We start from the raw sequence: 72,089 nt of genomic DNA, 5'->3' as shown, positions 1-72,089 counted from the left end.
CCAAGTCATAATGGGCTACTGGCGTCGTGATAATCTTGAAGGAATCCTTTCATGAGACTAGTGAAAATGTTTATTTATAATCAACACCATCTCTTTGAGTAAAACCCTTAACAAGTCTGGGCTTGTCATGTTCAAGGTTTCCATGAGAGTCATGGTTAGTTTTAAAGACCTACTTACAACCAACATTGTGACACCCTCTACCCCATACATATATGTACTAATAAAAGAAGTAAGAAATCATAATTAATTAAAAGTTTTTAAAACATTTAAAAAAATCCTTTCAAAAGGGTAAAAGGTTCACATTCACTTTCTTTTACATCATATTCAAACTTGTCCAAATAAATAATAAAGTCATCTCGGCTCAAACAAGGCCGTCTAAGGCTTCATACAATTATTATAGAAACCTATACCCCAATGTCACATCCTATCAGAGCATTGTGTCCCGACGTCCTTCAGCACAAGGTTTCTTAAAGCAATTTACCTAGTCATCTGCTCCCCCGAACACAAAGTTCAAGATCATCACAGGATCCAAACAGAAATAACACAGGGAGTGAGTTATCATATTCCTAAATAATGGAGAGAAACAAGATAACATGTAGGTATAAATATCATATAAACAAAATAAAACTTACTTAAACATAGCTCACGTCATTTCACCATTTTGTCGCCCAACATCACATCACAACACAACACATCTCATTCATTTTCACAACATTCACGTACTCAAGGATCAAAACACAATATCACCAAGTCAATCAATATCGATCAATACACAAACGTTATGCAATATATACACTTAGACTCAATACTATATGCAATGTGGTATCATGTTAGTGAAAAACCTCGTCGGACACCTAGGAGTACATGATAAGACAAACCACATACTAGTAAGTCAATTCACTCTCACTAGGTAAAATCATAGGGAGACCAGTCAGGGTCACGCTGTTTTGCGAGAATGCTCCAACCATATGGGATCAACATAGGCTTAAAGGAACACTCAAACCGAGTGTATTTACCCCCAAGGCCTACACTCCGAAGAGTCCGTCAGGGCCTCTCCCTCCTGATTCAGGTCCAACCCAAAAAACATTTTAGCACACAGACTCTATTTATGAATTGTACAAAACACACGACTCCTCAATTATTCTCAAAATAGTTTTATCTCGTTGCGCTTGTGATTAAACTCGTCGGGTCCCCACAGTGATTCCCATCACAATACTCGTCGCACATTAACTCGTCGCCTTTGAAGGGTTTTATAGTCGTGTGATTGTACAATTCATAGCTCATAACTCAATGCACATAACATCTCAATGCACACATATATATTACAAGTCAATATATACTCAATTTATCATATATATTCGGTCTCAATCACAATGGAATAGTATAATCTCAAAGTAGCATGTTATCACACTTCATGAATCATACACACTTTACCTATGAACTATGCAATACACACAACTACTCAATTATTTTCAAAGTCATTTTAACTCGTCACGCTTGTGATTAAACTCGTCGGGTTCCCACAGTGGATCTCATCATAATACTCGTCGCCCTTAAGGGGTCTTATAATTGTGTGATTGCACAGTTCATAGCTCACAACTCGATACACACATCTCATCTCAATACACATGTATTTCACCATTCATCACAGATTCAATTTATCACATACTCACAATTTGAATCACCATTTCATAATCTCAACATAATAATTTATACAAAAGGTTTATCACAACATGGGGAGCAAAACCCTTCAAATAATTTCACACAATTATATCAAAATCAATTAATCAAAATCATGGGTCAAAACACAAAAACATCAAGAGCACTCAAATTTATCAATCAATTCTTATCAGAACATCAATTGGTACGTAAAGCAAAACAATATTGTATTTATAATCGTAAAAGAAAAATTATAATTCAATAAACATCCTAAAATAAACCCCAATTTAATCCTCTAAGTATCCCTACACATGTTCATTCTAATCCTAATTGCGATAAACTCATCTCTTACATCTAAGTGGGCTCGCATGCATATTGTGACAACAATAGCGGCATCTCTAGCGATTTTCTGAGATTCCTCAAGTTTTTCCTCTAACTGCTCTAATAGGGTTCCCAACATTAGAGAGAATGAGAAGGGATTGAAGCCTCTATTCCACTGTCTACGTGTGATGAGTATCTTTCCCTCCACGGATATTATTTTGCAAATCCGAACGGTGAAGATGTGCGGAGGTGAAACTCAAACCATACAACAAACTTTCACGACAATCCAACGGTTAACGAGTCCAGAATCATGGTTTTACTAAGACAGTTTTGGGTTTCTACGGGAAAAGAAAAAGCTACAATGCAAAGGGTATTTCTCTCAAATGATACATTTTTTATTAATTCCCAAAGGTGAGAATGTTTAGAAATGAGTTATAAACCTGATTCTCAAATTTCACGATGATCCAACGGTGAATGAGTCCAAGATCGTCATTTTTCTGGGACAGGTTTGGTGATATGTGGGAAAAAGAGAGGGTTTTGAAAGGAGGAGAAGGGAAAACGAAATTGAGAGGAAGAGGTGGCGTAGAGAGTATCGTCAGTCTGAAAACTAACCTAAGATGTCTTTATTTATATATAGGGTACTCATAGCCTATTATTTACTTTATCTATTTATTTTTTATTGTTTTATAAAAATGAACTCTATTTGATTTCCTATCAAATGAATAAATCAAATATTTTTTTTTTCTTCAAATCATTATTTTGATATAATTATTTCTTTTTATTTATTTAATTATAAAAATCTCACCATTTTCTAAAACTTTATTTTTTTTATACTAAAAAGCCTTTTTAATTTATTTACGAAAAATAAGATGTTACAAACATTCTTGCAATCTTCTAGCAATTCTACAAGGCCCCAAACACAATTTTGTTCCATGGATTTTAACTCTTCTTTCATGGCTTCCAACCACTTATCTGAATCATCACAACTTACGACTTGCAAAAATGAAATTGGATCATCATCAATAATGGTTAAGTTAATTTCTAATTCATGTAGATATACTACATGGTCATTTGAAATAGTTGGCCTTCTTTTTCTTTGAGACCTCCTTAATGTTACTACTTGTGGTTCTTCTACATTAAGTTAGTTCTACATCATGAGTTCATTATTGTGTTGCTCTTCTTCATTGTTATTTAGAACAACATTTAGAGGAACACTCGCTATACTACTAGAGGCACACGTCAAAGCACTATAATTTCTTTAATTTTTCCATTTCGTGGAATTGTACTCCCATTGATTTCACCGTTTTCAATGAACCTTTCATTTCCAGTTTCAACAATTGTCATACTATGATTAGGATAGTAAAACCAATACCTCTTTATTTTTCTGAATAACCAATGAAATATTCACTAATTGTTCTTACATCCAATTTCTTTTTTTGGAGATTATAAATCCTTATTTTTACTTGGCAACCCAAAACATGCAAGTATGTTATGCTAGGTGTCCTATTAATTCATAGTTTAAAAGGTGTCTTTGGAACTACCTTACTAGGAACCTTATTCAACAAATACATGACAGTTTTCAATGCATACATTCACAAAGATATGAGTAAATTAGAGTTACTTAATATACTTCTAACCATACCCATTAATGTTTTGTTATGCCTTTCTAATACACCATTTTGTGTGGTGTAGTTGACATTGTGTATTGTGTGCAAATACCATGTTTCTGAAGGAGTTTAGCAAATGGACTTGGGTGTTGCCCAATTTCATCATACCTTCCATAGTACCCTCAACCTCTATTAGACCTTACAACTTTCACCTTTTTGTATAAGACATTTAAATAAATTTCTAAGGCATCTATTGCTTGAGATTTCTCATGCAGTAAGTAGACATAATTGTAACATGAAAAGTCATTAATGAAGGTGATAAAGTACTTTTCCTTTCTAAAAGAATTAACATCAAAAGGCCTATAAATGTTAGTGTGCATAATTTCAAGAATCTGAGTGCTTCTTGTAGCACCTTTCTTTGTGTGTTTCGTTTGTTTTTCCTTTAATACAAGCCACACAAATATTCAAATAAGTAAAATCTAGATTTGGAAGAATTTCATTCTTTATTAATCTTTCCATTCTTTCTCTAAAAATGTGACCCAAATGTTTATGCCATAAGAAAGCGGAGCGTTCATTCACTAAACTATGTTTAGTAGTTTAATGCCAACATTATGATGCAGAGTCAAAATTGTTTCAACATATAAACCATTTAAATTCAATTTATATAAACCATCACAAAGAGTACTAGTACCAATGAGATGATTATGCTTAAATAAACTAAAACATTCATTACCAAAATTAAAAAAGTATCCAATAACATCGAATTTAGATGATGAAACCAAATTCCTAGATAAACTAGGTACACAACAAGTTTCCAATAAATCTATATGATGTACAATGTCAAGGATTAACCGATAAGTCTTAACTGCTTCAACTAGAGCTTTCACTCTAATTCCTATGAAGACGAATTTCTCATTTGGGCTTATGGTTTGGATTGTAAGAAACCCCTACATCGTAATAGAAACATGAGTCGTATATCCAGAATCAATCCACCGAGTATTATGGGGAACTTCAATAAAATTTGATTCAAACATTCATAAGCATTAAACTCACCTTTCTTTTGGAATCAATCCTTACGTTTTGGGATATCCTTCTAGAAATGTCTAGCTTTCCCACAGAAGTGGCAATTATTGCTTTTTGATGCTTTCTTCTGAATTGGCATAGATGTCTCATTGATCTTTAATGGCCTTTTTTCCTTATCATTCTTCTTCATAATTTTCTTTCCAACTCTTGATTCCCTTGGTGGCTTATATAATGGACTAAGTGACTTTGATTCTTAAGTCTTGTTTCCTCATGAACCAGCATACTATGCAACTCATGCACATTGTATTTGTCTTTCATGATATTATAGCTCATTTGAAGCAGACCATAATCAGACGGTAATGAGTTAAAAATAAATTGTACAAGGAAGTTCTTATTCCAAAGGTCTTAAGCCTTGCTGTAATGTTTGTCATCTCGATTACATGCTCATGCACAAGATGTAAACCATCAAGCCTCATGGTGGCCATCATACTCATTAATGTCCTAGCAAGAGACTTATCAGCTGTTTGGGTGCACTCTTCCACTAACCCCATAAATTCTTTAGCATTTTTGGTATCGGGGATAACTGTCTTAATGCTATCTACGACAGTCATTCTCATGAGCATTAGGCTGAGTCTGTTATATTTTTCTCAAGTCTTATAATGGCTTCCTTTTCAATGCTACTAGCATTAGTAATAGCAATAGGTTTCTCTTCCAATACAACAAGATCAAGATCCAAAACACCGAGGTAAAATTGGACTTGTTCATTCCAATCAAAGAAGTTAAGCCCTTTAAAAATTGGCATACACGAAACATTAGAATTCAATGAGTTGAATAATAAAATTTCACATAAGTGTTTTGAGACATAGAATACATGCTATGCATATAATATATTCAAACAACAATAAATATATATTAATGCTCTCTTTTGGGTGATACACCAACACACAACATACAACATAATGATGCTGATAAAAGTATAATATATTATTGGCAGTTAAATAGCACCAATTTTGGGTATATAAAAAAAATTAATGATACACACAAATTGCCTACAATTATATTCATTAATTATGAGAACAAATAATCAAGCTTTGGACAATCCATAAATGTCTTACAAGAATGAATTCCAATATACCCATAAAGCAATATTATACATTTTCAACATCCATTATTGTTCTATGGGCAATTGAATAAAATATCATTAATTTGAAATTAAATAAATGTAAAGATTTGATCACTACGACGACTAAGAAATCCATCATAGACTTAATTTCAAGCAAACACGGCCTGCATATACTCACTACTACCAACAATTTATAGAATTCTCGTTAATTTCATTCCAGGCCTCATGCCATTCACTCACATTATAAAACAAAATCATTGAACATCAATTCTTGGTCAATCATTATAAACATGCATCATTATCTTTATTATTTTTTATTCACATATCAATCATTGCAAGATACACATGAACGTAGATTTCCCACATAAAACATTATAATAGTAATATATATAATTTTGTGCTTTTCGACAACCATAAATCTTTAGGTAAAAACAAGGCTAAGTCTTTATGTTGAGAAACTACAACATCAATGATATGAAAAGGTTTCGTGACTTCTCATGTGTCATACCCTAATTTCATCCAGGGATCATTGTTTATCGGCATGCGACCTTTGTTTGACCATCTCAAAATGTTTAACACCCATCGCGGTGGAATCTGTAAAGTTCCGAGATGTTTCGGGGAGAAATCGGCCAAAAGCACGAAAATGAGAGTGTATTTAGCAAAGTGGGGGGGGGGGGGTGTGTAAATAAACTATTACACTCTAATTTCATCCGGGGACCATTGTTGATCACTTCGGAAGGCTTAACACTCATCGCGGTGGAATTCGTAAAGTTCTAGGAAGTTTCGGAAAGAAAACAGCCAAAAACACAAAAGTGAGGGTGAACTTATCAAACACGGGGGATGCACTCAGGAAACTTCATCCAGAACATTCTAGAAGGGGGGGTGAACTTATCAATTACGGGGTGTGTTCAGGAATCTTCCTTAAGAAGCCTCTGGGCAGCAACCACCTCCATTTTGTTAAAAAATGGCATTCGGGGCATCCGAGGCTTCCGTAAAATTTCTAAAAACCTTGGGTTAGCATATTTCACTTAATATTGGTGAAAGGGTAGAGAAAAAAGAGGAAAATCAAGTTTGAAATACTCCCGTAAGGCTTTCGTAACTTTTCCGTAAAATACGAAAAGGGAGGTGAACTTAGTAATTAGGGTGCGCTAAAAAATCTTCCTCAAGAAGCCTCTGGGCGGAAAGCACCTCCCTTTTTCCCTATAAATAGGGGAGGGGGGCTGTTTCAAAAATGTTCATGACCCCTAGGCTATGCATTTCAGCTATTTTGGGTGAAAAAACATGTTTCTGTGAAGAAAATCCAAGCTGAGGTGTTGTCGTAACGCTTTCGAGATGTTTCGTGAGCAAATCTGTGAAGATTTTCCGTCATTCTTCACCGTTCTTCATCCTTTCTTTGTTCTTTCTTCGGTCTTCAACCGGTAAGTGTTCGAATCTGAGACTTTTAATTCATTTCTTGTTTTGTTTGCTTTCATCTTCATCTCGTTCACTTTCGATTTTCTTTTCTTCTGCTTTTAACGAGCTTTTTACCATTTATTTAATTCGTTATCTCGCCTAATAAATGATAAAATGAATTTCAACCGATCATTTTGTGTTGTAATCTCGTTTAATCACTGTTAAAATAAAATCCAACCGATCATTCACGCTGTAACCTCGGTTAAATAAAAAAAAGGCAAAATAATAATAAAAAATCAAAATATCTTGAAAAATAATAATAATAAAATAATCAAAATATCTTGAAAAAATAATAATAAAATAATCAAAATATCTTTGAATAAAATAATCAAAAAAATCAATCAGACGTTTTTCTTTGAGAGTTTCCTTGAATGAATTGACTAATAACCAAAGTGAAACTAAGGCTAAAATCAACTCACAAATCAAGCTTTGTCCGCAAAAGTCACTCAAAACCATTTTAAGGTCCAACACCTTAAACGGTCCTCTTTGCTTTTATCGGTTAATATGGACCGTTCAAAAGCATAAAATCAACCCATAACTTTACCCCTTTTGCAAGAACTACGTAGGTCTGATTTCCTCATCACAATTGAGGATACATAGGAGCAAAAACCCCATTTTTTTCGACCACCCCAAGAGATCATTAATGGTCCAATGCCTTAACGTTTCTCCCCTTTCAAAAACCAAGAGATCGTTAATGGTCCAACGCCTTAACGTTTCTCTCCTTTCAAAACCTAGAGATCGTTAATGGTTTAACGCCTTAACGTTTCTCTCCTTTCCAAAAATCAAAAGATCGTTTAATGGTCCAACGCCTTGAACGACTTTTGTTCGGTTAAAATATATCTTGCGAAAAAAGATAAAAACAACTTAACCAACATTTAGTTCTGAAAGAACTACGTGAGTCTGATTTCTTCATCGCAATTGAGGATATGTAGGAGCAAGGGAAATACCCTTGTCGACCACAAAAAGATAAAAAAAATACAAAAAGGCCAATAAAAAGCTAAAAAACATAAAAAGGGAAAAATACATAATTTTGAAGTCATATTTGCACACTTGATTGAAGGTTGCCGTCCCTTGTGACGGACGCGTGAGGTGTTAATACCTTCCAGTGCATAAAAACAACTCCTGAACCTTTCACGATTAGAGTTCATAGACCACACATTCCAGTTTTTCCGACGTTTTCCTCGAATAAACGTTGGTGGCGACTCCGCGCACCTTCCTCCCTTGGAAGACGCACCCGTGAGCCCCGCGTCGCCCTCCCGCCGAAGGGTAGGTTGCGATATCATGATACAATAAATCCAAATTGAGACATAATTTTGATGCACAAAAGGGAGAGGCACATACATATATGCAATGGAAAATCGAAACCAACATCAAAAGCCATACCATCGAAACATCTAATAAACATACATGCAAAAAAAAAAATCCCTAAAATTTCATAATTAGGGTTCATAAAATTTGGGAAAAACATCAGTATTGGAGAATCGTAAATGTCACAGCTAAACTCTTATACAACATGTAGATTATGGCCTTCTAGGATTCTCAATAATATAAAACTAATAACATCTTGAAACATATGATTCTCACAAATAATAGATAAAAGTGTGTATCTTTCTCCATTAATGAGACTTCTTTCTAGTGTGTTTTAATTCCTTGAAAGAGAAGGGAAACAAGATTTTGCTTCTTTTTGACTCTTCTTTCTATTCTCTCTATCTTTTGTAATGACAGTTGGGGTTGAGAGAATATTCTAATGCTAGGAAGGAGATCTTATTTCACATTAATGAATATTAACCTCTTTGTAACCATTACTCCCATCAAATAACAGTTGTCTTTATAAACTACTTCGCTTAAGCCCACGACTCATTTACAACTTAGTTTATAACAATTAGCTATTTATTTATTAGTCCTTAATAAGCCACATGCTTCTCATAAGAGACATTAAATCTTACATTGTAACACTTCAATTTTTAGTCCAAAGATATTACTTGAAAAACTCTTTATTTAATTTATTTTCGAAATGTGTCACAATTTTAATTTCTACTTCTAGTTTGGTAATATATATATATATATTGTTTTAAAAATGCATAATTCGAAAAGCTATAAATCTTAGCATCAAATTAAATAGGTGCAGATATAAAACCCACATAGTTTCCATACATAAATAATGTAACATAAATAGTGTCATAGAAGAATAAATACATATACAACGCATAAATGTCTAAAAGTAAGAAAAATAAGTTATATATAACTAGTACAACAAAATATTTCCACTTGGAGAAGCCATCCCTCAAAATAGATCAAAATAAGCAAAAGAAACCTAAGATCAAAGCATACCACTACCAAACTAGAAGTACTGAACTATATATAAGACATGTCCTTGGGAAGATCATCATACTCCTCCTCGGGCGAAGGCTTTTACTGTCACAATAGTTCTTTGTACTTTTCAATTTCCTTGGACGTCATATCATAATGGTCTCCTTTATTCTCGATAACTTCAACTGAACGTTGCCTCATTTGTCATACCCCATCGGAGTCAACTTGAACTCCAAGTCATGATGAGGCTCCACAAGTCCTAAGTACAGACGAAAATCCTCATAGTAATAAAGCTCTAAAGAAGATGTGAATCCCTATAGAATGTAGCAGGTGATAGTACAGTCTACAGTAGTGGGCATTGCATCTGGATATTCTACTGGCACCACATGTACCTGGGTGCGGCATGTATAACGAGTAGTACATGTTACCTTACATGGCCATACTCATTCCTTCTATGAACTACTCCAAACTTGCAAGGGCATCGACGTCATCTATACCTGAAAGTTGTGGGTTGTAGGGATGAATCCTCTACTCCTTAAAATGTAATGAACAAGCAAACAACAAAATACAACCTACTTAACCACTACGTGTGGTTTATCTAGGAAAACAACACTCTCGAGATACTAAGCACATAACTAGCACATTTGTCACATAGTAGGGCCCAACCTTTTCTGCCAAGCCTCCTAGGTCTTATGGTCTTATACAATTACGTGGATGACAATGGGGGTGATCGCCACATAATACAATGTACACTAATCTCCAAGCTCCCAACTCAAAAATCATAGTCTTAAAGTCCATTAGGAGTAGCAAAGTGAGGCCTGTGAGCTCCTCATGAGTGTACCAAATGTCGAGTAGTCACCACTAGCTAATTCCCTTAGGTTCCTCAAACCTCTCTGCCCACTATACCATAGTGTATCTCTATCCATCATCTACTTTCTCAACGCAATCTCACTTTCTCGCAGATGAAATAGAACCATCGATTCCTTATTCTCTATTTAGCCTTCATGTCATTTACATCAACAATCTCGTACATCCAAACAAACAAGAGAGAGAGAGAGAGAAAGACAAAAGAGATAAGACTCAGGCCTACATACTACTCTCAAGGAACCAATCTTGAGCCCTCAAGCGGTAGAAACTACTTGTCACACAAATTCATCGAAGAACATAATGACTATAATTACAACCATCTAACAATCATAACAAACAATTTGATGAGGGTCGGACACCCCCGGACCTAGACCACAATGCGTACATATAGAATAGCAATATACATATATAGCAGAATGTAAATTTGCACACCACATATATAATTTGTCGGAGTTCACACTCTACCGTCTTTATCATTCAAAAATAACAACAATTATTTATATGCATCTCAGTATCTCTATTAGCAGAGAACTACCAAAATTCAAGACATACAATAGTTCTGGAATAAATAATCATGAGGTCACTTCATCTAGGGGTACAAATTACAAAGCTTTCATGCTACTAGTTATTCTTTCAATTTCAACAATTGTCTGTCTAAGGTTATTAGTCTACAGATATGTTTGAAACTATTTTTAGCGCTCCCTAATATTTCCTTAAGATTTTTTTACTTTATAAAACAATTTTATTGAGCTTAAAATTACTAAGATAAGTCGCTACTATTTGAAATCAAATTGGTATCCAATTTTGCAAAGTTTCGCTCCTAAACTTTTTTCAATTTTCTAAGTGTTCTAGGAATCGATTTTTCATAAATTTTACATGCTACCTTATGTTTTCACACCCAACAAACTCATTTTTGAAAGTCAAATCTTTAGGAAAAATAGTCCATACAACCATAACAACCAGTTCAGTTTTGTGGCAGTTTAGTCCTAAAATAAAATTCCTTAAATTTGTTTTTTTCATAACTTTTATTAGAAAACTTCGATTTAGGTGAAATATAAGGCTAACCCTAAGTTTTGACAACCAAAGAACCCATTTTTAACCTTAAAATTTCAAGAGAAGCAACACATCATACATTTCTAGCCAAGGAAGTAGCTACGAATTTTTGAACATCAAAACAACTTTCAGTGAAACTTAGCTTCCAAAGACAATAAGATTAGGGTTCAAGAATTAGAGAGACCCCCCTTACCTTGATGAAGCTACAAGAAAATGGCTTAGATGAACAAGGAGCTTTGATCCTTGATGTCTCAAGCTTCAAAGAATGAAAAAAAAATGAAATTTTGGAACCATGAATGAGAAGCTTGCATGAATTTGATAATGAAACAAGAAGAGAAATAAGATTAAGAGCCAACTTGTATGAAGCTTGGAATAAGAAAGAAATGGACTCCTCTCCCTCTTGGTGAACTCGTGCAAAATGGTGAAAGAAGGGTTCCAAATTGATTTTTAAAGAAACAAGATAATGTTGAAAGCTTAAGGAGACAAGCCTAGATGACAATATGAATGACCTATGGCCAACCCTGTTTAACATGCCAAGCCATGCCTTTTAGGATTAGAGTTGCTTTTGAAATTTTAACCAAAAATGGTTAAAGTAAGTTTAAACCAAAAATGGAAACTCATCCTATCCTAATCCCTTAGATAGAGGTGTGTAACCTTCCTTGGATTTTGTGTAATTTGAGTGAACCTTGCACAAAGTCCACTCTCATAGAGCAAAATTACACTGTCACTCAAGACATAGTGTAATTCTTTCACAGATGAAACTTTAGCTCATAAATTTTTTATATCTCTCTCAAGCTATGTATTTTAAGACAATTCCTAGTTATAATTTGCTAACACATTCATACTAAAAAACAATGGTGCATACGTTAACTGATATCTAAAAAAATATATAAAAATACTTAAGTATTTTAATATTAATGGATAAAATATTTGCAATTAGGGTACCATAATACCTTTCCTGACTGTTAACAAGTGGATAGTAAAAATACCCATACATATTATCATGAGTACCTCTAAGAGATATCCATTTCCTATTGATTGCAGATTTTATGATTCTGCAAGTGAGGATTTTTTTGCCAAACCTTAAAATCACCGTTTTTATAAATTTCAAGAACTAATTTGATAAAAAAGATAAAGTTGAGATATTATAGCCAAGTTAAGTACAACATTGAAAAATACTTTAACAACACTAGATGGATATAGAAGGAGGCATTGCCAAATCAAAACAAACTACCAACGTGGAGAGTGGACCCTACACAGAGCACAGTTGTTAAACCCTGTTCGGCTCCACCAGTCAGATCGGTCCAACTGGGACCTGGTGGCCTAACCAGACCGATTCCACTATTGGATCGGTCATGCAATTGACATGGGATGACCTGGACGGTTAGGGCACCAGATCCCGGTTGGATCGGTTCGCCCTGGTCGATTTTACAAAAAAAAAATGGACTACCTCTACGATGTTGTTTTAATGTCTCATTATTATCAATTTTTATTTTGGATTTTGGAGTATGGATGAACTTTTCTTACTCAAAGAATATTAGTTATATACTTATAATATATATATATATATATATATATATATATATATATATATATATATATATAAATTTTGAATTTTTAATATATATTAAGTCAAACCAGCCAATTAGTAACCCACCAATTAGATCATTAATCCACTAAGGGTGTTGCTAGGTGCACCCATCATCCTTTAAAAATTCCACAAATGCCCCTGCTTTTTTTTCCTTGTGCGGATTAAGTTGATCTGTGGAAGACTCGCGAACCAAGTGCGGATCAAGTTGATCCGCGAGTCTTTTACGGATCAAGTTGATCCGCGAGTTTTTCCACGGATCAAGTTGATTCGCCAGTCTTCCACGGATCAACTTGATCCGTATGTTGATTTTACTTCTACGGATCAAGTTTGGCTTACGGATCAAGTTGATCCGTAAGCCTTCTATGGATCAACAACGGATCAACTTGATAGGGTGTTGGGCCAAATTGTGGATTGGCAAGAGTGGGAAGAATTTGAATGTTGGAAAGGATGAATTGCAAGAGATTTCAAAGGATGAGATGGAGCTCAAGAGATAGGAAGAATATGAATACAGATTTCAGGAAAATCTAGGAGATAGGGTGTTGGGTCATGCTCGGAAGGTAGAGGGATCAGTGAGGAAGAAGACAAATGCAAGGAAAGAGCAGAGAAAGAGAAAAGAGGAGAGAATGGCTATAGAACAAAAGGAGAAGGAGGAGGAGTTGAAACACTTAAAGAATTTGAAGAAGCAGGAAATACAAGAGAAGGTTAAAAAGATAATGAAGACTACAGGGATCCATGGTGATGATATTATCCCATTGTCTATGGCAGAAATTGAAGAGGAATTTGACCCAGAGGAGTATGATAGAATGATGAAAAAGGCATTTGATGAGAAATATTATAATGCAGAGGATGCTGACCCTGACTTTTGTAGTGACATGATGACAATGAGAAGCCAGATTTTTAAAAAGGAGGATGAATTACTTGGGCTTCCTAAAGGCTGGGATGCATGTAGATCAAATATTAATAGGGATAATCTATCACGGAAAGCCAAGAGAAGGCAACAAGTGGCTAATTTGAAGTTATCACAATCAACAAGTGTCTAAGCATGGAGGAAAACACTGAAAGCTATCACTGATATATGCAGGTAACTACTTTAATGCGAGGTTAATTTGAAGTAGCTATATAAAAATATCCATTGCTATTGTTAAATAATGACTAGTTTAATAAAGCATTTCCTTTCTGCTTAAGGCGATTTATTTTAAATTAATGTGATTATATTCAGTCACAATTAAAGTGATATTGGATTAAGTTCATATATTTATTTATTTTTGAAAAGGATTTGCTTTCTCCCCCTCCCCAACCTTGTCGGCTTGTAACTTTTTTGGTTGTTTTGTAGAAGGAACCAACTAACCGAGGAACTTACGATCTTAGAACAGATTTGGAGCTTACTATTGCAAATTACTATGCCGTGGATCATGGATGTGTTTGCCTAAGTGTTTTTGTGGAGAGAAGTTTTAGTTGTCTTTATGTTTTCTCAAAATGGAGTTTCTTAGAGTCTATGTAATTTCTTAGCATACAATTACAAAATAAATTTCGGATCAAGTAATTTAAACATAATTGACAAAATAAAACTAATATTATAAACTAATATTATTAATCAAAATAACTTAAAATATAAAAATGTTAAGTCAAATACATCGTCAAAAACTAATGATATCTAAAGTGTGAATAAACTATTGCTGATCCGTGCGCCGCCTATGTCGAGACCTCACATACACATTGCGGTCTTATGTGACACCCCTAGCAATCCTGGCGCATTTAGATCCTGCTCCAACACCTCCATGATCGCATGACAAGCCTCCTATTAAATAGAAAACAAACGAATTATACAAATTAGTATTAAAATAATTGAAGCAAATGACATACATCTAACCAAATAGTAACACTTACCACTGCATGTCTGGGCTCGTCCGCATCAGGATCCGCATGTGTCGATGCCGATGTTGCCTCAGGAGGGATATGACTGGGCTGCGTCGCATATGCATCTCGAGGAGGATCCGTCTGTGGCATAGTCATGAATGGATGCGATATGACAAAGAACCAATCTATGTAGTCAGGCGCACACTGACCTGGCACAACACATAGATCACCTGCTGTCGCTAGATGGTCTGAGTAGTGCGTCCATGTATCGTCCACGTCATCATATGACACCCATGAATGGACAGGGTGTGCAGGAATGCACTGGACATAGCCGAACTGGCGTATAACCCTCTCCGGCCTGTATCTGACAACAATAGGCCCCCAACGGAGCTGTCCCGAGAAGCACAAAATCAAATGAAAGTTCTGCACAGGTCGGTGCTCCGCATATGGCATCCAGCAGACATCTGGGATTCTCAGACGATCCAGGCACTGCCTGTACGTCGCTGTAGATACCTTCTTCACAGTCTTCTTTGTTGCAATCCACCGACATGCGCGTGGTGACACCTCGTCGTAGTCTAAATCAGCATTGCACTTTACAACTGATGAAAAGTGCTCGTAAATCCAACACTACAGGGTTTACATGAAAATCATACAAGTTAATTAAATATACACTCATTAAAACATTGTTGTAGTTAAATTATGAAATACATGTTAATTACCTGTAACAATGTGATGTAACCAGCAAGCTATCGGCTGGTGCTGAGACTGGCATCATTAAGCTGATCGTACATATGGACGAGGCCAACAGCTCCTCATGCATACCGCCCAGCAAGAGTGAGGTCACGTAGGGCCTGTATGTGTGCGACATGAACATGGGTTGTACTCTTATTAGCAAAAAGAGTGCAACCCAAAAGATGTAGAAGATAAGCACGAGCGGCAACTGTCTAGTGTTGCGTCTGACATCTGCGCTGGTATACATCTCGCAGCCACTGCAGGCGTACGTATGGTCCACCACATTGACCTGTCTCGGCCATGACCACCTCTGCTGAGACCATTAGTAACTCAACCAATAGTAGCACCGCCTCGTCGGTGCGCAGAGGCTGGAAGTCATGGAATGCGCTGATGATAGGCAGATGGAGAAGAGACACGACGTCGTCCAGCGTGATCGAAACCTCCCCCACAGGAAGATGGAAACTAGAAATCACCCGGTGCCACCTCTCGACAAAGGAGGATATAAGTCCCCAATCACCGGTGTCTATTGAACACGCAATCAAAGGACATAATCTTATCCCAGCAACCATGTCCTCAATTGCAGGAACAGGCCTGCCCAAGTTATGCACCTTCCTCCCATGGGAGCATAACTTCAACTTAGGACGTTTCTGAATTGAAGTATAAAGGAACACACAATTTGTTCAAATAACGTCAATCAGTAACCAAAAACTAAAAAAAAAAAGTTAACTAATATTAATATTATAAATACCTTTCCAGACCATACGTTGCCCGCAACATGGTCAACATATTTTGTAAGCACTGATGGGTCCCTGGGTCCACCAGGAAATCCCTCAGGCTCGTCCCCGTCAGTCTTTGCACTGGTATCCCGTGCGTCAGTCTCTGCACTGATTTTCTGTGCGGCAACATCTACCATGGGTTCATCCCAGCTACAGCAGCCTCTTCCTCTGGTACCGCAGGCGAGTCCGCAGGTACCACAAGCACATCATCGTCAAGAATGACTGGTACCCGTCGCTTGCATGCCGATGCGGTCGGCCTTTAGCACTGGGGAGCACCGTCAGTATCATCACCATCCCCTTCTCTCCCCAGACCTCTGGCACCAACCCTACCTAACGCACGACCTAATCCTCTAGTCTTAACCATGATATGCAAATGTGTGATCGACTTTAAGTTATGCAAGACAATTTACTAATGTTGCATGATGGGTTCTATGATGACCCATGCATATCATGTATTCTTATCGAAATTTTTTATTCAAATATCATGTATTCAGGGTTCTAATTTTTGTTAGCATCATTTTGGGATTTGGTGGATAACATGTATTCTAACTACTATTTTAATTGACCAACTTTGGGTATATATTCTAACTATTGTTTCTAATTGTTTGCAAGTTGAGGTCAATCATTTGCATGAAGTGTGTTTGCTTTATTATTTCCTAACTATTGCTCAAGTATGTGATTTATCTCTGTAGTTGCATATTGATGTTTGTAATGCAATCCTACCTCGCAAGTGCATTGGATAGAAGACTCCAAGTAAATTGGGCCAGAGATCCAAGGGAAGGCCCTAGGATTCTCATGAGCCTTAGGGTAGATTTTGAGCCCATGGGTTAAGTATGAGCCGTCTTATATTTGTAAATATTAGAATAGGTTTTTCCTTCGTTTGGGCCTTGTATTTTGGCCATTCTAGTAGTATAGGGTTTTAGCCTTGTATTTCGAGGCATTTTGAGTAGTCTTTGTAGTAGAGATTTTTTTTTTGTATTTTCATGTATTTTGTCATGGGGGTGAGCTTAGCTATTATAGGGGGTGTGTAGCTAAGCTCTAGCTTCTCATCTCAAGGAGGTGAACTTAGCTATTAGAGAGGTATGTGTAGCTAAGCTCTAGCTTATTTAGGAATCTTGTTAAGGAAGCTTCTCAAGGTGGTGAGCTTAGTTATGAGACGGGTGTGTGTAGCTAAGCTCTAGTTTCTCAAGGAAGTTTTCTCAAAGAAGCTTCTCAAGGAAGTTTTCTCAAGAAAGCTTCTCAAGGAAGCTACCTAGTCTATAAATAGAAGTATGTGTAACACTTGTTGTAACTTTGATGAATGAGAGTCTTGTGAGACATACTTCAAAGTTCCACTTCTCTCCCTCTTTTATTCCTTCAATTTCGTGTTCCCCCCTCTCTCTTTCTCTCCCTCTTTCTTTTCTTCATTGAAGCATCCTCTCCAAGCTTCTTATCCAAGGCTCATCTTGGTGGTGAAACTCCTTCTTCCATGGCTTATTCCCTAGTGGATGGCGCCTCCTCTCACCTCTTCTCATTTGTCTTCCGCTGCATCTCCATGGTGGAAAATCACCATTAAAGGACCTCATTGAAGCTCAAAGATCCAGCCTCCATAGAAGCCCCACAAGCAAGCTTCCATCAAGTGGTAATCAGAGCACAAGAGCTTCAAGTAGGTGCTCCTTAAACCTCCATTAATTGTTTGCTTTACCTTTTCTTCTATTGTTGTTTCTTCATTTTTCTCCATGTATCTCCTCACATGTCTTGTGCTAAATGTTTTTAACATGATTCTTTAGAGTTTCCACCGATTAAACTTGCTATAGAAGCTAGATTTGATTTTCTATGGTTCAAATTTCTTGTTCTTGTTCTTGAACCATAAATTATGTTGAGTTTAGGTTCCTTTGAGTTTTGTCTTGTTATTTTTTGTGTCTGAAACCTAAACCATAAAATTCTTACAAAATATTAAAGTAGAAGAAAACATCAAAAATCTAGAGTGACTTGTTCACCTATTGTAGTTTTGTCATAGAAGTCATGTCTAGTCATGAAACTTGTCACATAAGATTTCTTATGTTGTGCTGAATTTTATTTTCTTGTTTCTTTGTCTAACTCATTTGTTCATGAGTGTATGAAATTCTTTTAGCCTATTATTTGATTTGAGTCAAATCTTTCATGTTAATTAGTCCTTAACATGTTCATGCAAAATTCTTAGAGAGTCTTTGATTGTGAACCTTTTCTTGAACTTTTAGGTTTCCTTATGATTGTGTCTATTGTGAATTTGAGTTTTGGTGATTGAATTGCTGGCTGAAATGTTGATCCTAAGTAAATATTGAACTCCTAAAACTGTGGTAAACAATCCTAGTGAGTTCAACATACATAGGAAGGTTGAAAGTAAACCCAAGGCAATCAATATACCATGCTTAAAAAAAATCGCTGGTGCTGGCAGCTTGGACATACAAACTTGTAAATATTACTGAGAATTGGTTACTTCGAATTTGGATCTGAAATTTTTAATGAATTTTCTAGACATCTGGAAAAAAGTTATACAAAAAGAACCAAGTGATTTGGATAAAAGGAAAAAATACTAAAAATCACACAAGTTGGCAGAAAAATCAGTATCCAGGAAAAAAAAGTGAAAGGGAAGTGTGCTTGTTCTTTTGGCTCAAAATTTATTCTATAATTGGTGCCTATGTTATACCAATCTTAGTTCCGAAATTTCAATTGAAAATTACTGTGAAAACAAGTGCCAAAGCTAGAGGTTTGTTGAGTCTTTTTTTTTATAGTTTTTTTACTCTACTCTAGAGTCATTCTAAGTTTCTCTTTGAGCCCTAGCTTGCTTCTATGTCATTTTCATTGCTTTAATTGTTGAGTAATCCTTGAAAAATTTTCTTGTTAAAACTCCATTGGTTTAGCTTTCATTTCATTTTTTTTGGTCTTTGGTTATTGCTTGTCTCTTTGTTTCCTTGTTTGTGGGTTGCCATATAGGGAATTGGAAGGAGGATTGATGCCATCCCTTGAAGAATTTGAGTCAAGAAGAAAGAGGCCAACCACCTTAAGAGCTATTGGACTAAGAAGCACTCCAAATTGAGTGAATCACCAAAGAGAGAACAACCACCAAAATTGAGGACCGTTTTGTAATTTTGTAATTTGCAATTTACTTACCTTCATTGCTTTCAAGTTTTGTAACAAAAAGGCCTTTCATTGGAAGTGTGTTGAGAGCCTCCAATAGGTTACCAAACTTCCATTTGTGTGTAATAATTTTAGGCAATTTTTCCTTAGGATAGTGAGTGTTTTGTTGGGAACCTTGAATGTAGTCATCCAAACACTCTTAGGATTCGCCTAGTTTACATTTCTTGCTTACTTTCATAGCTTATTTCCTTTACCTTCCTTGTCAAACCGCCTAGATAGCTTTCCTTTTACCAATTAGTTTTTTTCCCTTATCTTTCACACCTCTTTTAGTGTTTATTTTGGCTAGTTTCAACCATAGTTTCTTTTACCTTTTGTTTTCAAACCTCCAACAAGAAAGAACCACAACTTAGGAACCAACATGAGTCATCATTCATCTAGTGTTAATGGCGAGGGTACTAGTCATAAAGACCCTTTATCTAGAATCTTAGATGAGTTGAGTTCCCTCAAGTTATGGAAAGAAAAACAAGAGAGAAAAGAAAAAGGAAAAAAAAGAGTGGAAGAAATAAGTCAAGATGAAAGAAAGAAAATAAGAGAGCAAGAAAGAAGAAAAATAATGAAAGAAATGAAAAGAGAAAAATATGCCTCCTATAGTAGTCATAACTCTTGCAAGAGCCTAAGTGAAGAACTTCGTGACTATTATGAAGGAAGGCATAGGTCACATCTTAGACCTCACTCCCATAGAAGAGAAAAGGAAAGAAAGCCTCAAGAGGCTAACATTAACCTCACATACTTCCATGGGAAGAACAATGTAGAGGCTAACTTAGTTTGGGAAATAAGGGTAGAGCAACAACTTAAAAAGAAGTCTACATCAAAATCTTATGGGTCTCACTCTTACCCAAAGAAAGACCAAGGTCGAGGCATCTTAGGGGTGACACTTTCTAAGCCCAAAGATGATAAGGGGAAGACAACAGAAAAGCAAGTCCCTAAGGTTAGTATGCAAGAGAAAACTAGCTCTATAAAGTGCTTTAAATGTCTTGGAAGAGGATACATTACTTCTCAATGCCCCACCACAAAAACCATGATTATGAGGGGCCAAGACATTTATAGTAGCCAAGATAAGGCTACTACTTCACCTTCCTTTAGTGAAAGTGAAAAAGCAAAAGGGGAAGAATCTAGTGAAGAAATGTACCCCAAGAAGAAGGACAACAATTAGTGGTTAAAGAGAAGTGTAAGGAGGTAAGTGTCTCCTCCAAGAGGTTAGCTAAGAAGGAAACTCATTTTACAATAAATACAAACATTAAAGAAACTTTCTCTCTTAGACAACCTCCACATTTTCTCTTTTGTAAAAAGACACTTGCTAGCATTGCGACACCTCTTGGGCTTGAGTTTATTCCTCAAGTAAAGAAGTTGTTGGATGAGGGTTTGGTTCGCAAGAGCTTAAATCCTTGTGCTTTGTTGGTGCCCAAAATAGGTATTATTAGGCACCAAGTCCCTAAAATAGGTGGTATGATGAATGTTTTGAGCGGTGCAACCCTCTTTTATAAAATCACTCGTGCACCTAACATCTTCATGGTGTGTGTACATAAGGACCCATTATGTAGGTTTCTTCTTATTTTTAGTTTCAATACAAACTTAGGTACTCATATGGGACACCTTAGGTTTGTCATACTTTTTGGTAGGAATAATCAATATGAAAATACAGAAAAAGATATGATTTATTGCATTACTTTTCTTAATTTTTCAAATAGTGATCAAGGGGTTCCCATGAACCCTAAAAGAATAAAGGTCATTCTTGAGTGGCCCACTCCACCAAGTATAAGAAAAATTTGGGGCTTCCATGACTTAACAAAATTTTACAAAAGGTTTGTCCCATATTTTTCTATACTTGTGGCACCATTCATTGAGTTGGTGAGAAACCATGTTCCTTCATGGGAAGATGCCCAGGAAATGGGTTTTCAGACCTTACCTTACTTCAACATACCAAACACCACTAATACATATGTTTTTGTTCTTTTTACAGGTGTTGAGGGAAGGAGCCCAGAGTATGAAGAACCTCAAGATTTGAGGTCAAATCCTTTCCAAGGTGGAGGGAATGATGCAATCCTACCTCGCAAGGGCATTGGATAGAAGACTCCAAGTAAATTGGGCCAGAGATCCAAGGGAGGACCCTAGGGTTCTCATGAGCCTTAGGGTAGATTTTGAGCCCATGGGTTAAGTATGAGCCCTCTTATCTTTGTAAATATTAGAATAGGTTTTTCCTTCGTTTGGGCCTTGTATTTTGGCCATTCTAGTAGTATAGGGTTTTAGCCTTGTATTTTGAGGCATTTTGAGTAGTCTTTGTAGTAGGGATTTTTTTTTGTATTTTCATGTATTTTGTCATGGGGATGAGCTTAGCATAGGGGGTGTGTAGCTAAGCTCTAGCTTATTTAGGAATCTTCTTAAGGAAGCTTCTCAAGGTGGTGAACTTAGTTATGAGAGGGGTGTGTGTAGCTAAGCTCTAGTTTCTCAAGGAAGTTTTCTCAAAGAAGCTTCTCAAGGAAGTTTTCTCAAGAAAGCTTCTCAAGGGAGCTACCTAGTCTATAAATAGAAGTATGTGTAACACTTGTTGTAACTTTGATGAATGAGAGTCTTGTGAGACATACTTCAAGGTTCCACTTCTCTCCCTCTTTTATTCCTTCAATTTCGTGCTCCCCCCTATCTCTTTCTCTCCCTCTTTCTTTTCCTCCATTGAAGCATCCTCTCCAAGCTTCTTATCCAAGGCTCATCTTGGTGGTGAAGCTCCTTCTTCCATGGCTTATTCCCTAGTGGATGGCGCCTCCTCTCACCTTTTCTCCTTTGTCTTCCGCTGCATCTCCATGGTGGAAAATCACCATTAGAGGACCTCATTGAAGCTCAAAAATCCAGCCTCCATAGAAGCCCCACAAGCAAGCTTCCATCAGTTTGTTTGAGTATAATTTAGTAATTTGACTCACCCTCAGTTCTAATTCTGCTAGAGCATTAGACATAGAAGGGACAGTTTGTGCTTGGATATTTCATTTTTTTTGGTTATTTTGAAAAATATCTATTTGGATTTTGGATTATGACATTCATGGCTTGATATCTTCTTTTCTTTTTCAATTCACCAAGACAACGAAAAGCAGCAGTTCTTTTTATCCTTCCTAGAATATTCTGACCATATACTTTTCTTTTTCAATTCATCCGAGTCTTACGAAGATTTTCTTAGTAGTTGGGAGGTATTATTGTAGGTGGAGTATTATTTCAGTGATTTAAACTTACCACCATCATTTTATGGTTAATGATCTAGTATACAACAATTTCAGGAAGTTTACTGCTTTGAGGCATATGACAAGCACCATCACAAATTCTTGTCTAAATTTAAGGATTCTAATCCTTTTTAGACACATTAGAAGCTACAACCTAATAGATTGTGTTCATATTTTCAATTGCATATTCACTACCATACAGGATATAAATAACCATTATATAATATCATAAACAACCATTATACAATATCATACTTCAAGCAAAAGCTTCAAAAGTAACCATTAAAAACCATTTTTCATTAATTATAACCTAATTTAAACTTTTAAAAATGTAAAATGCTTCACGCGGATCAAGTTGATCCGCATGCTTCCCGCGGATCAACTTGATCCACAGGAGCATGCGAATCAACCTTTTCTTCTTGCGGATCAACGTGATCCACAAGTTCAACACAACATAAACACAACCTACAGATCATCTATCCTATTTGCGGATCACCTAGGTCCTAACTTGTCTCTATTGCGAATGACCTAAATACTTAAGCAATCACCAATGGAAGCAATAACAAACAAGAAAAGGGACAATAGACCTTACCTTGATGAAGAATAGAAGAGCAACACCTCGCGGAAGAAAGGAAGAAGAAGTGCACTCGAAGGAGGGAGAAGCAGCAGCTTGCGCAGAAGAAGAACAACCACCTCGCGTTGGAGAAGCAAAGGGGCTCGCGGAAGAATGAGGAAGGAGGAAGAAAGGGCTGTCGGCGGAAGAAAGAAGGAGAAGAGGCACGCGGAAGAAAGAAGGAGAAGAAGAAAGGCTCGCGAAAAAGGAAGAAGAAAGAAGGAGAAGAAGCTGGCGGAAAAGGAAGAAGAAAGGGTCGTTGGGTGCACTGCTTTTTTTTTTAAAATAATAAGGGCATTTGTGACTTTTCACAATAAGTGCTGAGTGCACCAGCAATAACGCTGGTGCACCTAGCAACGCCCATCCACTAATCCACTGTTGAAAATGAGCCAAGTCAAGCCAAACTTTACTAGACTTGAGCTCGAGCCAAGTCAAGCCAAACTTTACTAGACTTGAGCTCGACTTGAGTTGAATACATAAGGCTTGAGCTTGGCTCATTATCTGTCATAAACTTTTTTTATAGGCTCGGCTCGGCTTACATAAAAACCTAGCATGGCCTACGAACCTATCTAAAAACTTGCTTAAAGACGTCTTTGACCAATTAAATCTCAATGAGATTAGTGATTAGACCGATTTTAGAACTAAGACACAAAGTCCTCGGTTTCTTAACCGTAGGGATATTCCCTCACTTATCCATCTTTCTTTTCTTCCTCACCAAATAATCAAATCTAACAAAGTGCTCGATTTTTCATTCCTATAATTCCCTCCCACACCACACCCGGTTGTCTCTTCTCTTCACTGATCAGGGAGTGTTGCAGAGCAGTTTAGTTAGGGCTATTTGTTATGGAGTTCATACAGAGCCGCGTGGAGCCGTGGGTAAGGGACCAGCGGACGCGGCTGCTGGGGCTGAAGGAGAAGGTGTTGTGGGGCCCACTCCAGTGGCGGATGAAGTGGCCGTGGGCGTCGCACCGCGAGCATAAGAAGCGGATCCAAGAAGAGTACCAGCGCTTCCGGAGCCTCTGCCGCGCCCTCAAGGCGGAATCCGTCTCCGATTTGCAGGACCTTCTCTGCTGCATGGTCCTCTCCGAGTGCGTCTACAAGGTGGTCCTCTTTTTCGTTTTTTAATCGGCAAAAAAAAATATTTTACTAATGAAAAAAAGGAAGGAACCTCGCTTCAACGACAATATAGTAATTTGCTGTTCTGGAGGTGGAAATGAAATTGAAAATACTGAGAAATGGGAAATGTTGGTGTGAATTTGGGTGTAAAGGGTTGTTATTTTATTAGCTTGTGATTTAAGAGACACGTGGGAAATTGGGAATTGGTTGCGGCTATGTTTTTGAAAAGAAATATAAAAAATTGGTTTGTGGCTGCAATTCCGACTGCAGCTTCAAGGTTTTTGGGTGTTCGCGGCCACAATTGTGACTGTGATCACATCAGCAATGACAAAGTTTTTGGGCGTTTGTGACTGCATCAGTTGTATTTGTCTGCAATTTCCTGTGATGTCAAGAAACGCAGTTTCAATATTGGGTGTTAAAAGAATAGAAAATCAGTGCGCTTGGTCTGATTAAAATTGCATTTGAAGGGCCTTTCGATTAAACTTTGAAAAATAGCGATATTAAGAATGTGTAAAAAGTGACTTCTTTTAGTTTCATACAGGTATCTTTTGCAAGGTAGGCAATTCTCTGGTTGGGAGAAACACTTTTAAGAGAAGAAAATAAGAAGAAAAAAATGTAAGAAGCTTCTTCATAAGCTAAAATTAGCTTATGCATAAGCTAATTTGTAGAAGTTCTCTCATGTAGTTTCTTTAAACAAGTTAATTTAAGCTTATAGAGAAGCTCATTTCATTTTTTTTTCTTCTTATTTTCTTCTCCTAAAAGTGCTTCTGAAAATGTTTTACCCTAACAGAACCGAATAGGACTTGATCATTTTACCTCAACATCTTTTACATTAACATAGCTTGGGCCAAGGGTGAATTGTTATTAGAACTCTGTTTAATTATGTTTTATAGTGACTGCATATTAAATTAAAACTTTTTATATGTACATTTTAATGTAAAGTAGAAACTTGTGTTTGTTTGGTTATAATTATAAAAGACATAGTAAATGCTAAATGAATTCTTAAATTAATCAGAAATCTGTTTTTTCTTTTTTAATTTTTTTCCAAAAGCTTAAACGAATTCGATGAATCTTTTAGAGGTTTAGTGTTTTTTCATGACAAAATGCTGAAATGAACAGGCTCTGAACCTTTTGCTATATAAAATGATTTCTGTTTATTTCTTTTGAGGGTCATGGAGCTTTATTATGTTGTAGTGTTTACTATAGTTAAATGTTATTTGCATAGTGGCTCTAGAAAATATAATGGTATTCTGTCATATTTGAATTATCTGCATGGTATATACCCCTTAGAGACTCAGACAAGTGCTTATAACAGCTTTGTAACATCAATAAGATTTTATGAGGACTATGCTTGCTTGAATGTTTGTGAGTTAGTCATTATCAACTTGTTACTCATTGTCTGTCATTTGTGACTTTCCTATATCATAGAGACCTGCTGCTGAGATGATTCGTGCTGTAAATAAATTTAAGGATGATTTTGGTGGACAAGTTGTTGCTTTGGAGCGGGTGCAACCTTCGTCAGATCATGTTCCTCATAGGTTTTCATTCATTCTTTATACAATTAATCATTCTTCTGATCTTATATTAATTGCATAATTACAAGTATGCCATTATATATTTTGATATTGGGAGGCTTTTGTCCTTTATCAATGTTCTCATTCTTGCCAGAGTATATTTTGATTGTATTTTGGAGGGGGTGAGGTAAAACAATAGGCTATTTGGATTTTTTTTTATATATTAATTGGTAGTGATCTTTATTGTTAATATTTTTTTTTAATGTAGTTGTTTTAGTTTGTTATGTTTAGTGTTTTTGACAATCTAGCATGTGATTTTCTTGACAGCTCGAATTTCTCAGAAGAAATATTTAAATATTTGCAATTACCTTATTGGTAACCATATATATTGGATTTTATCTCTATGTAAAATTGTCCATTCAAGTGTTTTATCTATGTTTCTTCTTAGACTCTAAAAGATTATGTAGTGTAGGGTTCAAATTTTATGAACTGTCTTGCTTAGGGTTCTTTTTATCATACTTATGCAGTGGATGAAATAGAGGAGGGATTTGGCTGTTATTTGTAACAGAAAGATATTGCTCATGATTAAGGGAAAAAACCAACAAGACAATATTAACTCAATTTAGCCGGAATGAGAATGTTGCATTGGATGAATGGACATACTAGACCACAAGATATGATTGGGAATGAATGCATTAGAGAATAAGTTGGAGCTGCATCTATTGTAGAAAAGATTGTAGAAGATCATCTTATGTGCTTTGGTAGGCATATGTGGAGAAGATCTACACAAGCCCAATAGAACAGATGGAGAGTAGCAATCCCTAGTGGTAAAGGTAGACTGGGAACAACTACTATGAAAATCATTAAGAAAGATTTCAAGGTCAACAGTTTGTCCATACTCCATAGATATGATCTATGATATAACATTATGGCATTGTTTGATCCATGTAGTTGTCCCCAACTAGTGGGAAAAACTTGGTGGTTGTTGCTGTTGTTGTGTGATACTCATACTTATTAGATTATTATGTTGATGTAGGTATTTGTTGGCAGAGGCAGGAGACACTTTATTTGCCTCCTTTATTGGAACAAAGCAGTACAAGTGAGTTTTTTCGTATGATCCTTTGTGTAAGCCTTTAAAATCATTGCAACTTAAAGAATCTTTATTTCTTTTTATTTTTTATTTTTTTGCCGAAAGGGATGTAATTGCTGATGCAAACATACTTCAAGGTGCCATCTTTCATGATGATGCTTTCGAGGAATCTGACAAGCATGATGCGACTGAATCTGACGAGGATGAAAACCAAAACGGAAAAGATTATATGTGGAATCCTCTACAATCAAAGCCTAAAAAACTGAAGAGAAAATACAAACCTGCAGCTCATAGGGTAAATAAGTGTGTTATCCAGTATAATATTTTTGCAATTAAATTAATTTGTAGACTCTTGTACTATTTGGAAATTTTTATATAGGGCTGATAGTTTAAAAATTATAATTGGGTTTCAATAGTGGCATAAAGTTTTTTAATATATTCCTTGAATCCCGTCTAATTATTACTTTTATATTCTTCTTCTTCTTCTTCTTCTTCTTCTTATTATTATTATTATTATTATTATTATTATTTTGAAACTATAGGTACCTGATAACAAAATTGTAGGGACTTAATTTGAAAATTTTGAAAATGTTAAGGAATCTATAGATTAATTTAACTGTTTTGTAAAATTCGTATAGATTGTTGCTTAAATACATGGTAAATTTATAATAGGTTAATTTCCATGGATGTCTTATCTTTTTTGCTTTTTAATTTTTCAACTGTTAAACTTTTTATATTCTTGGTATCTCAATCAAGAATAAAATTGCAACCTTAGTTCTTGATATTTTGTTATTGATCAATATTATTTGTGTAAATATTATGTCTTTTGATTCCAATAATTTCCTTCAAAATTCATATTACTTCTCAGGGTTTCATGGCTCGTGCTAAAGGAATACCTGCTTTAGAATTATATAGGCTTGCTCAGAAGAAGAAACGCAAGCTTGTTCTATGTGGCCATTCACTTGGTGGAGCAGTGAGTTTGATTCATCCATTTGGATTTCTGAACATTGCTTTATATGTGTCTGAACAATTTACATATAATAAGTTGCTCATATTTTACACAGGTAGCCGCATTAGCTACTCTTGCCATTCTTAGACTAATTGCTGCTTCATCTTCATCAAAGGAAAATGAAAATGTCTCTATCAAATGTATTACATTTTCTCAGCCTCCTGTTGGAAATGCTGCTTTGAAGGAGTAGGTTTTCCCTGTTTTTTTTTCCTCATTTAATTTTTGGTTAACTGCTTATCCTTTTCCAAAACTGCAAAACAAGGATATTAGTTAGTTATTTTTTGTTTTTTGCTTTTTTTTTCCAGCTATGTTAATAGAAAAGGTTGGCAGCATTATTTCAAGAGTTACTGCATTCCGGAAGATTTGGTTCCACGTATTTTATCTCCTGCTTATTTTCACCATTATAATGCTCAGACTCAGCCCGGGCCTTCTGAAAATGAAACTGACGGCTCAATATTGAGAAAACATGAGCAAGGGGTAGGGAAGCCGGAAGAGAAGGATGTAGAGCAGTTGGTTTTGGGGGTAGGTCCTGTGCAGAGATCGTTCTGGAGACTCTCAAGGCTAGTTCCTTTGGAAGGTCTACGAAGACAATTAAGTAAATGCAGAGAAAGACTGGTCAATTTTATTGAAACAAATTCATTGCCTGATTCTCTTGCTAATACTTTGATTGAGGAGGAAGTAGTTGCACCACAGTCACTTGAAATACAAGAGGGTTCTGATGGCATATCACTCAAGCCTTTACCTGATACTGATAAACATTCATTTGAGGTTCCAACTAATGGGAAAACAGATACAAAGAACAATGCTATGACCGGAGATGAAAGAAAGTGGGCCAGAGTGCCTTATTTACCTTCATATGTGCCATTTGGACAGGTAGATATTATGCACTGATGATTTGTTTCAGTTTTCTTTTGCAGTCACCGTAGATTCTATAGTTTTTCACTTACTGTTTCCTGGTGTATTGCTTTTACATGTTGTTATTGTGCTTGTACAGAAAAGGTTGATTGATTTGTCCTATAAGATGATAACAACTGGATTAGAAACTAGAATGAAATGAGATTTTATTGGTCAAATCCTTTATTGCCAATCTGAACCAGTATGATAGCAGAACGGACAAGAGCAAAATCTACAAGAATGATTTGGAAATTTGAGAGCCTGGTCTATCCCTCCCAAAACTAACTCTCACCACCTAACTCACTCCTCCTTTCAATCCTTTTTTATAAACAACTAACTTATTTATCTGTCAAACTATCTCAACTTAACTAAGTTCCTCAACTAACAGACCTGTCAATACTCCTCCCCCCTCCCAAACATTCACCTGGTTCTCAAGGTGAATAGCTTGTGACTGGTTAACAATATTATCAAAGGCAGAATATGGTCGAAGGCCAAAATTCCGCTATATAACACGCCTTTGCAGCCTATAGTCATGGAGGCCATGGCATCACCATTTAACAACATTGCTGCTTAATTGAAGTTAGTTCCATTGATGTTCAATTGATTGGAGCATGATGGCAAAGTCAATTCCACCCTACTGTACAAGAATAGCTTCCAATCCTCCTACTGGGTCAAACACTAACATGAATGCTCCTGTACTCCTTTAATGCTCCTTTTGAGTGTTTTCTATGGTATTTTTGGCCATGAAACAAAGCATCAGAGGCTCTGTAATTACACTAAGATCACATGGCTCCCTTGCAAACTGCACTACTCCACATGGTTGCAGCTGATAATTATCAAGAATCCTTCACCTTATTGTGCTTTTGTGGTGGGTTGATGGTACTACCCAAAACCTTCATTATTGCCTATGGTTTAGTCCTTGGCTTTCCTCTTGTGGTTTACCCCTTTTTACAGTGGTTTGTAGGTTTAGTATTTAAGGGAAAAAACCTAATGGTTAAGGCATTGGATTCTATAATCAATATCAACCAGGATTTGTATTTTATGTATTTGACAATGCAAAATCATTTTTTAATGTATAGGATCAATAGAAAAGGAGTAAAATGATCTCATATATCTTTTATTTTTCCTCAATTAATGTGCATTTTTTTTATCAATTTTTATATGCTCTTTATGCTATGTTTTCTTTTAATTAATTTTGAACTCATCTAAACTTATTTCATGCAAGACAGCTTTATTTATTGGGAAATTCCTCTGTAGAGTCTCTATCAGGTGCAGAGTACTCAAAGATGACATCGGTATGAGCTTTTCTTCATTGCTTATCAATATTTGATATAATTCCACGATCCCTTTTTAGGCTGAGGATTTACCTTCCAATTTTATATTTATGAATACAGTAGTGTAAGTTCTCTCATTTTGTTTGCTTTCTTTTGGCAAAGACATTTTCAGGTCAGATCAGTGATTGCTGAATTGAGGGAAAGATTTCAATCACATTCAATGAAATCATATCGATCTCGATTTCAGAGGTAATCATGTTATATTAATAGAAGTTGCACTTATATAGTTTCCAAAATTATTACACACTTAAAATGATCGTATGCTTACGTTATCCCAAGATTGTATCATGTCCAAACTGATTTGTCTTGTCTACTGTATATATTTTCTAGGATATGTCCTCTATTTGCTTATTGAATTCCAACCTAGTGGGCTAATTATTGGTTGATGAGGCTTTTGATAAAGCCTTTTCTACATCATTAATTGGTGTTTCAAATAGTCATAATACTTTTTCTTTCTCCCTTTTTGGTTGCAGAATCTATGACTTGTATTTGAGTGATGATTCCTCATCTTTCTCACGGATTGAGCAACAGTTTCCTCATCTGAAGCAATGGCTTGGCTTTACAGCTGCTGGCACTGTGGAGCTTGGTCATATAGTTGAGTCCCCTGTTATTCGAACTGCAACTTCAATTGTTCCTTTGGGATGGAATGATGGACTAGGAGCGAAAAATGGAGAACCTCTGAAAGTTGATATTACTGGTTTTGGGTTGCATCTATGTACACTTGTTCATGCTCAAGTGAATGGTAACTGGTATTGTCATTATCCCATATAGCATCGTCATTAATTGGTTTAGTTTTCTTTTGATAATGTTTCTCATGACTAATTGAATCTGTTTAGCATTGTGGGGTGGAAATGGGGCTGGCCCAAGGCAGAGCAAGAATCAGTAGTTATAATGGTCAGAAATATGAATTGTTAAAGCACCAGAAAATATCAAGGTTTTTAGGATTTCACTAAGTGATCTGTGCGAGAAACAAAGGAATACATTAGCTGCCATTCATTCATGGATTCTAATTTCTAAACATAAACAGGGCCTGCCATCCTGTACAACATCTATACTATCATAAAGAGGATATTTCCCTGTTTCTTATCTAAGGTTTTCTGATTTAAAATAAGCCCTGTACTTTTAATTGAAATGAGTGAAGAAGATTATCACTGGCAGACCACTCATCCCTTCTTGCTTAAGGTGCTTTGTTATAAGTTTCATACCTGGCTCCAAAGAGGTTTTCATGCTTTGGACCCATAAATGCAGTCTCATCTAGTGGTCTCTTGCTGTCGTAATTAGCTTGTTATACCATGTAAAGAGAGTAGGAGATAATCATACTTAATGGGATTAACTATATAGCATAGTATCCCAGGCCGGGCCCATGGACTAAGATACTCGTTTTCAATGTAATGTGTTTTAACAAAACCTTGAATGATTAAGGCATTAAACATATTTGAAATTGCTAAAAATCAATAACCATTACAAATCGTGGGGATTGGATTTCAATGGTTGGGAGGATGTTCCATTCCCCTCCATCCTATTCCTCTGCATGAACATATTTTATCAAAATTTTCCAACATCATCCCTCTCCAGTCCATTGTTTCAAGTACAGCTTTTGTTGCATATAACTAAAACAGATTATGGATGCTTGAGTATTGGTGGTCTCCGAAGCTATCAATTTGCTAGTTTTATTAGAGTAGTTTTGCTGACATCTGTCTTCAGTTGAACAATGCAGTTCCTGAATAAGCTTATGTAGGGTGTTTATTTCTCCCGTTGATCTGGAAAAGAGAATCTGATTTAATATTTATAACCTAGGTTCCATGATTAGCGATGTAGGATGGAACAAAATTAACATCTATGCATTGCAGTCCAACTTAGTAATTGAAATATATAAACACCACCTCTTTCACTTTTTTTTTTCTCAGTGCATAGTTTAGCTGCAAAATAACTTGTGCCCAGAGGTGTGATGATTGTTTAATGTTTTCTTTAGGTGCTCAACTACAGTTGAATCATTTCCTTCTCCACCAAACTATTCTTCAAATCAAGGAATCCAGCCTGAGTTACAGAAGTTGAGAATATTAGTTGGTCCTCCTCTAAGAAGTCCACCAAAGCATCAAACTGTGTTAGACTCGTTGATGCCTGCTTTTACTTCTGTTGACTCTGAGACTGCAAGTAGTTCAGCACCTGTTGACAAGGATAAATTCATCCGTCCAGAAAGTTTAAATAACTTTGTAATATTTTGCACCAGTGATTTTACAACTGTTTCCAAAGAAGTTCATGTGAGAACACGTAGAATACGATTAGTTGGGCTAGAGGTATAGTCAATTTTTTCTCTGGGATAAGTGTATTCAACTCTTTTTATTATCCATCTACTGACCTACATGAGTTGTTTAATGTGCAGGGAGCTGGTAAGACTACTCTTTTAAAGGCTGTCTTGCATAAATGCAAACCAAATACTGCCACCAATGAGGATGCAGTTTCAGAGGTTGTGCGAGAAGTTATTGCTGATGGTTTGTGCTATTGTGACTCCAATGGAATAAATATGCAGGTTTTCCCATTTTTGGCTATTGTCATTTGTCAGATTGTTATTATTATTCATTGAAAAAGCAAAGCACGTTCTTGCTGAAGTATTTCCTGCTTTATGGGTCAAAAACCTAATGTTAACCAGTTGAATGCAATGTTGTTAAATGGCCTCACCATGGCCACCATGACGGAATGACATTGCAGATTTTTGCCAACTGTCATAGGTAATTTGTGAAGGGGAGGCCTGCTATGGTGGTGCCATAGGCTGCAATAACGTGTTTATATGGCCGAATTTTTGCAATCCACCATTGATAACACTGGTTGAATGTCTGTTGCTTGTACTGGTTTCATTCTAAATTTGCTTTCTAACCATATGTTGTTGATGGTTTGATGTTTGGTCATAATTAATCAATTCTACTAATTTGTTATTACCATATTCTGTGCCCTTTTACAGATGCCAAAGTGTTGAAACACTAATAAAACATTTTTTTGTTTGTTTTCAGGAGGTAATGATATTGTCAATCTATTGTGTGCATTATATGTTTCAATGAATTGTGATTAACATTTTAGTCAACACAGTCGATAATCGATATGATAACAAAACTCGCTTTTAATGGTGTTCTTAAGGCATAAATACTTGAGCTGGATATAGATTCTTATCACTTGAATTCTGTAGAAAAATATTCTTATAACCAGGTGATGCCAAATATTGTAGTGAAGCAAATATTTCAGGTGCATATTTATGATTGTTTTTAAGAGCTTGGCCATGAGCACATGTAGCTTTCTGTTTTCTGTTCTTGTTAGGTTGCAAATAAACAGTACATTTTTTAAAAAAAAATTGTTTTACAGGAGCTAAATGTGGAAACCTCCCGCTTCAGGGATGAACTATGGCTTGGAATCCGAGATCTAAGTCGGAAGACAGATTTGATTGTTTTCGTTCATAACTTGTCCCATAGCATACCTCGATGTAGTAATTCAAATGATACTCAACAAAGGCCAGTCTTGTCACTTTTTTTGGATGAAGCTAAATCTCTTGGAATTCCTTGGGTTCTTGCAATCACAAACAAATTTGCAGTTAGTGCACACCATCAAAAGGCAGCAATTGATGCTGCTTTGAAAGCATACCAAGCATCTCCTAGCGCAGCTGAAGTTATAAATTCTTGTCCATATGTTATGCCCGGATTTGTTGGGGCTTCTCTTTCCTTGGATGCAACCAATACAGATTCTAATAGAAGGGTGGACGCTGAAAAGCTTATATTTGCTCCTATTAACTTTATTAGGAAGCCTTTCCTGAAAAAGGAGATTGTTTTTCCAGTTGAAGGAGTAAATTCTCTTTGTCAGCAAATCCACCGTATACTCCGCAGTCGTGAGGAGTCTTCCTTTCAGGTGGGGAAATGTTCATGGTATCAAATCTTTCTTGTGTTTGTTTGAATAATTCTAATAGTACATAATTTTGTTTTGTGTATATTTCACTTAAACTGCGATTATGGCTTTTAGAAATTCTAGTAACATATTGTCAAACACACTCTTCACTATTAATTAAAATTTATTTTGGTTCCCACTCAAGTCTCACTTGTGATTCCCTATAAATTTCAACCAATGATAAAAGAGAGTATTGAAAATAATGTGTTAGAGAATATGTTTCTAGCACTTATAATGAATTTGGTCTTCATTCATGAGCCTCCACCTAATTGCTTAAACTTTTTTAGAGTAGTTGGTAACCGACATGGTTTAAAAGCCTTGATGACCAAGCAATCAATTTTTGATACCGTCCCCATTCTTCAAAATTAAGCTGAATTTGATCACAAGATAGAGTATGAAAACATAAGCTTGATCTTTGATCTTTCAGCTAAAAGCTTCAACTTATTGGAGACTCAATCATCAATTCTTGCAAATAAAGTATGACTAGGAAAGCTTTTGAAAAATTAGCTTATAAGAGAAACTCGTGAGAGTTTATGTGAGTTTAAAGAGTTTACTTGAGTTTATCCAGAAAAGAGTCTGACGGCGAGTAAACTCATTTTATTTACCTAGAATTACAAACTATAAGAGTTTATTAGTTAACTCAAGAGTTTGACAACTTTTGTTATGGTGCTCTTCCTGGTGGTTTAAGGGTATGTGGTTCCTCTTTCCAGTGAAGTTCTTCCACTAAACAATGTGTGTGTGAATCTTATAATGATGCAGTTCTTTAGATACTTAAATGCATCGAAGCAGCTCAGGAATGAGGATTAGTCAAGATAAAAGATGGAAATCTTTGGTTAAGGAGAAGCTTAGTTATTAAGCTCCCCCTCATTTAGACGTTCTACATCAAGGGATTATGTTCTATTCAGAGGAAACCTGATATTTAAGGATTTCATCACAAATAATGAATTTGGTCTTTAAAAAATTCAGGTGTTATAAAAAAAACCTTATTTCTAAATGGTTTTATTTAAAATTTGAATTTGACTGCTCAATGTTTTGATTTTTGCATCTAATCCAACCTAGATGATAATACTTCGTTGTTGACATTGCTAAACCGGCAAAGCTGTTAGAAGTTTAAATATTTATGCTCAAGATTCCCTGTTTCAAGTGAAACTTTGTTAACCATGTCAATTGATATTTTGTTGATGCACAATTTCAGTCCATTATATTTTTTCTTTGCACATTCAACTTTTTTTGTCTAACAATGCACACTAACAAATTTGATTTCTTTTTAATGCTTTCATCACAGGAATTTGCAAGAGATAGGCTTCTAATGGAGTTGGCACGAGAACAAGCAATGTCGATCGAGGCAAGTAGAGATGCTCAAGCTAAGGCAAATTCATTGAATTCTGCTGCTGTGGGGGCATCTGTTGGTGCTGGTCTTGGCCTTGTCCTGGCAATTGTAATGGGTGCAGCATCTGCCCTGAGGAAGCCCTAAGGACCAAATTTTCCTTATAATTGACCCGGTGCTTGCTCAACAGAAGTTAATATTGTGTCTGCCCGGTGTTCAAATAATTTTTGTTATTATTAGGATTTCATTCTTTCCCTAGATAATATAGATAGATAGAAGAAATTTGTATGAAGGCAAGTTTTAATTTATTTGTCACACTGGCAACATTTTTTCACTCATTTATTTATTATTTTAAGTTCTTGAGTTTTGAGTTTGTTGTATTGTCAGGGTTGGTAAAAATGCAATTAGATTGGAACAGGGATGAATTCAAATGAAAATGTGTTTGATTGAGCTCAATGCATTCATGTATATATCAAAGAATCCAATGTTATGTGACAGGGTGTGTTTATCCCGACTTACTTAAACTAGGTCCGTAGCACTGCATTTCAACAACTAATAACCAATGGGACCAAATTTAGAGTTGTTCAATAAGTTATTCATCGTTTTACTCTTTTAATTAGCATCACACGGCTCTAGTTGGTATTTGTGTTTGTATTAAAATAGTTGTTAAATGTAGATAAAAAGGCAAGATAAGAAAACAGATGAAGTAATTATGCGAATAATTTAAAACACGAAAAATATTAGATTCAATATGAGAAAAAAAACCCATTAGATTCAATATATGCCAAAGAAAAAAAAATTAAAGCAAACAATAATAATAGTGCTAGCAAGTAGTAACACACGGTCTAACATATTCTTTTCAATATATTTTATTATTAATTGAAATTTATTAAAAAATATATAATTAGTAGAGTATTATACTAATATATAACCCACTTTTGTGGGGTACGACTCATCCATTTAATGGTCTCACTCTGTTTAGGTCCAGATTTTTTCTTTTTGCATTTTTTTGTGTTCCCATTTTGCCGCAACGTATTTTGTGTATGAATGGTGCCTTTGTTTTGTAGTCAATTATATATATGATTAGCTGATGTTTCGATAATTTTTTGTTTGGTTGTGTTCACTCCATATAGGACATTGTACCATTAATCTATTTTTTCATGTTAAAAAATGGAGCTGCTAAAATCCATGTAATGTACCATTGTGGTTAGGTGGTCTCTTAATAAGCAATTTTGCTCGTGTATTAAATTTACAGTTCCAATGTACGTACGTATCATGGTATGATTAAAATAATTTCAACAAAGACTCTCTCGTAAGTGGTAACATCCTCTTAAAAATCTACCTTAAGAAAAGAGGATGAAGAAAAAGAAACACCCCCTTAAAAATTAAAAGTAAAAAAATAAATGTAAACTTGTACGGCTTGGGCTGATTGAACAAACCAATTAGGCTTTCAAAACTTGATCTTGAATTATTGAAAATATTTGGAGGCAACTATTATTGATACCACTTTGCTTGCTAATGGCACCTCCTAGATGTTACAAAAACACATTATATTACTATTATACCTTATGCTTTCCTTCTCCTCTCCTCTCCCCAACCTCATCCCCTTTCAAGCTGTTGCATTGCCTGATATCTCGCTGAAGAAGTTGTTTGTGGGAGGTAAGTTCATAGGACTTGCATTCATTTCATTTTTTTTTTTTCCGTTTGTGCAAGCTTAAATGGAAACATATTTCCACTAAAGTGAGATCTCACAAAGATGCATTTCCATTTCTGTTATTGATCAATAACCAAAAACAAAAATACGATTTCATTTTGTTGTTTTTATAATCAAAATGAAAATGTATTTCTGTTGTGGTTCATGATAAATAAACAAAATGAAAATGAATTTTTGTTTTAGAGCTAAAAGTAATACAACAATCATGCCTCTGTTTGTGACTAGAAAGAATGACTATGTGGTTGATATTACTAAGGAATAATTGTATTAATATTATTTAACAAAAACTCATTGATATCGAACTTATTAATTTTATATTCAACACTATCATGGTATGGATCATGTTGGTTTGTATCCTGTTGTATATTTCATAGGGGCTTAGATTTTCAATAGAAAATGAAAATGCATATTCATTTTGTAGTAAGGTGTATCCTCCCAAAACAAAATAAAAATGTGTTTTTGTTTTACATTATTATATTATACAAAACAGAAGTGTATTTCCATTTTATCGTCCTTGGAACACACATCCCAATATAAAATGGAAACATATTTTCGTTTTATATAATATAAAACAAAAATTCATTTTTCTAAGGGGTATTTTTTGTCAAAACAAAAAATCTAATACAAGGAGTGTCGATAACATGATGGTGCCAATAACAAAAGCCTATTTGAAATGTGTATTTAAATTAATATTAACCACATATTTTACATTAACATTTATGTATACCGTAAAAAACAAATATATTTTTACCCCTTAGATTTTGGAATATTTTTGGCTTTGATTCCTATACAAGCAAATATTACAAGAAGGAGGATTGAATTATGATTTTAGCTTAATTTATAAACCTTTTTCTTAAACCAACAAAGTTTTTCGCCTAAGAAGAAAACTTTATAAAAAACGGATAACAAATTTTATAACAAGAATACTCAAACGATGAGAAAACAAGTTTGTAAAACACACAAGATGTTCTCAAACGACTAAAAAATAATTCAGACCCATGGCCAATTAAAAGCAAAGACAAATGAAGAATTAACAGACATAAAGTTATATGGGTTTGTCTCTACATGTGAGATTACATCCGATTCTTGGTAAAAAAATAATATCCACTAACTTTTTACAAGTTACAAGTATTATATCATGTCCACTTCTAACTCTTACAAATCAAGCTCTACCCCAAGCTTGACCAACATCCAGTATTATTTGTTTTATCAAGTCACTACTAGCCCTAAAAAAATTAGAAAATATTTGTGTTTGAAGTTTGCTCAGAGACTAAATCTAGGATTGTCTTACAGATGGATATACAAATTAACACTTAGTCTTTTTTCTCTCAAAATGTTCAAGATGTTTTAAGAGTTTTTTTTTCTAACTTTTCAAGAGTATGTAGAGAGCTTGTTGAAGAATAAGAGATATAATTTTTTGCGCAAGATCAACTACTTCAATCTTCAAAGCTTCTTTTATATAGGCTTCATCTTCAAGTATTTGTTGTCTCAAAATAGAAAAATCTTCACTTAATTTTCATTTGATAAAAGGTCATTGGGTGAATTTAATGCGTGTCCTTTCCTTATGTAGAGAGTCTTCTCTTCAACGCTTGTGTGTAAGAAAACTATAGCAGGTAGTGACATCTTTGTGTTAGAGCAGGTCCTAAACTCTTATTTTGATAGTGAAAGTGACATTCTCAGATCTTGACTTCATTTATTCTTCATAGAATTCAACAAATCCTAGAAAAATGTTTCTACAAATAGAATCTTAGACACAGAGTGAATAAATGAAGTTTTAATTGTCATCCCACATGTTGTATTAGATCATGACTTTATTTGCCTATCGTTTGAAAATATGAGACACAAATGTTGTAAGGCACATTCTGATAAAACATGCAGACACAACATATCATATGCATAACACACACTTTTTACCTTTGTCTTTATTTATATTTAATCAAAATAGTTAAGGGTCCTTATTCATCTTTAAGACATAAATGTCCTTTTTATTCAACAATCCCTCGATTACAAATTTGTTCTTTTTGGTCTCTTAAATTCATGAGATGTTATTTTTAGTCCCTTATCTTCAATTTGGGGGACTAAAAATAATATTTTACTAATTTAAGGGACTAAAAAGGATAAATTTTTAATTGAGGAATCAAAACTAAAAATGTCACAAATTTAAGGAACTAAATACATATTTAAGTTGTAAAAAAATTAACCAATGCAGGTTGATACAAGTATTCAAATCTTTGTAACTGCCATGGACTAATTGAGTAGCTCCAATTGAGTGAAATTACTTGCGGTTTAGGCCTATGTAACAGCCTTGGTATGCGCCTTATCTAGCAATATTGGGGTAGCTCCCCCATTCTATCACTTTTTCCTATTAAAAAAAAAAATAATAATGATGTGAGAAATGAAGTCTTAATATAAAAATATTACTTGAATTTATAAGATTGGTTTAGTGGTTAAAGAGAGGAGAGAAGGAAGAGCTCGTGGATACAAATTCTTCCCATAAACAAAAAAATTAACAAAATTAACATCTAACACTGGCCTTTGAAAAAATAGAAAAATACTACTCTAATATGATTTTTTTGCATAACTACTCTGATATGTCTAGGTATGGACAAAATAATATTAAGATTCAAATGATTTATTTCTAGTAAATATAGGTAGTTTTTATTTTAATCTTTAATTTTTTTTTATTAATTTTGGTTTTCATAAATTTATTCATTTTAAAATAGTTTATATATTATCATTTAGTGATAAGATAACATACATTTCGATATATTATGTCAATCATCTCTTTGAAATGAGATGTAATGGGTTATGTCTAGATACATCTCATGTTATTAGTAGATATGATGATGAGAATTGCAACCAAACGGTAGTAAATAAGAATATTTTAAAAACTTTTTACATTTATAAATACTAAAATAAACAAATTTTTAAAGGAATTAAATACCAAAATTTATCATATTTGCACCAGGAAAGTAGGAAACAAAATAATAGTAATAATAACTTAATTTTTATTTATTGTTAATGTAAATATTTTTATACATTAAATTAATAAAAAATCATCTCATGTATGATTTTATGTTTTTAACTAATAAGAAATTTATCTTATATATAATTTCTAAAATAATTATCACATGGTCTTGAGTTCAAATGCTAAGTTACTGTTGTTGTATATAATCAGCTTTTTTGGTTTAAGCAAAAGCCCATAATACAATATATACAGGATAAAAATTCATTTTGGTCAATGAAAGTGTGTGGGGACTCATAAATTGATTTTTAGAAGATAAAAAAAAATTGAATTTAGTTGACCTAACTCTGTTAACATTAAGGATACTTAGGTGATATCTCCGGTGATAATGTGATAATTGATGGTTGTCACATATATGATGTGACAACCTTTAAACTTAATTACTAATTGATATTTTGGTCACTGAATTTTGTTAATCACTCGTTGATATTTTGATCCTTTAATTTAATAAAGTATTATCATTTTAATTCATAAAAGTACTTTTGATTTTTTAATTAAGTCTCATGGTGCATATAAATTATAGCATATAAGATAATAACCTGATTTTGGTAAAAGATCTTATTTGAAAACCTTATAGAATCTTGTTATCAATGTCTTAGATTTAACTACTAACATTACTCACAAATTATTTTCATATTTATAGTATAATTTAATAGAAGAATTAGTAAGAGGAAGATGAAAAATATGAGGAATAAAGAATGAAAGTGAGAGAATATGATAATGTTTATACTAATAATTTACATGCAACATGATATTTAATTAAAAATTTAAAAATGCTTTCAAGGATCAAAATTATAATACGTGGTTAAGTTCAATGACCAAAATAATATTAAGTGTTCAAGTTTAAGACCAAAATGACAAGTTGTCAAGTTTAGAAATTAAATTAAAAAATTAATTTTTAGACACATATCAATCATGTGGATAAAGAATTTGTTAAAGTTGAGTTGACAACATAACCAAAATAAGTATTTATCCAAAAATATATATAATATTAATAAAAATGATTATTATAAAAGTAAATAAACTGGGAGATGTTTGTAGAAAAACAATACATTAATTGTAATTAAATAATAATAAATTAAATTTTAAAACGCCCTTTCTTTCCTACGCTTATCATGGGAAACAATGTCTCAAAAAGTTAAAACTTAAATACAACCTATGATTGGATCCGTGGTATTGGTATTGGCATTGGCATGCATGGATAGAGAGTGCTACGTATGCTATTGCTAAACCCAAACCTGACTGTATGTGTCTGTGACCAAGAAGGAGATAGCCTCAGCCTGTGATTTCTCGCCGTCACCTACACACGTACACCAATTCCTCCTTTTATTCCTCACTTCTGTATCAATTTTCGCTTCTCACTCAAATCATGAATTTATTTCCCTAATTTCCCAAAGATAATCTATATTCTGAATCTCGGATCACATAATTATTTGCCAAATCCATTTGTGTCAATTGAAACCTTGCATGCAGAAATGGGGGTTTAGTTTTGAATGTTGAGTTTTAATTTCATTGTTCCTATTTTGTCTATGTTTTAGTTTCATTGCCTTCTTGGATATTAAGTTCTAAATCCCTTTTTGTGTTTTAGCTAAATTGAGTGTTTCTAATCTCTAAATCCTTTAGTGATTAGTAAAATATTTTATTTTTGTTTAATTGAACACCTTGTTGAAGTGATTTAGTCTTGTAACTTGTAAGCCACGAAAGTGGCTTGTTTAATTTGATTAGTTACACTCTATTTTGTTCACGGTTGTTGTTTCTAGTGGCTCATATGATTATAGAAGAGTTCCTATATTGGGAGATAGATTAAATCAATATATCCACTAGAGGAGTGCAAGGGAAAAAAGGATGGATGAAAGGAAGAAGGAATATTAGAAAATTTAATTATAAATAAAATAAAATGAAAGTGGGGAAGATTGGTAAGCAAATAACATCTTTTGGTCTCTATAGGTTCAGAATACCCTAACAGTAAATTCTGGATTTTTATACTTAAAAGGTTGTGAATAGTGGAGGGAGGAATTTTACATCTCCATTGGTCTGTATAGGCAATTAGGCATTGTGCTCATATAAGAATTCCTGTAATCTAATAAATTTGTGTTAGGCTTGGTTTGGTATTTTGTTTCTAACAAGCAATATGTTTCCAGATTCCAGGGATTCAAGTCACAATGGATGTCAAAACAAAAAGGAGAGCTGATGTAGAGAATGGCGATGAAGGAGAAGACTTAGTTCTAGCTACTCTGGTTGCCAATGGAGATGACATTAGTCCTCTTGTCAGACACGCCTTCGAAATGGGGCGGCCCAAGGGGCTCCTACGCCAGCTTGATTTTGTGGTGAAGAAAAAGGAAGCTGAAATTGAGGCAATGTGTAAAACCCACTATGAGGAATTCATCCTTGCAGTTGATGAACTTCGAGGCGTGTTAGTTGATGCTGAAGAGCTCAAGAGTGAGCTCCAAAGTGATAATTTTAAGTTGCAGCAGGTTGGCAGCACCCTTCTTATCAAGCTTGAGGAGCTTCTTGAATCGTATACCGTCAAGAAGAATGTGACTGAAGCTATAAAAATGTCAAAGAACTGTATTAAAGTATTGGAGCTTTGTGTGAAGTGCAACAATCACATTTCAGAAAGCCAGTTTTATCCTGCACTGAAAACTGTGGATTTACTTGAGAAATGTTACATTCAGAATATTCCTGCCAGGGCTCTCAAAAGGGTGATAGAGAAAAAAATTCCTTCCATAAAATCGCACATTGAGAAGAAAGTATGCAGTCAAGTCAATGAATGGATGGTCCAAATAAGGAGTTCTTGTAAAATAATTGGGCAAACGGCAATTGGTCGTGCTGCTCAAGTTCGTCAGAGGGATGAGGAAATGCTGGAAAGGAAGAGAAAGGCTGAGGGATTAAATATTTCAGGGGTTGATGATCAAGCTTATAATTTGGTGGTTGAAGAAGATGAAGATTCTGCCATGAAATTTGATCTCACACCTCTTTATCGTGCTTGTCATATTCATAGTTGCCTGGGAATCCTGGAGCAGTTTCATGACTATTACTATAAGAACAGGTTGTTACAATTGAATTCGGATTTGGAGATATCTTCTGCTCAACCTTTTGTCGAATCACATCAGACATTTTTGGCTCAAATTGCTGGGTACTTCATAGTGGAGGATAAGGTCCTGAGGACTGCTGGTGGGCTCCTGGTACCCGATAAGGTTGAAACTATGTGGGAGACTGCTTTAGCAAAAATAACATCAATGTTGGACACGCAATTCTCTCATATGAATTCTGCCACAAATCTTCTCCTAGTTAAGGATTATGTTACACTTCTTGGGTCTACTCTTAGACAATATGGATATGACATTGGCCAACTTCTTGATGTGCTTGATAATAGCCGTGACAAATACCATAGGCTTCTTTTGCAAGAATGTCAGAAACAAATTGTTGATGTTCTTGGCAACGACTCATATGAGCAGATGGTGATAAAAAGGGATACTGATTATGAGAATAATGTTCTGTCATTTAATATTCAAACATCAGATATTATGCCTGCTTTTCCATATGTTGCACCATTCTCCTCCATGGTACCCGATGCTTGTCGCATTGTGAGATCCTTCATCAAAGGCTCTGTTGATTACTTGTCTAATGGTGTACGTACCGGTTTCTTTGATTTTTTGAGGAAGTATTTGGACAAGTTCCTGATAGAAGTATTAAACGAAACTTTACTTGATACAATCAATAGTGGAAATATCAGTGTGTCTCAAGCAATGCAGCTTGCTGCAAATATAACTGTCCTTGAAAGAGCTTGTGACTATTTCCTTCGACATGCTGCTCAACAGTGTTGCATCTCAGTTCGATCAGCTGAGAAGCCCCAAGCTACTTTAACCGCGAAGGTGTTACTCAAGACTTCGAGGGATGCGGTTTATATTACTCTGCTGAGTTTGGTAAACACAAAATTAGATGAGTATATGAATCTTGTAGAAAGTATCAACTGGACTTCTGAGGAGGCAAAGCCAAATGGAAATGACTACATAAATGAAGTGATCTTTTACCTTGATTCACTAATGTCCACAGCGCAACAAATTTTACCCCTAGATGCTATGTACAAGGTTGGGACAAGTGCAATTGAGCATATTTCCAATACAATTGTGGCTGCTTTCCTTAGTGATAATGTCAAAAGGTTTAATGCAAATGCAGTGATGAATTTCAACAATGATCTTAGGATGTTAGAGAGTTTTGCAGATGAGAGGTTCCATTCTTCTGGCTTGGCTGAAATTTACTCGGGAGATAGTTTCAAGAGCTGTATGATAGAAGCACGACAATTAATCAATCTTCTGTCAAGTAGTCAGCCTGAGAACTTCATGAATCCTGTAATAAGGGAGAAAAACTACTATGCGTTGGATTATAAGAGGGTAGCCTCCATTTGTGATAAATTCAAGGATTCTCCAGATGGGATATTTGGAAGTCTTTCAAATAAAAATACAAAGCAAAGTGCTAAAAAGAAATCAATGGACATGCTCAAAAAGCGACTTAAGGATTTCAATTGACTAGACTTGGAAAACTATTCTTTCATTTCAACTAGGGTATAATTGTAGTGTTCTTCATTTATGGATGTTTAACTTCCGAATGAGTTGTGTTTCTGTATTGCTCTGTTTTTTTTTTTTTTCATATAATAAAAGATCGTTTCTGTCTTTAGTTTGTTTCTTTACAATATCATCATGCCTCTTTCACACAAATAAATGCTCAGAGGATTATTATCTGTATGTGATTTCATTGTCACTGCATCATTCAGATGCTGCAATGTATTGATAGATCCCAACACTGATTATATGTATGAAGACAGATGATGCTGATCTATTTTGCCTGCGGCTTTCTCATTTCAATATCCTACACTTTTCTAAATAGCTTTGGCAAATGGTGGCGGCCATTGAATAGCTTGTTGCAAATTATACTCAAACTGGCTTGACCCTATATTGTCTACTAAATATGTTTTTCCTTGGTAAGAAAATCACTCTTGTATGTTTTATTTATGGCATCTTTTTATTTGTAGTATATTGGTAGAATCTGGATCAGATTAGTGAGTAATGAAAGAAAGAGAGAATCTTTATTGAAGAACCCAATGTCCCAGTCCTGTCCAATGCAGTACGGTAATGGGAATTGGAAAAAGCTTTACAAGAATATGGATTTCCTGGATGTTCCAGAGATTCAGGGCTTTCCCCCACTGTTCTCTCAGTTACAGAATAATTGTCCTTACCTCTCTATGTTCCTCTATTTATTCTTTCAGCCTAACTACTTAACTAACTCAATTAACTATGAGGGTTACCTATCATATATACTCACATATTATTGTTGAACCTTTTTCTTGCCCTTAAATGCCTAATATTTTTAGCTGAAGATTGATAATGTTATGCTTAGAGATCGTATTTCATGTGCCTCCACCCACCTCTGGTTTACTCAAGGTGACTTGTATGGTTGTTGGTCAGATAATTGACTCTAGCAATACGAGGAATGCTCATGTTATTTATGTTAATTATTTACGACAAAACGGGTTTCTCTTATAATCTAGAACTTACCATGGCAAACCAGTGTCAGTACATTTTTTCCTTCCCCCACTCCCTCCAAGTTATTAAATTAATTTCTGATTTTAAAAAAGTTAGGTGAAAGGAGAGGAATAAAAAATGAAGATAGTGATGGTGTTGTTTTGTTTTTGGTTTATAATGAAGTTATGGGATTAGTGACTCGGTGTAGCTTTTGAGGGGTAGATATTTGAAACAAAGTATTTGAATATAGATTTTGGAGAAAATGAAAATACAATCAGTCAACATGATATCATGCTTATATTTTCTATGTACTTACATATATTTACCAAGCAAAAACCGAAGCAAAAAGGGAGGAGAGTGAAAAATTGGGAGCAAACAAATGCTAAAGGAATTGTCTGAACTTTTAGCTGACTAAAATGGTAGCAAGGCTGCTATTCCTAGCAAATCCTTTTTTTTTTTTATCTGGCCAGAGAAATAGTTAAGAATTGATATCTGCATTGAAAACAAGGATTTAGTTTGATAATTGTATGAGGCTCTAAATCACTGTGCATCAATCCATTCCGAAATGGAACTTTAAGGAACTAATGGGGGTCACTCATGAGCCTCCACTTTATTGTTTTGTTGTTCACTATTACAGGATCAAATTCCTCTTTTGTTCATATACTTGTTTGTGCTTATTTAAAAATAAAATTCAAACCTAGAATCATTTTATCTTTATTTAAATATAATTAAAAAGTTATAAATAAAATAAAAGATTATATGTTTTATATATGTGTATTTACAACATGTTTATTTACAAATTACAATAATAATAAAGGAGAATATAATTGAGGAAACAACAGTGCAATTGAATTTGACTATGAACACACTTATTGTTGCCTTCAACATTTTGTCTGGTCCATCATTATGAAGCATGTGCATGAGGCGAGCGACAAAATTTTTCTCCTCATTGAAACCTTCTTCATCAACCTGTGTATAAGATGGAAAAATATTTAAAATGGATTGATCTTGAGCAAATTGACCAAATAACATCCAATATTGGGTTGACTTTGTTAAATAAATAATATACTTAATCAGCCATATCATTCAATCAACTATTAATAAAAAAGAAATAAATAACCAATACACAACCCCAAAAAAGTGTCTAAGACGGTTCTTAGTTAAAAATCGTCTTAAAAGGATAAATTTTTTAAGACGATTTTTCAGAGAACCATCTTAGAATGTCTTTTTATTAAAACAAAAAAATTAAAAAAATTTGAAAATTTTAAGACGATTTTCCAAACACTTTAAGACGGTTTTTCAAAGAACCGTCTTATAATGTCTTTTTTTAAAATATTATTTTAAAAAATTAAATATTCTAAGATGGTTTTAGCTTAAAAACCGTCTTAGAGTGCTTTTTCTAAAAAATATTTTCTTTATTTTTAAAAATAAGATGATATTTATAATTATAAAGAAAAACAAAAGATCCTAATATAGAGTTTTTTTTATTAGCATCCATGCATATTGAAGATTTACAATATAGAGTTAGAGAGATGGTAAACTTGATTGGCCTTCTGCATTTCCCTGAACAATAATTCCTGCATTTCAGTTTGCCATATTTTTTGTCCTCGGAATTGAAGCCGTACAACATGAAACAATTCACATGCCAATATACCCATAAGTTCCAAAAATGAAGAATACTTTCATATGCAACCAACTCACCAACACTGATATAAAAGAACAACCTAATCATTATAAAAGATATACTCCTGACCAGCAAAGATTCATGAAAACATTTTTATTACCACCTAATTGTCACATGTATTCTCTTTCTCTCCTATTCATCCATTTATAAATAAAAAAAATACACATGATAAGCATGATGCAATATAAAACTATCATTTGGTATAATTATGTTTTTCTCACATGTAATTTTTTATTAGGAATTGAAATAATAAAACAAATATAGCATTATGAAAACAACTAAAAAGTAAGATGATAGAGTTTACTAATGCATCAATTCAAATTGGAAATAAATAAGAAGTGTGGCATAACATAGTTGATATCCTGTGACGAAGAGAAAAAAAAATAATGTTATAAAAAAGTGTTTTGTAATAATATTACTTAAAAAATATTAGGCAAAGTTATTTTATAAAAAATGAAAATTTTCTTTATGCTTGCTCTACATCCTTAACAAGTCATAATTATTGTCATATATTGGGTAACACTATTTTTACTAACCATTTAACATTTTTGAAACAATTGTAATTTATCTCCAGGTTTATGAGTAAGAACATAGATTTTGTTTCATTAACTAAAATTAAGATTAATAGAAGCTTTGCTCAATTATAATGTTCATTGACTGAAAAGTATACACATTTGGACTTACTCAGACTCATCCTTTTTTTCTCACCTAAGCTCTCCTGAGGATTCCTGCAGAAAGATCACATAATTACTGTTAAGTTGAATAGCTACACCTAAACAAGTTTTTGCAAAAGAAAAAATATATGGTATCATAGCAAGTAGAAGATAGAAGATATTAACAACAGTTGTAGGTTAAGGAACATCTAAACAGGACAAGGCAACAAATATGGACTTCAAGACCATGACGATGAGGATCAAAATTGTTCAATCAAAGAAAGTCATTTCTAGAGTATACAATCAAAAAAGAATTGTTTTTACTGTATATCCTAAGAGTTCGTATATGGTTTCACTGGATCTACTCTCTAATTAGATTTTATTTCTTAAGTTATGTTTCGAAGTTTGTTAAGAAATATGTCATCATGAATAATATAGCCTTGATAATTTGGTTTTTAACTGAGTCCAATGGCCTAATACAATTCATGTAGTTGACTTCACCTAGTGAGATAAGACTACCAAAATGTTGTGACATGAATAAACAGAATACAACCAAACAACTTACTAACAATATTTTAATAAAAGGATGAGAAGAAAAAGAAAAAAACTAAATCACCATCAAATTCTGGTAACTGAATTAGACATAAGAAAAGAATGAAAATTATTATGCTGGCCAGAGACTGTAACACAGTAAAGGCCACAAAGGCCATGCATTAAAAACAATATATTTAGGTAAAAAGAACAGTCAAATTCAAAAGACTCACCTTAAGCCACCTATTGCACTAGGTGATTCTTCAACCTCTTTACCTAGAGTAGAGAAAATGTCAAAAACTTTATTCAAAGGATAGGTAATATATAGATGTATAGCAAGGATCCCCTGTTTCTGGAAGGCATTATCTCTTCTTTTACAAGGGCTAGGATAAAAAAAATCTCAGACTGCTATTTATGAACAAGCAAAAGTAAACATAATCATTTGCATGGAATAATAAAAATTCTATTTGTTTTATTTTGCTTAGAGGAGTAGGGGAACATTTTACTCCCTCAAAATCAAGATCTCTTTATAAGCTTAATTTCAGTTTATCCAAATATTTTTTGTTTCAAAAAGAAAACAAAAAGAACTCAATATTTCTGTCAAAAAGAACATAATAGTAAGATGACCTTCTAAAGAAACTGGGAATTGATGAATAAAACTTTTCAAGTCTGGATCACTGACTTTTCCTGTTGGGAAGTTATAAACTAATCAATAACTCCCAAGAGTAAGTGACGAAGAACATTGCAAAACAATAAAATTTTATGCATCTGACCAGTGCTGACACATTTGCCTTTGCTTCCTTCTTTGGTTATTCTTTCTTCTTCTTTATTGAGAACTTTGTGAAAAAAAGTTTGTGTTACTATCTCTGTAAAGAACTAAACTTGGCCTATAATGTTGTTTCATTATATTTAGAACTATCACATGAAATGTGAGGACAAGGTTAAGTGAGGAATATAATTAACAACATCCTCAAGTTAATAAACAATCCTCATGCGATTTGGGTATTATCATCATATCTATGTAAGCCAATCAGTACATTGACATGGTATATATGTAAGAAGTAATTAACTTGAAAATAATGGAATGATATGTTTCATACTTACTCTTCCAAGTCTATAGAAATCTCCAACACAACCATAGACCAGATCCTCTATACGTGCCTCGGCTTCATAGGGCAGTGAGTTCACTGCATCCTCCCTCTGATGAGGCTGCACCTCATTTAGAAGCTTGCTCTAAATATCTTGTGCACATTGGTGAACTTTTGAGGCTCTTTTGGAGGGAAATACGGGGAGAAAATGCAATCCAGCATGCATTTTCTTCTCAAGAACTTGCAGGCATCATAGGGAGAGTTAGAGTAGCTAGATGAGGCCATGATCTTCACTGCAATTATATGAATTATGAATCAAGCATGTACAATAAATCAATTTACTCTCAAATGTTGGAATAAGTGCTTACGATTGATTATAGGAACAACTGACTGATGCACACCAGAAACGTATGGATCTTCTTTAATATTTATATCAATAATAAGGAAATAATTCATTGAAGAGAGTACGAATGGTACTCTAACTCATGAGTACAACGTTTAAGCTAACATTAAAATAAAAATACAGTACAATATAATTGACTATATTCTGAATCTTGTAAAAAAGAGAATACTGTAGATATTATGCACCTCATGAATATAATTTTAAATTGGAAGTAAATAAAACTATGAAGAAAAATCACCAAAAGACTAGTATATCCATTTCTTGAGAATTGTTTAAATCTAACAACAGCTTAATTAATTGTATAGATATGTACCAATTAACACACAATAAACAATATAAGCTTTTCAGGCAGAAAAAAGAGTCTATATATGGTCAGTCTAGATATGTACCACTTTGTTTGGTTTTGAGCAGTTATATGTATGGCCTGGCTACTCCAACTAAGATCCCACCACCCATCCACATTGAAAACATAATGGAATAAAATAATTGTGAAATTATCTGGAAGAAACTGAAATCAATGAAATTAGATTACGAGTGCTAATGCAAACAATTTTGATAACCCAATGAATCATCAAAAATACCTTTTGCACATCACATCTACATCATACTTTTGTTTAATACCAATTGCAACCGCCAATTAGAGAAAACACTAGCTTGCAATCAAATAATCACCACCAAGCAAGCAAGCAATAAATTAGCAAGCTCAGGTGAAGCAGCTTTGGTAACTGATGGCATGCCCCATGCAGTTTACAAATCCGGCCATCATCCATCGATTTAAATAGAACTATATAATGTAAAATAAATAAAATTGCAAAGATGCCGACCTCTCTCTTTTGAGTGGGTCCCACTTCCCAAGCACTCTTTCTTCACTGCTCACGGTGGTACAACCACCACCACTGCTTCCTGGAACCTCCTTGCATAGGACAAAGCCTCGCGCCTCTACTTCTTGGACTCAAACAATTGTTGCCTCCATTGCCTCTCTCCGTCTCAGCGACCCCGATCCCTCTTCCGTCCTTACCGCTTCCCCCTCTAAGGTCCTCCCCCCCACCTCTCTCTCCCTCTTTGCATTTAGGTTTTGGTGGAAATGGAATCCAATTTTAATTGGCAGTGAATTTGAAATAGGTGTTGCAAGCAAATGCAGTGCTCGATTTTGATGTCCGCAAAATTTCCATCAATAGGAACAGAACAATGATACTCTTTTTTGGTTCCGAGACACTCTCTATGATGTACCTCTATAGACGCTCATTGTCAAGGAGGCAGAGGTTGTTGCGGAACCAGACTATTGCAGCAAAATGGAGGGTGGCGGCATTGAAGGGGTCGCAGGGGCGGTGGGGGCCAAGGGAGAGAGAGGCGTGGAGGGGAGGGCGCGAGTGAGAGATAGGCAGTGTGAATGAATTTAAAAGGGAAAACTCTTTCGACGAAGACGGGTTTTCAAAACCGTCTTTAAAATCTTGGTATTTAAAGTCGGTTGTTAAAGAAACCAACGTTGTAAAACATTTTCAAATACGGTTTTAAGAAAACCGCCTTTAAAAAGTTATAATTATATACAAAATTACCACCGCTTTACATATGACATCGATTTTTATATAATCATCGTAAAACCTGCGTCTTAAAAGAGTCTATTTGTAGTAGTGTTACAAATTCTTTTTTTTGGCTGAAGAAAAAAAATATGATGAAATATTCGATGAGCATTTGACCATGGAGCATTTCACGAAAATCATATTTGTGAAAATGCTTATGAAATAACTTATATTGTATGCAAACAAATAAAATTAAATAAATATTAACTTAATTTCATGCATTATTAATATAATATTTTGACACTATTAATTGATTTAATTAAGATTATTATTATAAAATAGTATAAAAATTATATTATCAAAGAGAAGAAGCAGAGAGATATCAGTCCATCCAAGTGAAGAGCCAAGGCGACCTACAATTATAACATAAACTGTTATAGAGCATATGAGATTATGAAGATATAGGAGAAATACATTAACATGCGCATGCTTACTACAACAATATCTTCAAGGTCTTCTTTTAACAAATCTGGAGCTATTTTTACCAGCAATGGAGGTGGGCCCTTCTCACCCTATTGCATTTCATCACGAGCAGCTTGAGCCATCAGAAAAAGGAAAATTTTGCTAGAGTCAATCTCCCAAGTATGTAACACAAAAAACATGTGGAGAAAGCTTCACATTCTAGTTCCAAGTTCTACCTTCTTCACAAGATCCTTCAATTACTTTCTTCCTTGAAGCATGCGCAAACTAGGGGTATTGGGTGACGAAACATTAATCACCTAGAAAAGGATATTAGTGAAATCTTAATAAAAACAATCAATGGAACCTACTTTAATAGCAATGGACCTTGTGGCAATAGCTTATGATCTTTGGGAAGTTTGTCCCTTAACACGGACTGGGGATTTTAAGCAGGCAGTAAAGGCAATGATCCTAGGTATAAAACTTTGATCTCTTTAGTCATTATATGCCACCACACTTCTTTTCCTCAGTAATCCAACATTTTGTACATAAGACTTATCTTTAAATTTGTTATCTTTTATATGCAATTACACATAATCAGAATAATGAATGATGATAAACCACAAACCATAAAAGTTCATTATTATTCATGGAGTTCAAACAAGCTCACACTACTAAAATAATAGTATTCTACAACGTGCATTCAACATCGGTGGTTCGAAAATGATGTTGTTTTAGAGGCGGTGACATTTTAGTAAATAAGAGATTTATTTCAACAACGTTTTGTGAAAAAACGACGTCATCTGCGCGTTACAAAAATGGGTTTAGTGGGACCGTTGTTGAACTGCATTATCCAAAGACGGGATTTATAAACACCGTCTTTGAATCTGAAGTAAATTTTCTTCTTTTTTCCTGGCATACTCACACTCTACCCTAGCCCGCATTACCTCACTCATTTTTCGGTGTTAGGGTATTATTGTATACTACTAATGATGCTGTGTATTTGATACAGAAAATCGAAAATAAAAATTTGAGTTGAGGCCAGCACCTCCAGACAAGGTAAGAGTGGAAGGTAAGCTTAAGTTTTCATATCTCCATTGTGCCTTACAATTGCTTGTCTCCCTTTTCTTCTCTGTGCTACGTGGTTGGATTTCTTTTTGTGGCTTCGTTGTGGATTCCTAGGGTTTGAAGGTGGAAAGAGTTTCGATCTCGATCGATGGAGGCCGAGGCAGAGAACAATGACGTGAAGAAGGAAGAAAACAACAATGATAACAACAACAACAAAAATGAAAGTAACAACAAAATCAGGAATTCAAGTGAGTGTCTAAGCAAGCCCAAGCGTCAAATGAAGACGCCATTTTAGCTTGAAATGCTCAAGAAAGCTTATGCTGGTTTGTTATCGTTAACCTTTTTTATTTTATTTTTTTTCTTGTTCAATTTCTAGGCTTTTTTATTGTTCAAATTTTTTGTTTTTGGTTTTTAGTTGAGAATTACCCGTCGGAGACTATGAGGGTGGAGTTGTCAGAGAAGTTGGGGTTGTCGGATCGATAGTTGTAGATGTGGTTCTATCACCGATAGTTGAAGGACAAGAAGGAGTTGCCGACAAAGAAGCTGCGAAAGGCAGCGCCGCTGCTGGATTCTCCGGTGGAGGAGCCCAAGTTGGTTTTTATGGGATATGCAATTCAATCGTTTAAATGAACTTGTCTTGCATGCTTGCTTTAGTTATTGTCTTTTCATTGTATTTTTCTACTTAGGTATCATGATAATGATGTCAACTATGGAGTTTCTATTTTTGATATGTATGTGTTTTTTATTTTGTTAAGTGGTAATGGGTAAACTAGTTTCTTGGGTGTTCTGTTTATGAGTATCATAGGAAGCAGGGATGAAATGTTCTTTTTTAGCTTTGGTTGTCTTCTTTCTGAATGATATATTGATAATTTGGGCTCATATAAATATGTGCTTATCCCATTGGGCATTTGTAATATGAGTTGATGACAGTGTTAATGACAACTTTAATCCTATCTTCTGCATGTTTACTTAAAATAAATTATATGTGACTATCAAAAAGAAAATGAACTAAAATGAAACTATGAGCGCAACCTTTGATTGGAGCCTATTCATGGAAACCTTTTGCCTGTTTTATTTTCTTGAAATGTATAACTTGTTAAAGCTTTTCTATGGTAGAGATAATTGAACATAACTATAGTTCCAACTTCCAAGAATCATTATTAATTATATGCCAAGTAAGAGCATTATTATATTTTATGCAAGAAACTGAGTGATTAGTTTGGCTGGAAAGTTGAGCTTGAATGAGCACCATATGGAGTTGAAAACCATAGAGTATCTAGATTACAAGACAGTGTACTAGGGGTGGGAAAAATAATGACTTATAACTGCAAGAATGAGATTGTTGTGTTGCCTTGTGGCCTTCATGTTTAAGGATGATTCATATATTATATATATGCAGGTTATCATGGGTCAAGCTGCTGTGCAGAGGTGCAATGGAAATGTCAATTTCCATGATGAAGAGAAACCTTTATATCCTCCAACAAGATGCAGAGGTGCACCATTACATTCACCATACCTCGTAATCAATGAAGATGGACTTCCCTATGGGGCTACACTTCATGCATCATTGGCCACTAGTTATCTTACAAATTATCAGCAGGACATAGCCAGGGTATGGTTTATAGTTTTAATAATTACAGGAGACTATGCAGTATGTACTTGACTATATCAGCCTAATATGTGGTTGCACTAGTTTTAATAATTACAGTTTTAATATAATAATACTAGATTCTAGAAATGTATCTATTTTTTCATTTGATTTCCAGCAATGATTTGGACCTGTTGCTAGCATGGCTTTCTTTTCATCTGATTATGTGCTACATTGGGTGTGACCCTTATGCTTTTGTTTGACTTTTAGAAGTTTTGGATTAAGCTTTTGGTATATCTACTGATAGGAGAATGTTCTTGAGAGTATCTTCCTCTTTCTGCAGGTACAACTTGAAGAAGCTAACCTATGAGGATAGGAAGGTTAAGTTCACTTCACGCGTGACGGCTCTCAACTCTGCTGCCGATAATGATGAAGATGATTAGTGAAAGTTCATTGCAGATGCCGTCTCATGGCTGCACAAGTAGAGACTATCTTATTTGGTGTCTACATAATCATTTTCTTGAATGCTTAATTATCCAGATTTTTGAAAGAGAGCACATTTGCATTATGTTGAACCTGAAGGACCAGACCAGTAATTTTCCAAGAATTTATATTTTAGAAATACAAAACAATGATTGTATTTCTAAATAAATTTGGTTTTAATGACCATATTTGCTGTGCAGGACTATAGACACTCAACACACAAGAGTTTCCTTTCCAGGAATATTCTCCTATTTCTTATTTCTCCTGACATATATTTTCAAAGGCTTATTACCCTTCATCTATACTTTGTTGAAGCCGTGCTTTTTTTTAGCTTACCCCTTAAAAGTTCTTTGATATATTAATATCAACAAAAAGATTAATTACATTGATTTGAAGCATGGTTTGATTTCTAAGATTAATTACATCTTATTCCTCATTCACTGCTTTGGCTGTTTGCAGTGTTCTATGGAGTTTTCTCCTTCTTTTTCATCCTTAGGAGTCTGGATTTATAATTAGTGTTTGTAAAGGTAATTGCCACTTGTCTTTTTAATTTATTTCCTTTTATATTGTCTTTTTAATTTTATTAAAAGTGCTGCCAAATTTTATTTACTAAAAGTATATATTACTTTAAGAAAGATAACGAGAGATAGAGGAATTATTATTATTGCATGTTATTATTTTGGGGATAATGGTTTGGTGGAATTTAATTATGTGTAGGTGGATGACAAGTACCAATCTTCATGTCACAAAAAAGATAGCCAAGTTCATGGATGGGAAGACGCTAAACTATAGGTTTAATATTAATTTACTTTATCTATCTAACATATAAGTATATATTATATAGCTTGATTTTATAACTTAGCTAATAGTGACACTAGCATACATATATATGCCTAACATACATATATATTATCTATCTAATATATCACTTTTATTTTCCCATAAGTCCATATCTGATTATTAGTAGTATTAATTTATTGATTCTTAATTGGTTTTGATTTGGTTTTTGGCACTGAACATGTGTAGCTCAATAGAATTATCTCACTATTTCCTTTTAGTTTTGCCAGTTTAGCTGACTATACTCTGTTTTGTTTATTGATTCACAAATGCTAACCAATGTCTTTAATAAGAATACTATTTATTTTTTTTTGTTAAAATAATTAAATGTATAAAAATACGCTTTGCAGTGATTTTGAATTGCACTCCTATGTTATTTTTAATAATTTTTTTTGTTTAATTTCTTAACCACTGGTTAGCTAGACTGAACCATATATTTTACCAAATAATTAACTTTTGATATGGAAATCACTAAGACATTAAACACTTCATTCAATTGAAATGGATGTATCAGTAGGGTCCAGTTAGTTAGATGAAAAGTATTGTAATGAGTATAATCTCTTTTTGTTGAGTGCACACTCAGAACTTTGTGTGCAAGTTACTGGACCGGAGTCATGGAGCAGTTTGGACCACTACAGCTCCACCAAGTGGACCTTTGACTTTAATATCTACTGGACAAGACAATTACAAGGTAATATAATTCCAAGTACAAGGAACTTGATCCGTTAGATTGTTTATTACTGCTAAAAGCTCTTTGTGAAGTTAGAGTTCAGGTATTAATATTTTCTGTTTTGTTTATTCAAACTTTTGTTTATTTAATTTGATAAATTAATATATGAATACTTTTTCATCTCATGACTAGAAACTAGATAAATCCTCTTAGTCTATGTTACTGATCATCTTTGGTGTTTCTCTCTCTTTTTTTATAATGCCTTTGGCGATTTTAATTTTGTCTAATGTAAATAATTTTGAAGATTCTCAAAACCTTAAAATTGTCATTGCTAGCATGTCTATTTTTGTTATAGGTACGATGCAACTTCAAAAGGTCGGAGTAACAAATTGTACAAGAAAATTATCACATCAAACTCAATTCCAAATGATAAGGATGAAGAATGTTTATCACTCCCCACCATTCAATGGGAAACACTTGCTTCCAATCTTGAAGATTTTTCAAAAGTAGCTGTAAGATCATGTTAACCATCTTTTGTCTTACTTTTCCCCCTGGATTTGAAACCTTATTAACTTTACCTTTAAATGTTAACTGTAGGAAAAATTTGCAATTAGCAAGTCTGCTGTGGAAGTTGCTGTTAGCATGAAACTTCAAGATGATGCTATTCCTGCTCTTGAAAAGCTTCGGAAGGTATGGACATCCTTTAGTTTAGTGTTTGATTATTAGTAACACATATAATATTGTAATTATAAATATTGATTTTATTATTATATAATAATATTTATATACTGGTACAAGCCCAAGCCTCCAAATAAAGGACTAATAACCTAATATCTTAACATATAAGAGATAACCTTTTAATTTAAAAGTTTGTAACATGTAATAATGTTGGTGGGGGAGGGTAGCAATTTGAACTCCAGGTCCCTGATCTTTGCAAATCTATTTTGGTCCTATGTTATCTTTTTTCACATGTTATATGCATTTGTCATGTTTGTTACTTCCCATCATGTTCTATTTGGAACTTTATTTTTTGGAGCACTCCAAACCTTTCTATTTGAGAGGCTATGGTCACAGATATTTTACTGGGGAAGAATGATACACTACTAAAAAAAAGGCTTTCTACATCGCCCTATTAACATCGGTTATTGCTAAAATCAATGTCAACGAAAGCGCAATGGCATTTTTGTAATTAAATGGAGTTACTTAACATCGGTTTTTGCAAAACTGATGTTAACTACTTCATGTTAACATCGGTTATTTAAAAAACCGATGTTAACATGATGTTAAGATGAATATGGTAACATCGATTTCGGAAAAACCGATGTTAACTTCATAGAGTTAACATCGGTTTTTTCAAAACCGATGTTAAGGAGTTGATTTTAACATCGGTTTTGAGAAAGCCGATGTTAAGGAGTTGATTTTAACATCGGTTTGTTTGAAAACCGATGTAATGTATTTGATGTTAACATCGGTTTTTACAAAACCGATGTTAACTATATTCAGTTAACATCGGTTATCCATAAAAAATCGATGTTGTTATGTTTATAAGTTAAAAAAATTGAGATTTCACAAGCCGCGCGCGCTCGAAAACTTTGCCCTCCCTCTTCTCTTTGTCATCCTCCTTCCTGAAATCGCTCTTCTCTTTCTCCTCCCGCCTGAAATCTGCCGGAAATTGCTCCCTCGACACCCACATTGTCCTCGCTTGAACCCATAAAACCCCTTACACTGCCGGAAAACCCACATTGTCCTCGCTGGAACCCACAGAACCCCTTACACTGTCGGAAAACCCACATTGTCCTCACTCGAACCCCATAGAACCCACATTGTCCTCGCTCGAAGAAAACCCTACATACACTGTTGCTACTAGGGTGCTGAAACACTCGTGGGTGCTTAAAGCTTAAAGCTTTCTCCGCGAGGTACGTAGGTCAACTTCGTGTATGCTAAGTTTTTGTGGGTGTTCATGTTTTATTGATGATACTAATAATAATAATAATAATACGTCTTCAGTTGAAGTATTGCTGATTGAGGTACGAGGAAAGCTTAAAGTTTCATGCCATTTTGTTAGATCTCACTGCCATTGTCACTGTTTGGGTTCGAGGTAAGCTTGGTCTGTTTTTCATTTGTAGTTTACTTAGGAAACATGTTGAAGTTTGTCTCTGTTAAATCTATAGACTGCTTGGAGCACCAGTAGAGATAACTAGTGATAAGGATCTTGTTATTGTGAGTGGTTTGACCCGAATTGAGAGTGACATTGGATAATAAAGAAAAGGTTTTTGTTTGCGATTCTACAGGCTCCGCTCACGTGCCTGTGTTGCTGGGCTCTCTTGATCAAGGTAACACTAACTTCTATACTTCATTTGACCTATTTTATTTTTTCTGGGTAGTAATAAGTAATGTTGCATGATTTTTAGTAACGTGTTATTCTGTTTGCACTATAACAGAGAATCAACCATGATTTCTGTAGATGGATCCACAGGGGTCTTGAAATTTCCTGCAATTGCTTTAACATTTTACTGTCCAACAGAGGGGGCTTGACTGTTGTTGTTTTAACATATTTTTTGTTTCTTGAGCAACTAATGCTTAAGTATAGATAAAGCTCCCTCCAGTTTGCCTTTAAAGTGCACACGGGTGTATCTTGTATACTTACCCTTCAATTTTAGTTGTGGGTTTAGATCACTGGTTTGTGATGTACTCTTAAATTAATGGAGCGTGGATATACATACCCTTAGGAGCTTTTTAGGGTGAATATAGTTGTTTCTTTGCGTGTAGTTACTGTTTTCAATTGTGGGTTTTGCAAATTCTTGACTAGCCCATGTTTGATTCCACTCTATTTACATCGCTGCATGGGAATTTTGTGTAACTAAATGCATGTTTTTACCCAACTGGATTTAAGGAACTGGGTTGCTTGCTCTCTTTTCTATTTTATTCGCTTAATTGTTGAATGCTTCCAGACTGTTTATAAACTATTCACTTGCCTCGTATTGGCAAGTGAATAGTTTATAAATAACCGATGTTGAAAGTGTATTTTCTAATAGTGATAACGTGGAAGGTGTTTATACATTCTTTGGAATGAAATTCTATGCTTCGCCTATTATTCTCACCACGGGGACTTTTATGAGTGGTAAAATTTGGGTCAGTAGAACTTCTATGCCTGCAGGAAGAGCTGGCGAGTCTGCTTCACTTGGATTAACAAAAAACTTACAACGACTTGGTTTTGAAATTGATCGGTTGAAAACTGGAACCCCTGCCCGAGTAGACATTCACACTGTAAATTTCTAAGGATTAGAACCACAACATGGAGATGAAGAGGTTTGCCCATCTACACCTATAAGTAGGTTCATTAGATTCAATTTTGGTTCAAATCAGGCTTTTGGTTTGTAGTTTGCAAATGGTTGTTTGGACTCATTCCAAGTGTCACTTCTGATTATGTTAGTCTGTTAGTAATCTTGATACAACCTAAAGGCCTTAGTAGTTTGCTACTTGGAGAATTATGTCTCCCAACCATCAGTTGAGCCAGGTCCAAGATGTTTTTTATGTTAATTCTCTTATTGGCTTGGTCGATAATAATATTTAGCATAGATAGCTATGCAATACTTTTAGTCCTGATAGTTCAAACAATTTACGACATGATAAATAAAAATAGAATTTTACTTTTCCTCCAATGCTGAATGATAATGATAATGCTGAGTTGCTAACTGCTTGTAATTATAAATACTGATTTTAATATTATATAATAATATTTATTGATTATTAGCAATATTGATGATATAAATTTTGATTACTAATTAACCTAAATTTTAATTGTTTGCAGGTTATTCAACATTTAACATTGGTGCTTACATCACCAACGATGTTAAAACACGCAGGTTATTCAACATTTAACATCGGTGCTTACATCACCACTAATGTTAAAACACACATTTTTTACATAGTTGACGAATACCACTAATGTTAAAACATTGTATTTCTACAATGGTCGATTGAGGAACGATGTCGAAACTTTTAACTTTCAACGACATCATATTCAAAAATGGTCCAAAAACGATGTAAAATGTCGTTTCCAACCGATGTAAAAACTGTGATTTCTAGTAGTGTCAAGACACAATTTGCTAAGTGAGGGATTGCAAACATCTTTTTGCTGTTTAATTTTTTTTTAAAAAAAAAGATGCATGACATACATGCCAAACCCAACAAAAAAGGAAAGGTCACTGACTACGTATGATAGAGTTTTTTTATAACTAAGCTTGTTAGAGTTTAGGCAAGAAAGGAGTACAGCTTATTCATAATCTGCACTCAGTCATAACAAGATAAGTTACAGTATAGATGGTTGTCTATCTTTCCCTTCTTTTTCTATAAAAGGATATAAGAAAAGACTAATTACCAAGTAATCAGCATATTGGGACAATGTATGAACTTCTTGATCATAATCTGCAGTAGCATCTTCACTTGTCTTGTTCTTTCCAAGATTGACACCATTGACACCAAGAAAGCCGGAGCCGGCTTTTCCATCATGTTTGACCTCATTCTTGGAAGAAGGTGAAGTGCTTGAAGTCCTTTCTTTAAAAATATTAGCTTAAAAAAAAATTATAAATCAAAACCATTACCATAAAAACACTTTTTTAAGCTTAAATAAATAGACACAAAGTGACATCTTGTAGCAAAATCCAAACAGAAACAATTTCAAGAAAATATTTTTACAATGAGAAATTTTTTCAAAATAATTATTGCAAAATTGTTATTCTTCAATTTATGAATCTTCAAAGCAATTTGAAACATGTGTAATCATTCTGAAATGATGAAATAAGAGCCACAAGAAATATGAAATAGAAGTAGAAACAACCAAGCAGCTAAAACATAAACCGGAGAACTCTTTAGATTATTAGTTTAGATGAGTGGCTGATGCAGTAGCAATTTAGTGAAAATCAATCTTAAATATACTTTTATTCAAAATACAGTAGCACAATTTCAGTGTTCCTTTTCCCCTGATTTTGACCTCAATAAATAGACTTTGCTCTACTCTCGTTTCTCAAACTTCTTCCTCTAAAAACTCTCACCCTAATACCATCACATTTCAATGGGATCAATGCTCAACCATATCACCATCTCTCAGGTGTCAATTCCTTGGTAACTCTTACAAATATAATTCCTTGGTTATACGCTCCACATACTTTCCCACTCCAGACTCCTCACTCACAGTCCCAGCCATTCCCTGGTCAATAAATACTTCACCAACACTCTTCTTAGAAGTCAACTGAATAAGAATCACACAAAGAAAGCCAATATCAGGCATTGTTGAGTTGTTCGCCGTATTCGTAGAGCTTCTGGATGAAAGCAGTCTCTTTGGCAGGATCTTTGTTGTCGACCTTTGCATCCTCATATTTACAAAATGTCACTGCTTTGTATACTAAGACGATTCTTGTGGAATCGTCCTCCTTTTATCATTATAAATAATAGTTTGACATGAATGGGAAAAGAGAGTACTGTTATAACCGACGGTTAATGTCTGCAGATTAAGTAATTAATTGGGTGAATGTGTTTGACAAGAATTCTTTTTATGTATATTTACCAATACTTTCTTCTATTTTTTATTTATTTATATGTACTTTTCTGTCATAATTGACTTTGATTTCAAAATTTCAGAAGTGCAAGTTGGCTTCATAATACATGGATTAAAAGGAGCAAGATCCTAATGAAACTCAGGCGGTAAGTGCTCCCACTCCTATGGAATCACCTGCTGATGCCAACCCTCAACCATCATTAGGTGTTCCATCTTCACAAGAGGTAGGTAGCAAGAGGAGACTAACTAGACCTTCTAGTGCACGTGCATGGGTTCATTTTAAAGAGAGGATGACAAGGTTACTTGCTATTATTATGGCAAAGCATATATGCATGTTATAGCATGAATCATGGAGTCACAGACTTTTGTTATCGCCATTACAACATACATAAGAAAAAGTATCTTAAGGCATTAATGTTTCTGCCTTTCTGATGCATTTTAATTTCCTATGTATCAACTTTGTCATTTGTCATCTCTTTAATTAAGGACCAATAACAATATACGTAAAAAAGACTTGCGTACAAATATTGATATAATTCTATTTCTAATTCATTAACGTAATTACATTCCACTTAAACTCAATAAACCTTGTTTGGTTTCCTTTATTTTTAACAATTGTACTAACTTTTGACTTTCTAATGTGATTTCGAAAAAGTCTGGTAAGTTTTGGTTCTTTTAAACTAGTTATACGTTATTTTTAATATGAGACTTAGATACCTTTTACATAAATTGTATTTAGATCTTTTGTACAAACTCTCTCTCTCTCTCTCTGTCTCTTTCTATATATATATATAATCAATTGAATCACACTTATTAAATTTTAATTTACTTATTTGCTCACATATCAAATATGATTAGTATTATAATTTAGGTTTAATTATTATGCCAACTTTCTATCTATGTCTTAATTCCCATGTGAATATTTTTTTATATTTTAATATTTTTAGTTAGTTTTCTTATTGCGTAAAACTTTCATAAAATAAAAATATAAAGAATAACACATAAAAAACATAATTTTACTCATAATATATACTAATACGAACAGTTTTTAGATATATGAAATAAAAAAATCAGACTGTTTTTATTTCTAATATATATTTAATTTTTCATTTGTTTTATAATAATTTTTGTTTTGTGTTAAATTTATAATAAAATAAAATTTTTATTTTTTCGTTGATACTTTTTTTAATCTCGAATAAATTAACGAATATTGTATTTATTATCTAATAAATTACTTTATTTGTTATTAGTTGGGATTAAAACAATTTTTTTAAAAATATTGAATAAACATAAAATTTGTTAATATATTAGATAATAATAAAAAAAATCAAATATTTATTATGAATAAAAAATATATTTTAAAAAATATATATAAGAGCTAGCCAGCAGATTTCGTGGCCTTTAGTAATTTAGTAACTGAACTCTGATATTTTGCTTTGCACGAAGGTAGGCAAACAGAATAGACTTCTTCCCGCCCAAATTACCGAACACGGAAGAATACCAAACCCAAAAGCCAATACAAAACAAAACACAACACAACCCAAGCTCTCGTCCAACTCCGAAACGAAACAATCCCTTTCCTTCTCCTTCAAACCTCAAAATCAAAGCCCTCCCCAAGCAAAGCATCATTCTCCTCCACTATATCATCACCATGCTTGATTCCTCCACAACACTCACACAACCAAACACACCCTTTCTCCTCACGCTTTTCTTCGCAACAACAACATGGCAGCAGCAGCAACAACAACAACAGCACAAGATACCTCCTCGGTCCCGCCGCTCGCGTACTCAGGCCGGGTCCAGCTCAAGGAGCTGCTGGACCGGTCCGAGGCGGCGGTGGGGCAGCGCGTGGTCGTGGGCGGGTGGGTGAAGTCTGCGAAGGAGGTTGAGAAGACGGCGCCGCCCCCATCGATTGCGACGACGGACGACACCGCCAGGGAAGGAGGGAAGGGCAAGGACGTGTCGTGCGTGGAGATTCTGCAGTCGAGGATACCGCTGATTCGGAGTATACTGGATGTGTTCGGAGGTGGCGGTTATGGGCAGCGCAAGAAACGTGAGAATGTGACTGCGCCGAATGATAAGGTTTTGCCTCCCAAAGCTTCTACGGCGTATTTGCTTCTAACGGATGGGTCGTGCGCTCCAAGCCTTCAGGTGCTGTCTCATTACTGCTCTGTTTGGCTCTGCACTAATTCTTTGTTTTTGCTTTTAGAATGCCTTTCTATAATATCCAACATCAATACGCACAAACACTCCACTAATACTGTTGAAAAATACAAAAAACTAAGTCCTCGTATTTTTATAATAACTTAATAGGTAACCAAAAAAATAAAATAAAAACTTAATTACAGGTTTATTTAAAATTTAAATATACTTACGATGTAAAATGTGTAAAAGTTATGCTATACTCACATTTAATATATATAAAATTATCGACTTTTACGATTAAAAATAATATAAATGCTAACAATACATAAACAATTAGAGTTTAATTTAGACAAATTGTTACTGAATCTACTCAAAGTTATTCTAAATATGAATTTTAAAATAATTATTATCAAAAATAATAATTTGACAGTATAAAAAATTACATAGTCACTATATTATAATTAAATAAAAAAATTATTGAATAAAAAGTACTTGTCTTTTTTATAACCTTGTGTTTAACAAGTGAATAAGATTTTTGTGACATCATAATCCTTTTGAAAATGTTAAACGTTGAAAAAAAAAGGCAGTTGTTATGTTTTAGTCCGAGATAGAATAAGGTCACAAAGATATCGTTATGCTTTGGGTTTTTCCTATTTAAGACCTCCCAAATTAACTGCAAGACAAAAATAAAGCCTTGAAAGTAATGGCCTTTGGTTTCCTATCAATGTACTCTCAAAATATAATAACAAAATTTAGAGAACATGTTTGACGTGACATATGCTTAACTTCTAAACATATATTTCCTTTGATATGAAATCATTAAGTTGGGAATTTTATGGCTTATTTATGTGCCTAAACTAAAGTTAATTACAAGCTGATGGCTTGAATGAAGCAAAGTAGCTATCGTTTTTTTAGTTTAATTTTGGTACACTATAGGATAAAGGTTTTTTTTAATTATATGACAATGTATGATTAAATAATAACATAAGCTTTCAATTGTCAATTTATTCCAATTAAGTTCTTCATTTTATTTTTCATGTTTCTTAATGCTATTGAAATTCTTTCAGGTTGTTGTTGATTCTTCAGTAGCTACTCCTAGCCGGCTTGTGCCTACTGGAACGTGTCTATTAGTGGAAGGTCAACTAGAAAGAGCAGAGGGGAAGCATGCTATTGAGCTTATAGCTGAGAAAGTTCTTCATATTGGGACAGTAGATTTTGACAAGTACCCATTATCAAAGAAAAGAATTCCACTGGATAAGTTGAGAGATTACTCTCAATTTCGGCCTCGAACAACCACGGTGAAATTAAATATCACTTTTAATATTGAGAAATTCCCAATTTTATATTAGCCTTGTTCATTTTTTTGATAGCTAGAAAGAATGTTATGCACATTAAGATTAAAACATCGATTTTCTGGCTCTTGACGTATATGACTAACTATTGTGAACTTTTCTTTTGTTCCTTATAATTAAGCACTGTGTTTTACCTTTTTAACGGAAGATAACTATTTCATATGAATTATTGAATGCGCATGACATGACATACTGTATTTATAATTTAGTTCCTCTTGACCTTTCCATATATTACTAATCAATAGACATGAATCTTATTCATATGTACATGTAGCATCCTAAGGGATTAAAATTAAAATTTGTATTATGAAAATATAATTGAACGTCTAGAGATGAATTTAGTATTCATGAGATTTGAAGGAGTAAATTTAGGAACAATATTGAATATTACATGCAAGACCATATTCTGTTTTTTAACGATGCTATTGAAATGCAGCAAATTGTAAGATCAGATACTCTTTGATTACATCCTACTTATAGTTGTTCCCCCATTGTACACATTTCTTAATAATATGATTTCCAAGTGATGCAATGCATCATGTTATTTATCATACGACAGTTATTTTTACAATGAGAAATTTAACTTTGATATGTTTTTAGGTGGCAACTGTCATGCGGATTCGAAGTTCTCTTTCTTTTGCAACCCACACATTTTTCAATGAACATGCGTTTATTGATGTGCAAGTACCCATTATTACTAGCACAGACTCTGAAGGGTTTAGCAACATGTTCAGGGTTAACACCCTGGAGCAGAAAGCAGAGAAGGAGAAACTAGAAACCGTTTATGAGACAGAAGGTGTTAGCCTTGAACATGTGAAGGCAGCTGCAAAGGAGAAAAGCAACATTGTTGAGCATTTGGAAAGAACTGAGAGCAATAGGGAAGCACTGGCTGCTGCTGTTCAGGATCTGAGGAAAACAAATGAACTCGCATCACAATTGGAAGCAAGAGAAAAGAGAAAGCTAGGAGCTTCTTTTAAGGATGACAAAGTAGACTCTTCCAAAGAGTTTTTCCCTTTCCAAACTTATTTGACTGTCTCGGGTCGCTTGCATCTGGAGAGTTATGCATGTGCTCTTGGAAATGTCTACTCATTTGGTCCTAGATTTCTAGCAGATAAAACGAATTCTGCTAAACATGCTGCAGAAATGTGGATGATCGAGGTTGAAATGGCCTTTTCGCAATTGAAGGTATCACTTCTTTTTGTTCCTCTTTACTTATAAGATGAGTTTAATTTCTATATGATGTCAATGTAAAAATTTATACTGTCAACCATAAATTATGATAGGTATAATTATTAGAGAAGTCAACAAATTTATCATACATTACAATTTGTGATTAGATTACAGTATAAAAACTTTAGTTATTCTTCTAAGATACTTAATTTATGGCATAACATCTATTTGGTTAAGCATTCAAATATCTTATTCCATTTGGCTCAATGTTACTAAGAATTGTTTTCCATCCTACTTGGGTTAAAAATCCAACCCACTGAATTATGCTTGGTTCCAAGTTCCTTTAGGTAGTGTTTGATACATTGATGCAACAAAATGAAACATCCTATTCTCTTATGTTCTCTTTGGTTCCGCTACCCCTTTTAGTAGAACCAAAATGTTCCACTTTTTAACCTCATTTTTCTGTTGTAATTTTTAAAATGTACCATACATATTACATAGAATAGAACTCATATATCCCACTCCGGTCCATCCACCAAACAAATCCTACCTGATTTACATATGTAACTTCTTGTATTCTTATAGAAAGGTTTTGTATCGTTTAGTAGCATAATGCACTTTGTGTTACTTGCAGGATTCCATGATTTGTGCTAATGACTTTTTCAAGTACCTCTGCAACTGGGTTCTGGTACATTGCTCTGAAGAAATGACGTTCGTTGCCAAAAGAATCGACAACACCTGCATGAATCGTCTTCGGCAGATTATATCAGGTTCTCCTGAAATGATGACCTACCATAAAGCTATAGATGTTCTTAGAAAGGTAGGCACTACCAAACCCTAATGAACATATCATTTTGATTTTTGTCATTACAATCTTTTTTTCTCAAAGATAAAATAAATATTCTCTTTCTTGATGTTAATTAGTCGTCCTCCCAGGCTGAAGATAAGAAATTTGAAACAAATTTTGAGTCAGGTTTTGTACTCACTTCAGAGCACCTAAGGTATATTGATATTATTATTATATTCTGGATTTGCTGTTTTCTAACAAGAGCAAAAGTATTTCCTTCACCACTTTCTGTTACTTATGGTTCTATTCATGTCATGGCAGTTATCTAACTGATATGATCTACCAGAAACCGGTTATGATATACAATTATCCAAAAGAAGCTAAGCCATTTTATGCTCGCCAGAATGATGATGGTACTGTAGCTGCATTTGACTTGGTTGTCCCAAAGGTATGGAGTGAAGTATGTGTTGATAGATTGGCACAGCTTTGTGCGTTGTTCTTTTGTGTTGAAGTTTTTAGAAACTTTTGCAGCTAGGAACAATAATTTCTGGTAGCCAAAACGAGGAACGTCTTAACATGATAAGCTCCAGGTAGTGCTTGTTTACACTTTCCTTATCTCGTTCATATCTTCGTACTGGAAGTGCCGTGACTTTCTAACTCAACCTCATGGTTGATGATAATGGAAGCAGGAGAACAAACTTAAATTCGTTCATAACTAAGAATTTGAAAATTATGAATAACAAATGGCAAATGTGGCATTAATAGAAATAACAAAATAAGTCTACTTAGTTGTTGATGAACTGAACTATCATCAGGATTAACCATAAAATTGAACTAAAGATTTGATGCTTGGTATTCTTTTGAAACTAAAGAATAACTTCGAAGTTTCTTTTATATTTTTTTATTGTTGTACAGCCGTATCCAAAACCAAATTTAGCAACTCATTTTAGAGGTTAAACTATGTAATTTGAGTTGTTGACTTTTTTTTATCAAATTGTTAACTAGAAAATCTACCATCGTTATTACACGTATGCATAGCAAATTATGATTGTGTTGAAATATCAACAGTTGAATTTCTCAGCAGCGATTGAGATTACCTGCTTTAGTCCTTTTCGCGTTAGAGAAGCCAAACCCGATGATAAATAGTAATGATGCCCTTTTTCTTGGAAACATCTTAGGTAAACTTTTTCCTTGTTTTTTTGTATTGAATGGCAGGATTGATGAGTTAGGCTTGCCACGAGAGAAGTATGAATGGTACCTAGATCTTCGTCGAAATGGAACAGTGAACAACTCTGGGTTCACTCTAAGGTTTGACCTTATGGTTCTCTTTGCAACTGGCCTTGGCAATGTCAGGGACGTTATCCCTTTCCCAAGAAGCTATGGCAAGGCCTATACCTAATTAAATTTTGGGCCAAGATTCAAGTTGCATTCAAGGCTAATTGGAATTCAAACTTCCAATGTTTGTGAACCTGAGGAAATCATGACACTGCTGCATGCTAGTGTAATGATTAACATATCAATTGATTAGCTGTGTGCCTGATGTATATAAGGAAACGTATAATTGAAATGAAATGTATTCAAGTCTTGTGAAGTTCTCTCTTTTGCAAAATTAAGTTGCGTTACTTTCTGGGTTTTTTTTTTTTTGGGGAAAGAAAATTATATCATTTCATTCAAAATAGCATAGTGGATACAAGAAGGAATATGATTACAATTATGAACGCTAGAAAAAAATCTTGACCTCTTGATAACTTATGAGCGACATGATTAGTTTGACTTCTAGCAAAATTCACCATTGAGTTTGAAAATCTACAATTGATTACAATTTGACAAAATAAGATCAACCTCCCAAAGTTCCAAGAAAGTAGACTTGATATTATCGAAAACAACTTTGCAATCTATCTCAAAGATGATGTTATGGATACCCACAGAGCAAACCCACATCATAGATTTATATAGTCCCCATGCCTTTGCTTCTTTGGGATCTGGAAGACCTGATTGAAGAATAGTGTTTCATTAAATAAGGTCTCCTACTTAAGTTTTACATATGGAGAAAAAATCCACGTTAAAAGAAATATCTGTACCATGTTATGAATCTTTCCCATTCAAATAAAATTACCTCAAAAAAAGTTCTTTTTATCCAAAAAAAAAGATCTCGACTTTAAATTTGGATGGTATTTGTTGTTTCCAATCTAACAACACTGCATTAGGTATAGTAATGCTTTTCCAATTGAAAATATATAATGGTTTGTGTTGGTGCTACTTATTTGATCTCTTTGTAATAAATATCTTTATGAATTACGAATAAGTTGAGAGTAGAATTTGTGTTACTAGTATAATTATATTAGGTACTGAGCTCACAGTATCAATTATGCTACAAACTCAGGACTAATTTGGTTATACATTGAAACTAACTTCTTGCCAGTTAAATGACTCACGAATTCGTGATATTGGCAACTAACCCTTGATGCGTCTCATAGATTTACTGACATTATTATTAACCCTTAACATGTGTAACTGAATTAATGAATTAGGCAGAGGATGGTGTTAATTTTATCAAGCTGGAACGAAATACAACTTCTAGGCTTTCTAGAATTTGAATAAATGGCTATAGTTCCTGTTTTGTGCTGTTCTAGATGTGCAAGGAGTAATCTGCCAAAGAATGCAATAATCGATCACCTAGAATAAACTATTGTGAAGACCTACAATGATACTTGAATGGAGATTTGCAAATTTCAATTCTAAATAAAATCAGGATTTTTATATAGAAGTTATTTTGAAACATCTTTTCTATACAATGGTTCAGACTCTGGATGATGAATGAGAAATATATTTTTTTTGTGGCAATGTCCAAAAGGTAGGAATGGTTGGCACCGTTTCAACATCACTTTTTATTTTTTATTTTTATTTTATCATTCTTTTTATACAAGCAACCACCTATAAGATTATGATAGCAAAAAGAGAGAGGATGAAGAGAAGAAAAACAAAGTAAATTCTTACTTGGAAACATTAGACAGCTTTTATGTTACTATAAAATTCTTTAAAAAGTTTATATTACTACAAAAATGTCGTCTCCATGATATAGGCTCTCAATATTTGGAATCAACACATGACACGTGTGAAGCTATTTGTCCCAATTAGAAAAAAACACAAGTCCCACATTGACGAGAAATAGTCACAAGATAGAGTTTATAAGGTGGGGCCAACCCTCACCTTCTGAGTTAGCTTTTAGGGTTGAGTTAGACCCAGATTTCTTCTATCCCCAGTTTAGCGAGTGGTGTAAATTTACATAATAAATGTTGTGATGATTAGTTTCTATATAATAATTAATTTATTTGTATATATAAATTATAAATAAAAATGATAGGTTTAATAAAATATCATAGTCATTATAATAAACATTTAAATACATAATTTAATTAAATATCAAATTTTGTAAATAAATTAAATGAATAAAAAATTTCTAAAAACATAACTTTTATAAAATTAAAACATATGGATTCATAAATAAATTTTAAATCTTAAATTTTGCTTTCAATATTTTTTTAACTACCAAATTTAATATATTTTTAAATTTAATTTCAATCATTACCTTAAACTAACAATCTTATCATATTTTAAATTTTGGTTTTCATATTTTTTATAACTAACAAATTTAATATATTTTTAAATTTGATTTCTATCATTATCTTAAAATGACAATCTTAACATATTTTAAATTTTAAATTTTGGTTTCAATATTTTTTATAGCTACTAAATCAAATATATTTTTAAATTTGATTTCAATCATTATCTTAAACTAACAATCTTATCATATTTTAAATTTTGGTTTCAATATCTTTTATAACTGTTAAATCAAATATATTTTAAAATTTGATTTCAATCATTATCTTAAAATAAAAATCCTATCATATCTTAAATTTTAAATTTTGGTTTCATAATTTCTATAACTAACAAATTTATTGTGCAATTAAAAATTATGTTTCAATATTTTTATAATAAATTTTAATTATTAAATTTTTTTTGTTTAGATATTTTTTGTAACTAAAAAATTTAAATTATTATTAATTATGATTTCAATATTTTTCACAAGTAACAAATCCAATATCTTTTAAATATTTGTTTCGATTTTTTTTTTAAAAGTTAGACAAATATAATATAACAATATTGAATATTAATTGTTTCACCAATCTAATCTTAATTTTATTAATCTAATAAAAAATTTCCAAAATAAAAAATTTAGAAGAAAAAAAATTGAAAAAAAATATTCAATATAAAA

At 34.0% G+C, this 72,089-nt stretch overlaps 4 protein-coding genes and 1 long non-coding RNA gene across 14 annotated transcripts; 3 read left to right on the top strand and 2 right to left on the bottom strand.

Annotated features, from left to right (window-relative positions):
* Positions 1 to 15,807: 15,807 nt before the first annotated feature.
* On the bottom strand, positions 15,808 to 16,508 carry LOC121173674 (protein MAIN-LIKE 1-like). The gene is made up of 2 exons (XM_041010339.1): positions 16,344 to 16,508; positions 15,808 to 16,242 (listed from the first exon to the last, which is right to left on the bottom strand). The coding sequence occupies exons 1-2, from the start codon at positions 16,506 to 16,508 to the stop codon at positions 15,808 to 15,810; spliced, it is 600 nt and encodes a 199-aa protein (XP_040866273.1).
* A 7,467-nt stretch (positions 16,509 to 23,975) lies between these two features.
* LOC100797525 (uncharacterized) lies at positions 23,976 to 35,974 on the top strand. Of its 9 annotated transcripts, none has more exons than XM_006599083.4 (15): positions 24,374 to 24,447; positions 25,004 to 25,077; positions 25,891 to 26,000; positions 27,013 to 27,075; positions 27,204 to 27,361; positions 27,935 to 28,039; positions 28,131 to 28,261; positions 28,381 to 28,948; positions 30,199 to 30,264; positions 30,416 to 30,492; positions 30,777 to 31,052; positions 32,276 to 32,600; positions 32,687 to 32,833; positions 33,658 to 34,194; positions 35,516 to 35,974. In XM_006599083.4, the coding sequence occupies exons 3-15, from the start codon at positions 25,934 to 25,936 to the stop codon at positions 35,702 to 35,704; spliced, it is 2,709 nt and encodes a 902-aa protein (XP_006599146.1). In that variant the 5' UTR covers positions 24,374 to 24,447; positions 25,004 to 25,077; positions 25,891 to 25,933; the 3' UTR covers positions 35,705 to 35,974. The 9 variants fall into 9 exon arrangements, with proteins under 9 accessions (XP_040866357.1, XP_003547769.1, XP_006599145.1 ...); XM_006599081.4 differs by having other exon boundaries at positions 24,375 to 24,447; positions 27,172 to 27,361; XM_041010423.1 differs by lacking the exon at positions 25,004 to 25,077 and having other exon boundaries at positions 23,976 to 24,447; positions 27,172 to 27,361; positions 33,658 to 34,211.
* Positions 35,975 to 42,401: 6,427 nt separating this feature from the next.
* Positions 42,402 to 44,973, top strand: LOC100796988 (exocyst complex component SEC15A). The gene has a single exon (XM_003547720.5). The coding sequence runs from the start codon at positions 42,459 to 42,461 to the stop codon at positions 44,823 to 44,825; it is 2,367 nt and encodes a 788-aa protein (XP_003547768.1). The 5' UTR covers positions 42,402 to 42,458; the 3' UTR covers positions 44,826 to 44,973.
* Positions 44,974 to 46,561: 1,588 nt separating this feature from the next.
* LOC100796631 (uncharacterized) lies at positions 46,562 to 51,610 on the bottom strand. The gene is made up of 5 exons (XR_137341.5): positions 51,002 to 51,610; positions 49,791 to 50,067; positions 48,920 to 48,962; positions 48,187 to 48,230; positions 46,562 to 46,787 (listed from the first exon to the last, which is right to left on the bottom strand). It is a non-coding gene; the product is annotated as an uncharacterized lncRNA (long non-coding RNA).
* Positions 51,611 to 63,914: 12,304 nt separating this feature from the next.
* Positions 63,915 to 69,404, top strand: LOC100800893 (asparagine--tRNA ligase, cytoplasmic 2). 2 transcript variants are annotated; one of them, XM_003548574.5, is made up of 8 exons: positions 63,915 to 64,510; positions 65,572 to 65,802; positions 66,457 to 67,041; positions 67,661 to 67,846; positions 67,963 to 68,027; positions 68,135 to 68,261; positions 68,345 to 68,403; positions 69,029 to 69,404. In XM_003548574.5, exons 1-8 carry the CDS (start codon positions 64,085 to 64,087, stop codon positions 69,210 to 69,212), a joined length of 1,863 nt encoding a protein of 620 aa, XP_003548622.1. In that variant the 5' UTR covers positions 63,915 to 64,084; the 3' UTR covers positions 69,213 to 69,404. The 2 variants fall into 2 exon arrangements, with proteins under 2 accessions (XP_003548622.1, XP_006599143.1); XM_006599080.4 differs by having other exon boundaries at positions 67,951 to 68,027.
* Positions 69,405 to 72,089: the final 2,685 nt, after the last annotated feature.

The sequence above is a fragment of the Glycine max genome, chromosome 16 (genome assembly GCF_000004515.6).
Source record: "Glycine max cultivar Williams 82 chromosome 16, Glycine_max_v4.0, whole genome shotgun sequence".
Lineage (NCBI taxonomy): Eukaryota > Viridiplantae > Streptophyta > Magnoliopsida > Fabales > Fabaceae > Glycine > Glycine max.
This window is presented reverse-complemented; position numbering and strand designations above follow the sequence as displayed.

Excerpts from the sequence above, each read along its gene's own strand:
- LOC121173674 (XM_041010339.1), bottom strand. The coding sequence starts at position 16,508 with ATGGTAGATGTTGCCGCACAGAAAATCAGTGCAGAGACTGACGCACGG. Across the intron at positions 16,243-16,343 it reads GCAACGTATGGTCTGGAAAG|AAACGTCCTAAGTTGAAGTT; the intron begins GTATTTATAATA and ends ACTTCAATTCAG.
- LOC100797525 (XM_003547721.5), top strand. The coding sequence starts at position 24,190 with ATGGAGTTCATACAGAGCCGCGTGGAGCCGTGGGTAAGGGACCAGCGG. Across the intron at positions 28,040-28,130 it reads GCCATTCACTTGGTGGAGCA|GTAGCCGCATTAGCTACTCT; the intron begins GTGAGTTTGATT and ends TATTTTACACAG. Across the intron at positions 31,053-32,275 it reads GCTCAAGTGAATGGTAACTG|GTGCTCAACTACAGTTGAAT; the intron begins GTATTGTCATTA and ends TGTTTTCTTTAG.
- LOC100796988 (XM_003547720.5), top strand. The coding sequence starts at position 42,459 with ATGGATGTCAAAACAAAAAGGAGAGCTGATGTAGAGAATGGCGATGAA.
- LOC100800893 (XM_006599080.4), top strand. The coding sequence starts at position 64,085 with ATGGCAGCAGCAGCAACAACAACAACAGCACAAGATACCTCCTCGGTC. Across the intron at positions 67,847-67,950 it reads CTATAGATGTTCTTAGAAAG|TCGTCCTCCCAGGCTGAAGA; the intron begins GTAGGCACTACC and ends GATGTTAATTAG. Across the intron at positions 68,404-69,028 it reads CTTAACATGATAAGCTCCAG|GATTGATGAGTTAGGCTTGC; the intron begins GTAGTGCTTGTT and ends ATTGAATGGCAG.